Source organism: Thermobia domestica, chromosome 14 (genome assembly GCF_964235325.1).
Source record: "Thermobia domestica chromosome 14, izTheDome1.hap1.1, whole genome shotgun sequence".
Classification (NCBI taxonomy): Eukaryota; Metazoa; Arthropoda; class Insecta; order Zygentoma; family Lepismatidae; genus Thermobia; species Thermobia domestica.
In genome coordinates, this window is record NC_137467.1 from 26,721,481 (window position 1) to 26,793,569 (window position 72,089).

Sequence of the window (72,089 nt, forward strand, 5' to 3'; positions counted from 1 at the left end):
GTAGTTCTCCAGATATAAGGCGTACAAGAAAATTTTTGATTGTATTAAATATATTGGCTCTTCGATCAGGGCCCACAAAACTTTTGAACGGACCCCTAAATCGAGTATTCGTATTGTCTACGTAATAAGCAAATCATACTGAGTTAAGCGATAGTTTGGGTTTGGCTACACTACATACAGTTCCCTAGATATAAGACGTACAAATAATTTTTAGTTGAAATATGTTGGATCTTTTAATCCAAAAACAGCAAATTAAGTGATAATTCAAAATAAAAAATTACACACATTTACAACTGTAAATAATAAGTACCAATACTCAATTAGCTTATTACAAATTGGGAAATTACTTGTAATATTTATTAGCCAGAAGATGTGATGAAAAGTAGTCAGGAATGAAATAGGTAGAAAAAGCCTGTTTCAGCAGAATATCCTTTTTTGTTACAAGCGCCTATCTTTGTTAATTTTGACCATATCGGTGACTGTAGAAAAACAAATGACTTCTGGTGAGTTTTTTGGTCAAATAAAGATCGAAGTTCACACCGCGAAGAAAACCTTTATGAAACAATACAAATATAATTTCCGTTTCACAAATTTAAATACAGTTCAAATCCCGCCCAAAGATGGAGCCACGAAGTAATAAAGAATTCTTTTGTTTATCTTTCGAAACAAGGGGAAAGAAACGCCAAACCCTTTGTTCAATGAATGAAAGATAGAAATGCATACCATGTTCTTCCTTGTGCACTATGATGAGTTCCCGTTTTTTTCTCCCGGTATTCATTATAGAAATTCTCTCTCAGTGCATGAGGACCCGCTGTGTATACATATCATGACTGAGTGGTTTTTATTTGTTTCTCGCTGTAAAATCTTTTGAAGTTCGGAGCTTGAGTCAACATTTGAGTGTTTTTACAATTTTCCCCAAGTCCCTGCGGGGTGTCGGTTTTTCATTCGTTTGAAATGTATGAGAGAGCATGGTCTCTATATAAGAGATGCTGAATAAATTGGTATGAAACAAGACCCCGAAATAGCACATAGGAGACAAAGCAAAAAGGAAGGATTTGAAGCGTGGAAACACCAAACCAATACGGTGAAAGAAATACGGCGGGTTTTATTTTTCAGAAAGTTGAAAAAATGTATTCTGCCAATGTACATTATTTTGCTTCGATATATGTTCCGGGTGTCTCGAAGGGTAAGTCTCCTTTAGAAATAATTGATATTTCTTTCTTTAAAAAAAAATCCATTAATTTGAGTGACCGACATTTTGAAGAAATGAATTCAAATTTTTAATTTGGTATCCTGCGAGTATGTAGTGTTATCATATCGGACTACAAGTAGCGGATTGGGCCACTATTGAGTGCCCTCGTACAGGTCCGTATCCAGGGGGGAGTCTAGGGAGGCGGGCCCTCCTAATTTTTTGCTTGCCCCCTAAAATTTTCACGGCAGGCTTGCAAATAAACTATAATATAGTGATGAATTATAATATGGTTCGATCGGCCCCCCTAACTTCTGCCGCCCCCCTACATTTTTGGGGCTGGCTATGGGCCTGCCCTCGTAACCAAAATTTCAAATTGGGCGACATGGTACTTTTTGAGCTACTTGTAATTATGTGTAGGCTATAACTCTTAAGAACGCGCTACTTTTTTTTATTTTCATATATGAAATCACAATACAAGTTTCGTTTGTTTAGTATTCTATTCACGATGAACGGGCTCGGGTCAAGCCAGCGGGCTTGAGCTCAACCCGCCCTCGGGCCGTACTTGGGCCTACAAAGCATACTATATCATTTCGGGCCTGGGCGGGCTCAGGCCGTAAATATTTAAATATACAACCATATTTCTCGGGCCTTTTCCGGTCTAACTTTGTAAATGTAATGTTCAACTATATTTATGGGACGTTTCTGAAAAACTTTTAAAGCTCAAGTACAAAATTAAACTTCTAATTGTTGTAAATAAAAATACAATTTTGTCTAAATTATAAAGTATGTGTAATTCGTGCTTATTTCGGATCATTTGATTATCTCACAAGCTCGCGCCGGACAAGGGCCTAAATGCTAAAACATATTTCGGATTCGGGCCGAGCCTCGTATTATAAATTCACGGGCCGGGCCGGGCCCGGGCTAAAAATTCCGGCCCGTGCAGACTTCTATTTACTAAAACTGGCATATTCGATACTAAGTCAATTCTTCTTTAAGTATTTTTTAATCTTCAGATCTGACAGCACTAGATTTTTGTTAAGTTTGTGCTGTTGCATATCACTGACAGTTTTGCTGTCTCAATTAATACCTAGACCTAATAGTTGTACGGAGCTGGGTAAACGTGAACGTCGCAAATTTAATTGTGTTAATGTTTTAGTCGTATTTTAGCAAACATGTCTTCTTGCAAATCAGAAAAGTTGTATATTTTATACTATCACCGTCTGGCCAGATCCTTGCACAATTCAGCTCTATTGCTTCTAATGTAATATAGAATTTGCCCTAAATTACCACCGCCAACTGTCCGAAACCGATCGCTGCCTGACCATTGCCAACTCAGACATCTGACGTATTTCCAACTCTAGGAATTTGCATTAAATCGATAAGTTTAAGATAGAGAAGATCTACTAGAAGATATAGATTTACTATTTTTAGCAGATATGCTTAACTCAAAGAGAAATATCTATTTCTTTGAGTGTGTTATACATATAATCTGTTTTATGTATTGTACCTTACTTGTATGCAGCGGTGTAGTTTGGTGTATCGATACCAGGGGCGGACTGCAATTTTGTCTTTCAAAAAAGTTGTGAGTTACCCACTTCTTCTGATAATTTCTAGTCTACAAGAAATTATTTTTAAAAAAATCAAGATACTGTATATCTTTAAAAAAAAAAAGGGAAGAGAAAAATTTCAAGACAAGGTCATAAACATTTTTCTCGAAAATTCAAACGAGATGGGAACAAATTTCTTCGAAAATCGAGACGAGTTTTCCACTTAATTTACGAGATAAGACGAGACGAGAAATGAGGTTTTCTCGTCTCAAAGATAACACTAGCCCCAAATACAGCTCTTATTTTGCCCTGCTCCGCATAACATTATAAACTGACCGTCAGTGATTAAGGGGATACCCCAAATACAGTTAGTTTTTGACTTTTCCTTGTATTATGACTCTTTGTCTGTGATTTTATTGCTACTCTTCAACTAATTTCAAATCAGGGGCGGATCAAGGAACGACTTCTGCGGGGATGGTGGGTTGTTATACTGTTACTTTTAAGGGCTTCAAACTTTGGGATGGGTTTTATTTATATATATATAAAATAAGAAAGTTTCCTCTTCTGGGGGGGGGCGATCGCCACGATCGCCCCTCCCCTGGATCCACTCCTGTTTCAAATCTCTAAAAATAGGTTAAAGTTGTCTACATGTCAGAGGAAGATCTTGAAGGTAAAAGCTGGGGGATAGCCACACCCCAGACTATGAAATGAAATGAAATTTTTGAGTTTTACGTCCCACAATTATGCCGGTTAGGCTAAAGGAGACGGTGATGATGAGAGATGAATGAAAATGGTGGAATGAAGAAAGTGGGAGGAAACGGAAGAACCCCGAGAAAACCCACGCACACGGTGTTTGTCCACCACAAAGTTCACTTGGCGGGAGCAGGGTTTGAACCCGAGACCCCTAGCACCAGAGGTGAACGCTCTACCACTGAGCCACCGCGGCCCCCACCCCAGACTATGATAGTCATGAGTTTCAAATATATATATATATAACAGCTTAAATATTTTTTGTCACTCAAAAATTGTGGGCACTTATACAGTGTTCAACTTTCGTGCATGGGATCCTTGGTACGATACCAGCTTATACCAAGTGAACTTTGTGGTGGACAAACAACGTGTACATTGGTTTTCCTGGGGGACTTTCCCGTTTCCTGCCACTTTCTTCATTCTACCATTGCCTTCATTTCTCACCATCACCGTTTCCTTTAGCTTAGCCGGCCGTGGGACGTACAACTTAAAGATTTCATTTCATTTCAAAAACTTGGCCCCTCGGCCCAGGGCTAGATCCACAACTACCTACAAAGCAAATAATTTCGGTCTCAAATAGATTTCTTCCAGCAAAGGTCGTTGCATTATTTGCGAAGATATTCCCGAAGAACGAAACACGACTCAAAGAAATCTCCGTTCTTTTGTCTTGAGATTTCTGTTGCGTCCTCAAGAGAGTTCACTTAGTCAGCTGAAAATGTCATGAGAAGAAGAAGACAAGAATCAGTAATGGCGTCGTTTGTTCTACCCCTCAACACCATCTCTCCGTCAGTGTATAGCTTTCATTGCGTGTGTGTGTGTGTGTGTGTGTGTGTGTGTGCCAGAGAGAGAGAGGACGTGTCTTTTTGACTTGGCCGATATAACTCAACGGAACCAAGTAAAAGTAGAGCAGTCCAAGCGTTGATAGCTTCTCTCCACTTCGACTTGGAAATAAGATTCATTCTCTGAGTACGAAACCTTATTTCTTCTTCTTCTTCTTCTTCTTCTTCTTCTTCTTCTTCTCTGCCCTTTAGACTGAAAGTAGTATTGCTAACCTATAAAAGAAAACGCCAAATAAAGTTTACGTTCCAAGTCATACTTACAGTAAACGTTGTAATACTTATGAATTATAAGTAATAATAGTATACAGGGTGTTTCAAAACAACACCGACAACGTTTGGGAGACGATTTCAGACACCAAGATAAAATAAAAAGTATAAAACAACGTGGGTGCAAAAGCCAATCATTTCGGAGTTATAAGCTGTCGAAAACATTTAAAAAACTGAACTTTAAATGTGCGTAACTCCAATACTATGGGACCAACCATATTCGGGTCAATACTTTACTTGGGAACTAGTATGTGCCTATCGAAATATCCATATATCAGAATTCTGCAGTACCTACGCAACAATTTTTATAGAAAGAGTTCGGCTACGGGCATTTGAAGTACTCATCAAGTACCTCTATAAAAATTGTTGCAGGAGTGTCGTAGGATTGTGAAACATGAATAGGGCACATACTAGTTCCTAAGTAAAGTCTTGATTCGACTACGGTAGGTTCCATAGTATTGGACCTATGAATCTTTAAAGTTCACATTTTTTCATGTTTTCGGCAGCCCTTAACTTCGAAATGACGGTTTCCTGCATTCAGCTTATTGTATACCTTCGGTCTTATCTTGGTGTCAGGAATCATCTCCCAAACATTGTTGCTGTTGTTTTAAAACTCCCTGTATATGCATTGTTACGAAAAATAAAACAACATTAGATACGGGGTTCCACTTTTTTAAAAAATGAAATGAAATCTTTGAGTGTTACGTCCCACGGTTATGACTGCTAGGCTACAGAGACGGTGATGATGAGAAGTGAATGAAATGGTGGAATGAACAAAGTGGGCGAAAACGGGAGAACCCCAAGGAAACCCACGCACATTGTGTTTGACTGCAGGTTTCCACTTAATAGTTTATATTTTCTCATATACAGTATGTAAATAGTCTATTCTACAAAACAAGAGTGGAGCTCCTTCGTGGCTAAGCGGTTAGCGTACGCGCCTAGGCGCGGGAGACCCGGGTTCGATTCCCGGAGGGACTCATGTGGTTCGGATTCCACGTTAATCAGTAGGTACCCGTCTCATATAGCCTTGCTGCTGAAAGGAACGTTAAACTCAAAATCAACTCAATTCTAGAAAACAAGAAGTAAACTGGATCGAATTGATTAATTGAAGTCTAATTGGGATGTCACAAATTGATAACGATCAACATGTTTTTAACGCCATAAGAATTTAATTTTCATTGATTTTCAAATTGATATCTAATTTAATAAACTACGCATGAGGTTTCCCTTCAACCGTATCATTGTTTTTAACGCGGTGGCTCAGTGGTAGGGCGTTTACCCCTGGTTCAATTACCGGCCATGTAAGTTTGTGGTGGACAACATCGTGTCGGTGAGTTTTCTCAGGGTACTCCCGTTTCCTCCCACTTTGGCATTCCACCAATTCATCCATCATCACTCATTTGCCTTAATCATCATCCTCCCTTACAGTAATAGCACGCGTTAAATTGGAAGATTTCATTTCGTTTCATTTGTTCAACTTAACGTATCTATTTATTTATACATGTCTTTGTTTTGGACAGTATTATAATTGAATCGGTGATTGCAGAAACGACCCCTAGTCACAGTTGTCTAAAATTTGGTTTTCGAATTTTTCCGATTCTCTAAGGGTATACGAAACTTCGTATTTGAAGCCTGCAGAAACGGCAGGGTCGAAGGTGTTATAACACGATGAAAACGTAATATTTAGCTATACACTGAGTGCGACAAAGGCCTGCAGTTCTAGCTTTAAATATTTTTCTCCTTAATATCTTAAAGCTACACAAAATGAACTCAATTAAGGTTGGTTTAAAGGGACAAGTTTTGCCAATAGATGGCACTACAGCCTTCGTATCTCTCCCATGTATTTTTTATCATTCACGAAAATTCACGATTTCTCTTACAAATTTCAAGCTACAGACTTCAAATTTTTAGAAAAGGAACTTCATTATCTATCGAAGGCAATAATCCGTGCCGATTTTTTATTTAAAATTTTCTTCATTGTTGAAATGGCTTAATTATTGAAATGGATATCCAAACCTTTAACAATGGAACTTTTTCAACAATGAAGAAAATTCTAAATAAAAAATCGGCACGGACTGTTCCCTTTAATAGGTTATGAAGTTCCTTCTCTAAAAATTTGAAGTCTTTAGGTTGAAATTTATAAAAGAAATTGTAAATCTTCGTGAAAGGTAAAAAAAAAAAAATACATGAGGGAGATACGAAGACTGTAGTGACATCTATCGGCAATACTTGTCCCTTTACACTAACCTTAAACAAAAGTTAAATTTTAGGAGTTACTTTTGGTTTACATTCGCTCAAATAAGTGTAAAAGCTTTCTTGAGTCTAGCCATCCTAAATTAGGTTTTCCTGGGTTCCCCTCATTCACACTAGGCATATGCCTGGGTGGTAAGTAACATACAAGTCCCAGGCAGCTTCCTTTCTCCCTCAATCCTTTCTTTCTTCCATTTCCTCGGATAGTGTGATCGCCTCATACGTAACGGGGTAACTTGGCCATGAATCCTGAAAGCCCAGAAAGCTAATACCGACTCCTTAGTTTTGGTTAATTCAATAACCATTGACTTGCGTATCTTTAAACGTTGATAAATTCTCTTCATTGTGTTCGTACAATCACTTTATACCACGTACCGTAAGCGTCGGTGGACCACCAATGAGCTATTAGCGACATCTCGCCAAAACTTGTCGGCCTCGCAGCGACGATCCGCCGTGACCCCACTTCCGGTTTGAAAACTATACTACAAGCGGCAGAGAAGTAACGAAATGCCAATGAATCTAAAATTACTCTTCCAAAATATGTTAAATCGCCTATATGCCTGCATTTTTTTCATTAAGGTCAGTCTGGAAACACTAAAAACAAGTACCCCGGGATGGATGCGAACCAGTAACGTTATGATTACTAAGCGTGTGTTATACTAACTTCGCCACGGAGACGATGAAGGAAACCTCGCTTGTAGAGGGGTAAATCGTTGAGTTCTTTTCAATTTGGCCAATCAGAGTTCCTTTAACGTGTATATGCGACGATAACCGTTTGGGACCAGATAAAATGCATTCGTCATGTAATTTTATTACAAATGACGCGCATCTCTTTACTTTATTTCATAGTTCTCCCATGTTCACTTTCTAATGATCGGCGACAGTTGCCACCTAAATTCATACAATTATACGCATTCATTCCAAGATTTTTTACTTCAGAAGCAGGTGTTATTCTTCACTCCCAGAGTCACTTTAAGAACAATTCGTCAGGAAAAAATAATATATAATAATAACCACATGCAAATAACCGGGTATAGTTCGTGTTGCTCCCTTCGTGATTCACCGCGGCGAATCGGAGCGCGGACCAAAATAAAGTCCTTGTGTTACGTAGTGGTAACTTCAACACCCCGACTCTACATATCTGTTTCGACCCGACGAAACCCTGCCGCCAGTGGCAGACTAGCAGAAATCCTTCGCCACGTCGCTATATCGACGATCGACATTTACCGGCAAGTGGGCCACAAGCTGTTGGCGATGTTTAAAGCATGGGGTATTTTCTTAAACTAGGCCTACTGGTCATGTAACACTAGAACAGTATTTGAGTTCCAAGATTTGGCTGAATCAGTGTTGCCCGCGACACCTATGAACTTTCTCGTCTCATCTAAGCAAGAGGACAAATGTCTTGTTTCTACTTTCGTTTTGAACTTAAAACTATATTTCTCGGCCCTCATTCACTAAGGGCTTGCGTTAAAGCAACGTAAATTCTTCACTTTAACTTGTGATAATCACCAAATACTTACAGGGTGTTTCAAAACAACACCAAAAAAGTTTGGGAGGTGATTCCTGACACCAAGATAAAAGTATAGACCAACCTGGGTGTAGAAATCCGCCATTTCGGAGTTATAGGCTGCCGACCGTAGTCGGGTCACGACTTCATTTCCAAAATTACATATTTTAGAATCCTGTGGTACTCACGAAATAATTTTCATAGAGGCAATTCGGCTACAGACATATAATTTGAAGTACTGACCAAGTACCTCTATAAAAAATGCATGTTTTACGTTGCGTTGCGCGCAACTCCTAATTTGCGTAGATTGTTATAGAATGAGGTCCCTCGTTTCGTTCTCATCGCCGAAATAAATTTCTCCAGTCACATCGCCATTTTAGTCTCTAAAACATTGCCGTGCTGTGTAAAATCAGCGCCCGGGGCCAGAGTATACGACAGTGCCCCGTACGTATGAGTGAGGTCGATAGACCAGACGCGAAGTGCAAGAAAAAAAAAATGCAAAAATGAACCCTGCTTTTCGCCCCGCTCGACCCCCTCCCCACGGATGGCACTGCTCTCAAGACACTAGCGGAGAAATTTTGGTCTATAAACTGGTATCGAATCTATCGTGGTAGGAAAACAGAGGAAAGTAAACTTGTTTCCATCAATTGATTACTGTTCGTGAACTCATATCAGGCAGCACGATGAATCTGAACGCAATGGCGGTCTCCACTTTGTCAGTTACGGCATTCGACCCTTCTCTACAAGCGAAATAGGAAAAACTTGTTCTGAAGAAACTCTGTTTCCAGTCGTATACAGGATGGACCACGTACATGTCCTGGCCTACTCAAAGACCAATTCTGCGATATCCCTCACTATGTTGTATTCAGTGATATTGTTGTAGCATTGCAAATACTGAATGTGTTCCACACAGTTACACTTCTCAGATTATCAACAAACCACTGGTAAGCACAAAAACCGGTTTCTAGAACTGTCAACAAAATCGGTTTCCATAACAGTTTCGCTTTTGTATCAAAAACCTATTTCGGTTTTTAAATTGGATTCGGTTTTATATCAAATACTTCCTTCGTTAACTTGTTTGATGAAGAATATTACAAGAATCAAGAACAGATCCACTGAAAAAATAAGAAAAAATGACTTTTAGTTTAAAAAATCCGGAGAGGCGAAATTTAGCAACATTCTGTATTACATACAAAATTCTCTGTGTCAGGTTATATACAGGTTTGTTGTTTCGCCATTAGCAATCTATACATCTGCAAATAGATGGAAATCAAATGTGTTCTCCGTCGGCACTTGCAGGCTACACAGAATCATTGTTATGTACAGAGCGAGGCAAAAGTCCACAACCACCCTTGTATTTTTGAAACTCGTTGAGAAAATGTGACGAAACTTTAGATGTGAATGTGGATAATTGAGATGAGGGCACAGCAAATGGTGTTATTTGGCATCATGGTGGCCATCTTGAAATCCGCCATTTTGAATTCAGGTCTAATATTTTAAATCAGAAGAGGGACATACGACATATGATTTTAAGCTAAACTTTCACCAGAAACACGAATCTTAAGTTATTTTTCACCTAACTGTAATCAGCAATGAAATTTTGTCGATAAAAGATTGCATATTGCACCATGTAATGGGTTTCTATTTGTCTTTTCAGGTGATGTAACATGGCTCTCATCCGTCAAGAAAGGATTGAGATTGTTCTTATCAGTAAGGAACGCAATGCCAGAGCCATCGCTAATGACTTCAATGTCCGGCATCCACAGAGAGGCAACATTGCACATGCCGCAGTGTCTGGTATTTTGCAGAAATTTCAAGTTTCTTAATCTATACACGACAAACAACGCAGTGGACGCCCGAGGACTACAACGAATAAGACAACAGCAACGGCAGTACTGACATCCTTAGACTTTTATCTGTGGTGCCACCTCAAAGTACTTGTTTATCAAGAAAAAATCACTGATCTCCAACACCTTGAACGACGAATCAGGCACGCTTGTCCTTGTGACGCCGGAAGTGTTATTACGAATCCACCAGGACTGGAAAACTTGCATTTTGTGAGCACACAACGGGGAACATATAGAACATATCTTGTAGATCCCACATGCAATATAGATTTTACAAAATTTCATTACTGATTAAGGTTAGGTGAAAAATAATTTCAGATTCTTATCTCTGGTAAAATTCTAACCTAAAATCATGAGTCGCATGTCCCATTCCGATTTGAAATATTGGACCTGAATTCAAAATGGCGGATTCTAATATGGCTACCATGATGCCAAATGATTCCATCTGATGCGCCCTCATCCCAATTACCCACAATGAAAGTTTTGACATCTTTCCTCAAGTCGTTTCAAAACTAAAAGGGTAGTGCTGGACTTTTGCCTCAGTCTGTACTTTGAAAGGCATTACAGGGTTAGGTAAGGGCACTAAAAGTCCATAAAGTCTACAACACAAGATTAATAATCTAGGAATGCAGTTTGTGTGTTGTGGCATGAGTAGGGCTAGAAAAGCCGACTACAGCCAAAATCTATAGATTTTACTTCTCAATTCGCTCTATTTTTCCCTCCGCGTGAGAAAATCGCACTGGTTTGTGGAAACCCCAAAAGTCTTTTGGAGAAATTGGAAAACGGTTTGTGTGAGAAACGGAACCGGTTTTTGAAGAAATCCTAAACTGAGTTTGGTGAAAAATAGAGTCGGTTTCGGAGAACTCTGAAATGGCTATTTTTTTTTAATTTTTATTTTAGAAACCGATTTTTCCCACCCTTACTATCTATAGATACTACGGTCACTCTGCCCTCTATTGTGGTTGATGTGGTAAGACCTTAAAACTAAGATCAGCATCCCCTCTGAAGACATATTCTGTGTGCGAATTGCATGCTATGTTTTCTTGTTTGCACTGGTATACATATTATGGTGATGAAGAAAGCGCTCAAGGGAGGTCTCAACCAGTTTGCCTAATTAGACGTGGGCTTAAAACAAAAGTAGTTTGGAAAGAAATAGTACGGTGACAATTATGTTAACATGTGATCACAATTAATGTAAGTGATTCCAGGAAAATTAAATGGCTGCGACAAAATGATTTTCCGGGAAACGGAGAGAAAAGCATACTTTTTGAAAAACCTTGATGAATCGTTGTAAGAGAACAATGTTTGGTAGTGGCTGTGTAATGAAATAAAACCATATCACCAATACACATATATGTATACACGTATGTTTCATACGTAAAAGTTCTTAAATTTTAACTTACCATCGTGTGATGTTTATTTTTTATTTATTGTCAGTTACCTTGCTTCCAAATATAGTTTATATTTTGTTTTGGCCCGCAATGCATTATACATAGGCTATGACAGGAAGTTTGTCCCACGTTAACTTTCAATTTCTACATTGCTGTCCGAAGATCTTAGAGGAAGTGTATAAGTTATAAGAAAGAATATGACTAGTTTTTTTTCTATGATAGACTCTGCACAACCTGCTGGCCAGAATGAACAAAATCAATATTAGCCTTATAATGCTGATACTGCAACGGCCATAATATATTTCTACATCTGTTTTTCATTTAAAAAATCTTAGCTGACTAACCCAGTTGTTACAAGCATCAGAAATAACAGACATATAGTAAAGGAACATGAAGAAAGTACTTTAACAAAAGAAACAGAACTTAGAATAAATATCTTCCACTTTTAAAAACTTCATATAATGTTTACGAAAGTATTCCGAAACTTTGGCGTAAAACCCCTGTGCTATTATGCAACCACAATCACGCTAAAGAATGTATGGTTGCCTATAGGCATGTTACTTTGCAGTAATTAACACAGCATCGGTTGGGGTGTTTAACAGCCTAACTCTACAGAATGCTGTCAGATCCTTAAGAAATTTACATGGGACCACCAAGAAGGTAAAAAAAAAGTCTGTGTATGTATGTTGAGGTTATGCGTCGACATACCTGAACATACTGTATATATACAAACTAGTTGAATTGAGAGCTCCCTTCTTCTTTTTTTTAATCGGTTAAAAACGGTGAAAGTAGACTATTTTTAACCAGCCAAAAAAAAAAACAAGCTACTTGGCGTAACTGCCCGCTTTGTGGGCCTGAGTCGTTCCACGCCATCTGTTAGCGACTGCTAAAAACTACGTCCAACCTAACGATGTGTGTAGTCAGCGCGCTGCACCACCCCATCACCAGTGTTTCATCCAGAAAGAATGTTCCGGGGGAGCACACTTAGGATTTCGGGGGGCACTGCTGGTACTATTCTATTTATTATTATATTATTGACGTATTATTTTGGTCTTCTCCGTGGGGGCACTCTCAGAGCTCCGGGGGGACAGTGCCCCCCCAGAAAAAACATGTCTGGAAGAAACACTGCCCATCACTCTAACCGGCGTATCGACAGCTTTTTAGACCTAGTGGGTGTCATGTCTTTTATTCACTTGACTCCTCAATTTTGACTCCCTACGCTGGGTGGAAGTCGAAAATTAAGGAAACACCAGCCGGGAATCGAACCCGGGACCACATGGACATGACACTAGACTACACTGTCTCCATTTTTAACCAGCCGGAATGCAAAAAAAAATTATTACTTAAGTTATACTGATCATGATAATGAAAAATGAAATGAAATATTTGAGTTTTACGTCCCACTCTTATGCCGGTTATGCTAAAGGAGACAGTGATTATGAGAAATGAATGAAATGGTGGAATGAAGAAAGTGGGAGGAAACGGGAGAACCCCGAAAAAATTCACGCACACGGTGTTTGTCCACCACAAAGTTCACTTGGCGGGGTCTGGGAGCGAACCCGGGAGCCCAAGCACCAGAGGTGAACGCTCTACCACTGAGCCACCGCGGCCCCCTCATGATAATGAGTTGTGGTATGCTTATGTTTCTTTTGGATTTCTAGCCATTTCTAACTGCCCAAATCACAGTGTACCGTACTGGCCTGTTAAATCCCCCGAAGTCTCTCAAAATCCATCATCACAACAAATAAACTAAAATTACCTTTAAGTTCCCATGTCAGTAGTTTAAAAAAAACCTAACTTATCACTTTCGCTAATGTGAAAGCTCTTGTGCTTTCTCTAACAACTATAAAAACTTGGTTAGCCTTGTGGTTTCATGCGAGTCTCTTGTAGCGATATAAAAGGAGCCATATTCTTGTGGCGTATCTTTAGCTCTGAAGAGTCTGAAGAGGAATGGGATCTTTTTCGGGAAAAGTTTTCGCAGCGTTGACGTGTATCTTAAGAGCTTTTGAAATAGTCTTTAGTGTTAATTGCCTTTCGTTGAGGAAAACTTGGAACATGACAGCTACAATTTTCCTCTCATTTCTTTCTTTCTTTCTTTTTTGATTTTCATTTCGAAGCTCTTTATTCTTTCTTTTTCACCATTTTTTCTTCTCGTTCCATTCTTCATCTGCCAGACTCATCCGTTCTTAGTCCTTTAACGAGCAGACGAGATAAATGGGCTTATCTTTTACAACTTCCTTCTTTTATCCTAACTTTCACTATGTGTTCCTTCTAGCACAATACCAGCTGTTTGTTATTGTGTTCAAACACTTTTATTGCTTGATATACAGTTGCTTTTTAAGACAATATGGTATTATTCAACTTTATCCTACTTTTCTTTACTGTTTGGCTAAAGAACTATTCTCTCATGCCAATAGTAAGTACGCCCACTTGGATAAATTTCTGATTGTGCTTTGAATCTAACCTTGTTAAACATATCCATCCATGAGGTCACGACAAAAATTACCTCTATGTTGAGATATGAATCTTTGTTTATATCTCACATACTGTTGATAAAAATGATCTCTAAGTTGAGATATAAATGTTTACTTATATATCGGACACAATTGACAAAAGTGATCTCTAAGTTGAGATATGAATCTTTCCTCATATCTCATATATCATTTGCAAAAATGATCTATAGGTTGAGGCATGAATCTTTTCTTATGTCTAGGATACTATTGATAAGAAAAGAACTCTAATTTGCGATATAAATCTTAGCTTATATCTCCATACTATTGATAAAAATGACCTCTAAGTTGACATATAAATCTTTGCTTATATCTCACATACCATTGATAGAAATGATCTCTTATTTAAAATATAAATCTTTGATTATATCTTACTATTGATACTATTGATACTATACTATTGATAAAAATGACCTGCAATTGAGATATGAATCTTAGCTTGTATCTTACATACTACTAATAAAACATATCTAGTTGAGATATAAATCTTAGCTTATATCTCACATATTATTGATAAAAATGACCTCTAAGTTGACATATAAACCTTTTCTTATAACTCACATACCATTGATAAAAATGATATCTAATTTGAGATATAAATCTTTACTTATATTAAACATACTGTTGATAAAAATGAACTACTAAAATGACCTCTAAGTTGAGATATAAATCTTTGCTTATATGTCACATACTATTGATAAATATAATCTCTAAGTTGAGATATGAATATTTCCTTATATCTCAGATAATATTGACAAAAATGATCTCTAAGTTGAGATATGAATCTTTCCTTATATTTCACATATTATTGATAAAAATTACCTCTAAATTCAGATATAAATCTTTTCTTATATCTCAGATATTATTGAGAAAAATGATCTCTAAATTGAGATACAAATCTTTGCTTGTATCTCACATAATATTGGTAAAACAGGACCGTACCTTGTGGGGGCCGAGGGCAACTGCTCCCCAAGGGAAGCTCCCTGTCGTTCTAGGGAGGACTATTTTAAGACAAAATTTTCTTGTTCTATATATGATACGAACATGAAATTATAAATGAATCATCAAACAGGTTCACTATATTATATAAACAAAACATTACACAAAAGGTAATAAAACAAAAATGAGTCGTGGTCCATTTCAGTAAAAAATGTCTACTATTAGAAGCCCTAAAAATAATATTTATTGGTATGGGTTTGAGGTTTGTCAATATTATCTCCTTAATTAATTTCATGTATGGAACGGACCCAGGGCGTAACTAACGGCTCCGCAGACCTTGCCGTGCGGAAGGGCCCACAGGCTCCGGAAGGCTCATAAAGAGTAAGAGGAAGATGGAAAGAGGGGCCCAAGAATTAGAAAAACAATTTTTTCTAGGGGGCCCAAATACACGTATTAATGCTTGCCTCCAACCAGAAAAAAATCTAACTTACGGCGCTGGCTAAAAATGACCTCTAAGTTGACATATAAACCTTTGCTTATATCTCACATACCATTGATAACAATGAACTCTAATTTGAGATATAAATCTTTGCTTATATCTCACATATTATTGATAAAAAGACCTGTAATTGAGATATAAATCTTTTCTTATATCTCAGATACTATTGATAAAAATGATATAAAAAATGACCTCTAAGTCAAGATATAAATCTTTGGTTATATCTCACATAGTATTGACAAAAATGACCTCTAAGTTGAGGTACGAATAATTACTTATCTCTTAGATACGATTGACAAAAATTATCTCTAAGTTGAGATAAGAAAATTCATAAGCAATAAATCAGGAAATCTTACAGGCCATTCGATTACACCTCGTTTTCCAATCCATTGTTGTGGAAAAGTTTTATGTAAGTATTGTCAAAAATTCTGTCCATAGTGTGGCAGCGCTCCGTCCTGTTGGAACAAAACACGATCAAAATTATATGTGGAGACTTGATGGCAAGAAGAATTTGTTTACGAATCACTGTTGAATACTACTAACCTGTCAAATTGCCGTCAGTGAAAAAAGGATCAATGATAGACCTAATTTTTCCTATTATCGTACGCAAACATTCAGAATCTGTGAATACTGGGTATGATGTTCCATCAGCCATCGCGGTTTATGTCAGATCAACGTAAATGTATTTTTATTATAAAATACAATGTCATTTACGTTAACACTGGTGTCATCAATATTTTGCGTCATTACTTCGCAAAATATGCTTCTTTTTGCACAATTCGAATAATTTCCCTTCTTTCCACATAATATTCATCAGTACTAGCAGCTACTTGCAGAACGTTCGCAAGTAAGATAACAAGTGAACTTGATTGTATAACGGTAACATTTATAAATATGTATATGTTGATCTTTACAACCAACAGTTAGTATCGTATGATATCATGTTTCTTTATGGCCAGACCTGAATATTTAACTTGTTATGTTTTGTGGTCAGACACAATAACATGTTTTTCTACATCGCTCTGATATAATAAGTAAAGAAGCCATTAATAGTGAATGTATTTTCAATTATAAGGAAGTAATTTTATGAACAGTAAATAGATAAATGCAGAAAATCTCCGAAAATATATCAGTTTAAATATATTTTGTTTTGACTGTTATTCTTGAACATTTAATGAGTAAACTACGTTTCAGTTATTCCTAAAAATTATAATAGGCTTATAACGAACTTAGGGCTAATATTTAGATGTTATAACTGTTATATTTTAAGGTTACGTAAAGTTGGAGTCGTTATGAGCTAGTTGATCTAATAAATAACCGAATTTGTCGTCTACTACTTAAAAACCTTCTGACCCATGAACACAAAGTTATTCTGATTGCACTTTTCTCTATATTTTCTCTGTTGTCATTGAATGTTACTCGCACAAAATTGCAGAACATAACTTCCTGATCACACTAGTTAATTTGCTGAACGAAACGAAGGAAATTTTTATTATTTTACCATAAATTCTTCATTTGTTTAATAGACTATTCTCGATTTATAACAAAGCATTTCGCGACACCCTTGATACTATCACGCCATACCCAAATCGGAAAGCTCTGGCCTTGGGCAGAGATTGAGTGAGTCGTGGGTCAACAGAACGTGACCCACTCTGCTCAGTGCATTGTAGACGCCATCCTCGGAACATTATGAAGTTTGTCTACGTTTTACTTTCAAAGTCTCCATTTTTCTTTCTTTTTCATTTGTTTCCATTTACTTACCTGCTGTGATAAGTACACTTAAGTGAAAAAAGAACTTCAGGCACTTTTGGATACTGATATTTGTAATTCTTATAATAGCAATAGAACTTACTTCTTGGCTTTAAATGTAGTCAAATTTTACACTGTTTTTGTTTCTTTATTGATCTACTTTTCCTTGATTTGAGACTTTCAAATTTCATCCTATTTTTCACTGAAAAGTATCTGTAATTCAACAAGGAAATAATTATATATGATAATTAAATTAAAATTCATCGTAATATGACCCATGACAAACACTTTACCATTTTATATTTTAAATGTCAGATCCATTGGTATTGTAACAGAGTGATGCTTGAGCGATTGACTGTAGAAATTCAAACTCCGATTAGTGATAATTTCATAGGCTTGTTTTGTTATATGTGTAAACTCTTTAGTCAGTGGAGAGGAGGGCATGGATCATGTGTTAGAGTTGATGATCATGGGTTTTGGTGGGTGGTGGGTCACAGTGGGGTCAAGATAGGTTATAAGTTAGAGTGGGACATGATGGGTGAAGAGTCAGAGTGAGTCATAGGTGAGAGATTGTCGCGGTGGGTGGTGAGTCGTGCCTCAGAGTGGAAAAGGGTTGGTCTTAGGTCCAATGGTTGATTGAGTTGATTTTGAGTTTAATGTCCCGTTCAGCAGCAAGGCTATATGAGACGTAGACCTACTCATTAAACTGGAATCCGAACCACATGAGCTTCCGTCGGGAACCGAACACGGGTGTTCCACGCCAAATGAGCGTATCATAAGTGAGTGTCCCACGCCAAATGCGCGTATCATAACTCCAATGGGTCGTGAGTTACTGTGGGTGGTAGGTCGGTGGGTCAAGGGTCAATTTTCGCGTGACCCTATTTACTGTTTTACCAGAGTTTCTTAAATCCTGTACCTCTCATGGAATACGCAGATATTGACTGAATAGGAACAGAAATTATGGTATTATTTTCTATGATTTAAACTTTATTGCAGACTACATGAGAGAAACAACTTTGTTCTAAACTACTTTGTCACTTATGCGGGAAAATTGTAGTCCATAAAATTCATAATTCCAGCATTTATCTATAAGCTCCCAACACTAGTTTCACGCGGCTAACTATGCATTATTTATTCACCACTCATTATACAGTGTGTTGTCTTTAACAGACCCATTAAACAGTGCAGTTTGGAGATTCAAATTATTATTAATACCGAGTTGGTACTGGTAGCATACACAAACAACATTAACGCCAGACACAAATAAGTAATAAGAAGAAGAGCCTTTTTAGAAAGGAAAACAAAACCACCTCTTTTTCTTTTTCGAAATTGAAAACACTAGTAAACATTAATAACTTGGTTTAGTATCAACTTGACCTATATTTCTCTATATTTTTATCATATTAAAGAGAGCATAACTTAGACAATTACATTAGCATATAGAAGCTTTTGGAGTGCCTAAAAGGCCATGAAGTTAAGTTCAATAGTTTGGGTTTGTCTCTTCTTCCAGGCATACGTACACTTTTGAAAGAGGGACATTTAATGGCGAGTAGAATTGGCTGAAACCACAAGCTGACATCAAAGGATGCAGACACAGCCTCAAGCATTTTTGGGTCTCTGTGGGACTTTCACGATTATATTACGTGGTCCTTGGAGAGAAACAGATAGACAGAGGGAGAGAGAGAGTGGGAGATACAGAAGGGACCAGGAATTTGTCCCCTAGAAGACCTTAAGGCAAAAACGAATTCACATCCTCGCCTCACCCCTTACGTTACTACCTCGTTTTGCTGTCATTGGGAAAGAAAGAGAGAAAAAAACACGATGTGCGAATAGATCGATCTCTATTCAACTTGAACAGCTTCTGGGAAGAACAAAGTTCCCCAGCACCTCCACTAGGTCCGTGTAATATAGAAGAGACGGTTATAAAACTAAATTCACAAAGCGATATGGAACAGATATAGTAAAATTTATGGCAGAAACCTCCATATCTATTCTACCGTTTCCTTTCTGTTCTTCCTGAACACACAAACTCATTACATATATCGTTTCAGTAAAATATAGTGCATTGGCATTGCTAAAAATTTGATTTATCTGAGTTTTGACTTTTCTTTAAAGTAAGATAAAGGGTTGACTCACTTTTCTTATTTTGTGTTTTGCGATCTATATATTAGTTTTATATATTTGTCTCCAAAGAAAAGTATATATTTTTTTTTTCTCTAATCCTTTCGGCAATGAGAACTCAAAAACCACAAGCTCTAAGAAACGTGCCGTTTTCACTGATCAATTCCAAATTTTGTGTAGATGGTCCAGTTCTAATGGAATATTTAAAAATATATAGCCGTTAGTACTTTATTACATTTTTAAATTTTAAAAAAAATAAGTATCATAACGTACGAGATATACATTCCAACACCACAAATTTGTATACACGGTTGTATATCTCAAGCGTTTATTTCACGACCGAACGATAATGAATAAAGAAGGATAACCATTTCTTCAGTCTAAGATGAATCTTTATTGTTTGGAGTGTTTTGGCCAATGAACACCACATATCACTGACATTATAATTAATTGTGTATGTAATGTATTTGGTTATTACATGTTACATGCAAGAAGAAAGAAAACTGTGATCATACATTCATTAGAAACTCCAACCGGAAGTAGGCTCATATCTTGCAAACGGTGCGAGATATTAAAAGTAATCGAAAAAATCTCCCCATTACGATACCTCTCGCCGGCTTTTATCAAGACATATTTCGCTTGTGTCTGTAAAAGGACAAGTACAGATGTTGTGAGGAATGACAAGGAGATTCATGCTGATGCGCTCTGTAGATTCAGCTAGTTGTAATTTAAAATGCATATTGCTTGGGTAGTTAGCTGGAAGTTGAGGCTATATAAGACGTGGACGTATAACTTACTGTTGAACCTGAATCACATAAGGTCCAGCTGGATATCGTACCAGGATCTCCAGAATCGAAGATATGTATACTAACCCTAGCAACAAACTTGGTAGACTAATGGCCGGCATGGTTAGAATTTGATAACTGTAAGAATGAAGTTTTAAAATATTTTGGTCCAACGTACGCTAATAGTCGTCATGATTGGAAATTGCAAAAGATAAAGTTTTAAAATAAGTTGACTCAGCGTAGGGTAATAGTCGTCATGATTGAGAATTGCAAAATATAAAGTTTTAAAATACGTTAACTCAACGTAGACTAGTAGTCGCCATAATTAAGAATTGCAAAAGATAAAATTAAAAAGTACGTTGACTCAACGTAGGGTAATAGTGGCTTTAATTAGGAGTTACAAAAGATAAAGGTAAACAATTACGTTTGCCCAACATAGTTTACACGCAAAAAAAAGAAAGGTTACTAGTAAACAAGAAAAAGGTGGACAGTAACCAAGTTAGTTTGTCAATATATAGACAACAGAGTCGTGTGTCCCAGCAGCCAAGCCAAAAAGGTTAACGAGAGAAGGTGATCGTAACCTTGCGTTACAGGTTAACATTGCTAGGTTACAGTGTAATAACTCACAGGGGTACGCTAACCGATCACGTAGTTACCACTATCAATCATAGCCTGTAACCGGTAACCTTGTTAGTATGTTGGAATAACCGACTGCTCGGTTAACGAAACAGGGTGCGACAACTTTCTAACCGTGTATTTCGATTAGTATAGCTTATTTAATAAATAACAGTAACAGATATTCACTCATCCACGAGCACATCAAAAAATACAATACTAAATTAGATAATATCTACCTAAATTTTTTTCATTTCTAGTATGTACTTTCTTTTATTTTTTGTCGCCATCCCGTTTAAAAGGTAACGCCCTCTTTTTTTGGGTTAAGCCGGTCAAAGGGTTACGCCCTTTCTTCGGGACGAGGATTATAAATATGGGGAATTTGCTTTATTTATAGGGGCATTGAGGGTTTGGAGCATTATTTTATTTTATTTCATTCTTATTTATGGGCATCTTTGCCACTGAGGGTTTGGAGCATTATTTTATTTCATTCTTACTTTTGGGCTTTTTTTATGAGAGATGAGGTGAAGTGCAGGTAGACGTCACAAACACGAGGGTAATGTTAGTATGGACGAGTGAATGGTTATCTTCTGCCCTGGGGCGTCACAGGGCTGATGAAGACAGATGAAGCCCGCTGCTAGCAACATTGGTGGAACACTAGTGCAGAGATGGATAAATGCATGGACTAAGATGAGGTGGATGATAGATGGCAAAGTCGGCCTTTTGGGGGTCATCGTCGTCTAGTGTGTTATGGTATAAAGTGAGAAGATGTTGGAGAGGAGTGGCTTGGTGACGTGGGGGCGTATCATGTATGATATCCTGTTGAAAGGTGTCAAGGAATATCGGGTTTCCTTCTGCAATGATTTTTATAATATATTTAGTGCGAAGTGCTTCTAAGTATGGAAGTATTGTTGGAAAGTTGATTCGGCGATAGAGATCGGCAGTCGGTGCTGGTAGTTTGATACGATAAGCAAGTCGGAGAGCATGTCTTTCGGAGATGGCGAGTCTATTATATAGTTCATCAGGGGCAGAAATCCAGCAGATATGGCCATGTGTGAGAGCAGGTCGCAGGAATACTTTATAGGTCGTAATGACTGTTTCGGTATGTAAGCCCCAGGTTGTGCCCACTAGCCGTCGGAGGAAGTTTAAGCGGTTCGTTGCCTGTGATCGTATCTTTTGTAGGTGGGGTTTCCAACTGAGTTTAGAATCAAAGATGATCCCAAGGTAGGTAACTTGTGATGATGGGCGGATGAAAGTGCCGTTTACATTAAGGTGAAGAAGTGAAGGATTGCGATGGATGCGTGAGCGGCAGCGAGGTGGGAGAAAAATAAGAGCTTGCGTTTTGAGAGAATTGATGGTGAGGCGCCATTTGGAACACCAGGAGGTAAAGGTGTCAATTGCCTGCTGAAGTGTTTTATTTATGTTTTGAACAGTATTAGATGTGGCAAGAAAAGCGGTATCATCTGCATATTGTATACTGAGACATTTGGTGGGAGAGGGGGCATGTCGGCGACATATAAAATATATAGAAGAGGTGAAAGGACAGATCCCTGAGGGACGCCACAGTGAAGAAAGATCGGATAGGAAAGGGATTGGTTGATATTAATATGTCATACGATTGGAAAGGAAAGAAAGTATACATCGGATGTATGAGATAGGAAGATTGAAAGAGTGAAGTTTTGCGATGAGGCCGGCATGCCAAACTTTGTCAAAAGCCTTCTCCAGATCAAACAGTAACAAACTAGATGGTTTTGAGGTATTATAATGATTTCTTATAGCAGTGGTGAGGCGCAGAAGCTGGTCAGAAATACTAATATGTGGTCGAAAGCTGGCTTGATGTAGGGGTATGAGATTATGGTCGGAAAGATGAGTATGCAGACGACTGACTAGAATGCGTTCAAAGATTTTGCTTAGGACTGATGTTAGTTGGATTGGTCGATATGATGAGAGTGCAGTAGGAGGTTTGTTTGGTTTGATGAAAAGGAGAGTTTTGGAGATTTTCCATTGGGGAGGGTAAAATCCGGTGCGAAGAATGAAGTTGTAGATGATTGCGAGAAGTGAAAAGAGGATGGGAGGAGATGATTTGATGAGTTTATAGGTAATGTGATCAAAGCCGGGGGCCGTGTTTCGTTTTGATCGGATGGCGGAGGAGATATCATCAGGAGTTATGAGATCGTTAAGAGGAGAAGCGGTAAGTTGGTGGTGAAGATTGGGTTGGAGGTGAGGAGCGTGCGGGTTTGCGAGATGTTCCACTCGGCGGGTGAGATTTGGATGAAGTGGTTGTACGGTTGGGGTAAAAATGTCTTGAAAGAAAGAGGCGAAAGCATTTGCTTTGTCAGTATCGGTTTGAAGAGGGTTGTTATGGGAGATGATAGGGTATGAAGTATGACGGTTTTGCCAGTTAACTGATGAAATTTTTGCCAGAATTTGGTAGGGTGCGAGGTAATGGATAGAGTGTTGCAGACTGAGATCCAACGTTTTCGTTTGTAGGCATCTAAGTAATTGTGGAGCATGCGATTCCAGCGACGATGATGTTCTAATGATATAGGATTACGTGTACGTTGGAAGTCACGGAAAGAGCGTCTAGAAGCTGCAACGATAGACTGATATTGTGGAGGTATTGGAGGTTTGTGCGGATGACGTGTACGAAGAGGGATGTTGGTTTGGGTGGCTGTGTCAAGGGATGTTGTGATTTGGTCCACAAGGTTATATAGTTCTTCTTCACTAGTGGGCTCCTGTAGATTTTGCAATGAGGTTGTGAGATCGTTTTGAAAATTAGCCCAGTTCGCATGAGTGTAATCAAAGAAGTGAATTGGTGGGGGTTGTGTTTTGGGGTGTGTGGTGATAAGAAGATCAAGGAGTATCGGAGCATGATCGCTGCCGAAAGGTGGTAGAACTCGGAGGTTGTGAATAGTAAGAGAAGGAGTACTGATCACTATGTCGGGTGAGGTATTGCTTATTGGGCGTGATGGCGATGGGAGATTATGGTAGTCGACGGCTAGAATATTAGAAATGTAGTTTTGAAAATGTTGTTTCTCTGTCTGTGGACGACTATGAATATTGATGTCTGCCATGATTATATAATGTCTGAACGTGTTGTCGATGTATTGAAAAAATTCGTAGGGAATAGGGTGGCCTGGTCTAATATATATGGTGCAAAGAGTAATGATTTTTGTGCGAAGATATAGTGTGACTATGGAATATTCTGGGAGATCATGTGGTTTTGGGAAAGTATGAGGACGGACAGGAATAGTATGATAGGTTCCAATTGCTGTGCCACCATTCGCTCGTTGATAAGGTCTAGGACAGTCATGGCGTTGTAATTGAAACTGAGGAATGCGGATATAATCGGTAGGTTTGAGGTAAGTTTCATTTAGGGTAAAAGCCTGTACTTTTTCTTCTCGGAGAAGTTGTTCAAAAACTGCTTTGTGAGTGACAAGAGATCGAATGTTAAGGAAGAGGAAGGTGACTGCCATGGTAATTGATAACATGAGAAAGGTTGTTTGGGTGGATTTTGTATTTACAGAGATGGCCATTCTGGATCTGTTTTGGTAGATGTTATAGAAAAGTGAGCATGTGGACCTGTATAAGTGGCAGACAGTTGTAGGCCAAATAATTGTTGAGCGATTTGGTCGACCTGCATAAGAATGTGAGGGCGTAAGAAAGGATGGATATTTTGTAGAACGAGCGTCGTGAAGCGAAGCAAGTCTTCTACTGTTACGGGTTCTCTTAAGGAGTTTGTAGGAGTTGTAGTGGAATCGGTAGTGCGGATTGGGACTGAGAGTTCAGGTTTGTCAGTTGGTGGAGCAGGTTTTTGGTGGCATTTGTAGCTGTAGGTTGGATGTTGTTGATGGCAGGTATTACAGAGAGGTGTTTTTTTAAGGTTTGGACAGTTGTTGGTTATATGATCTTCATTACAGTGTCCACAGCGGGGTGAGTTAGGGCAGTTTTTCGTTAGGTGTGAGGCATATGTCTGGCATCGGTCGCAGCGTATAGGAAGTGGGGGTGATGTGCGAGATGGTTCAACCCTGTGGCGTCTGCGATAAATATAGGCACCATTTTGAAGCAGATCGTCTACTGTGTCTTTGGATTGTGTAAGAACTCGTACAAGATAGGTGGGGCCTGATTCACACTTGATGCGGATGCATTTATGTACTTCATAACATTCGAGTCGTAGTTCGTCTAGGATTTCTTCGTCTGAATAGGCTGGTGGAACGCCTTTTATCACTACTGAGAACATGGGCTGTCGTCTAGGTGGTGGTGGTAGCTTTTTCCTGGTTTGTGAGAGTGCTTGGATGTTTGCTTTGTCACCAAAAATGTGAAAGCCTGCTTTGTTCCGGATTGTAGAAACGAAGTTTTGGTCTGGAGATTTAATGATGATTCCGTTTTTCGTGAAGACTATTTCTGATACATTGGCTCTCGGGTAGTATTTCATGAGTTAGATTAAGATATGCTTAGGGTTAGAATATTTGGTGTCAGCATTAGTAAGAAGATAATTGAAGGTTGCTGGAGGTTTGTTTGAAGCGATGTCCATAGCTTGTTCATAGAGGTCACTTTCAGATGCTTGACTGAACGGAGAACTTGATCGAGGTCGAGGTTGTTTTTTCTGACTTTGCGATTGCAGTGCATCACCTGATCGTTTCTGAGAATTGGGACCCGTTCTGGGTTTGGCCCCCTTGCACTCCATCGAGTTCAGAGGGGACACACCCACGGATCGAGAAGACTGCGGAATGGCCGAAGCCAGTGCAATATGAGAAGAAAACAACAATGATCAGACAGAATGATGTAGAAAATATGAGATGAGATGATGAAAGATGTCACCCTCCAGCACTGAAAAGTACTGTCAATCCTAGAGAGAGCGTATGCGTGCTGGTCTCAATTGTGCGTGTGCTACACAATATCCTCGAGGGCACGTTAACACTTCCCAGCTAGGCTAGGTTCGAAGATCGCCACGAAATGCCCTCCCCTTATAAGCCACCAATAGCACAAGTATTCAACAACTAACAGTGAGAATTTGTTTGGGTGATACTCTTCCCTATAAGCAAAGACGTAAAAGGATTTTGATATTTGTACCGTAAAGCAACGTAAAACGCATTATGTTTTCTGAACACGTTACAAAATTATTGTTACGAGTGTGTGAATTATTTGACGACAATTACATAACTAGTAGTGCTACCATCTAGTGTGGATATTTGTACTAGAAACATGTCACATAACATTTTATTCATTTAAATCTCAGAATATGCATAAACCTCCGTAAATAAACTTTCCTTCACATTTCTCTATTAATTTATGTAGAATCCATATTTTAATAACTGTTTTCCTATTCCTGCGGATGTATTCATAATTCTTAAAACTTTTCGTTCTTAAAATTGCAAATGGCGACCTTGCTGTTTGTACTTCTAGTAATGCAGTGTTACCAGTAAACAAGTTTCGGAGGGTTAAATTTGCCTTGTGTGAAAATCGGTTGATAACAACACAGTGTTTTAAATTAAATTAACCTTCTTGAATTGGTTACCTTCTTCTAACCTATTTTATAGGTTAATAGCAACCAAACACTGGATTGTTTCTACACATTTTCTAGTAACCTTTCTTGATTGATTATCGACGACCTCGTAAAATTAACCTTTTTTGTCTCAGAAGGGTTGTTACAAATTATTAACTGGTTCTAGCAGCTAAATTGTCCATTAACCCCCACTAGGTTACCACTTATTTTTCTCAGTGTAGAGTGTGTATATTGGCGAACCAACATTTGCCGTCATTTGTCCAACATTTTCGACCTTGGATACGTAGTCGCAATTTCACTGCTTTTGTAAGGAGCTTATGTTAATAATTGAAGTGGTTGACAAATGCTCGGCAAAGTGGCTAACTACTACGTAGGACCATTGTTAGCAGTTGACTAGTCTACCATTTCTCACTAATGAGCCTGTTGCTTGTGCTACTAGAGTACCCGAACAGATATGCCGCGGTGGTTCAAATAGTAGAGCGTTCGCCATTGTCATAAAGGGTCCCTAGTTCGATCCCAGTTCGGACCAAGTGGACTGTGTACTGTACGTGGGTTTTCTCGGTATTTTTTCCCATTTTCTCCTCTCACTTACTTCATTTCACCATTATTATCCCAGGGCCCTTTCCGGGATACTGGTATATTTAGATACAACTCCGTCTTGTTTTTACAGTCTCTGACAAATGTGTTATGTCTCTGATAAGAGCCAATGTGTTCAATCAGTTGGCGAAACCCTTATAGAGTTTTTATTTAAAAAAAAAAAAAAATAAACGATACTTTTTTCAGCATGGGTAAGGTAGAGAGATGCATGACGTTACTTCGTCCCCCGTGCCTGTCTTTGTCCATCGTAATTTTTTAGGAAGTGGGAAGACGCCATAGATATTTTAAAAGTGGGGGAACGGCGTTACCCCGTTCCCCTCATTTTTATACCTTATTGTTCAGTGATTTATATTTCTACTTTACGTTATTATCCATTTCAACATCATAAGTTTCCAATTCCAATACACCGATCACCTTGAAAGAGGTTACCGTAATCCACAAAATTTAAATTACATGATTACCCTATCCTTTCTTCCATTTTTTTTCCAACGAAAAGTTTCTCTTTTCTTAGCTCTACAAATTAAATTCAGATTTTGTGATTCGATTTCCATTAAGAACTTGGATTAACGTTTATCGAAACTGTTATTCTTGCATTAAAATATATGTATAATGTTACGGGATAACATAAAATTCTCTCTACCTTGATGAGTTCTTGAAACTCGTATACTTTCCTATTCTGAGAAGATTTAAAAAAAGATTTATTTTCAGTTCTATACAAGAAGAAGAAAAAGAAGAAGAAGAAGTAATAGTAGTAGCAGAAAACAGCAGAAAAATCGATTGACTCCTACGAGAGATCTCAATACTAAGAGGAACGCCACCGCCATCTGTGGTTTTGCGTTTGTCATCTTAAGTAATTGGGACGAACTTGCATCATCTGAATGGATGTCTCATTTCTCCGAACTCAACTCAGATTCCAATTAAAAGGAAACTGTCGCAGTAATTAATGTTTTAATCTGGAATGAGGAATTGGTGTCTCTGGTTTTGTGCTCATAAGAGGTGCGGGAGAAAATCTCAATGACGCTGGTATTTCGAGATGTTTAAAAAGTTATGGATTTTGAAGAGAATGACAGTTATGTTCAGAACGTTACGAATAACAGATGTCTCTGGTTTCTCTTTAAATTTTACGATTTTCCTTCATTATTTCTATAGAATTGACAATAAGCATACAGGGAGATTCAAAAATAATGTTTTATTTATTCCTATATGAAATTACACACTGCATCCACAATAGCATAGACCAAAAACAGTATTATCAAAGTTTTTATCATTATTACAACTGGATGCTATTGGCGAAATGACAGACATTAGAAGCAGACAGGGGCGCACAGGTAGAGCGCTCACCGCTGGTGCAGTGTCCTTGGTTCGATCCCAACTGCTGCCAAGTGAAGTTTGCGGTGGGTAAATACCGTGCACGTGGGTTTCCTAGGTGTTCTTCCGTTTCCTCCTACTTCCTTCATTCTACCATTATCAGTCATCACCGTCTATAATCGTGGGACGTTAAAAAGAAGGACAAGACATGAAGACAATACTCAAATTCTCCCGAGACACGTTATAGTATATCCTCACAAATCCACTTCATTGCTTCATAGATTCACTGCTTCAGATTCAGGTTTTGAGATACTGGAGAAGACATACTAACTGAAATGTTTTTTGAATGTTGCTGCTCTCTGTTGTAACCAGGGATGAATTCAGGGAGTAGCCCGGGCGGAATCTCCCCCCGTAAAAAATCATTCCCCCCGGAGAAACTACAAAATTTCAGTCAAAATGTAAAAATTACTTCACCCAATTATTTGTTTTTCTTTCCGTGGACGTGCAGACGAAATCCGATCTCTCAATATACATATAAATGACGCAGACCCATTCTATATAAATATTAAAATGTAGCATCTAAGATAGAATACCAAAATAGTCAATAAAATCTGTATTTTTTAACGCTATGAGCAAGATTGGCAGAACATGAAATTGTCAAGTGTTGAACAGAGGTTTGTATCTTAGTAGGTACTATACTCTCGCCCTATATTATATATTAGTAGGTAGCACTAGCACAGATTGAGATAGGAAAGGAAAGATAGGGAAGATCTTTAGATCATTCCATATGATCTCTGATGTCAGCAGACTTCAGTTCTTGAAAATGTACAGTTCTTGCATTATTTGAAATAGAGGGCCTAAATCAAATTTCTCGCATCGAAAGTAACAGACGTAAATGTGTTTTACGATTGTTAAAGTAAACACACCTTTCTTTAACTAAAAGTAAGTCAGTTAAAGGGTGAGATTCAGAGGCCGTCATTTAGAGGGATCAGGGAGGAACAGTTATCCCTCCTGGGTTAGAGATTTATATAGAATTTATCAATATAATACAGTAGTAGTATATAAGTGGAAGATTGCTATTGAAGGTGACGAAGGAGGGGCAAGCGGGGCGACGGCCCCAGGCACCGAAGTAAGGGGCGCACGATTCAGGAAGGAAAAAGAAAAGAAAAGAAGGAAAGAAAAAAGAGAGGAATGAAATACATGTGCACATAGGCATGTGCACATATAGCCCTATTAAATGAAAGGAAAAAAGTAATAAGAAGTGCTCAAAATCAACGAAGAGCAAGGTTTGCTTTTTTAAATTTTCTCACCTTTCGCAGCTGGTCTGTCGACCTCACTCCTAAGTACAGGGGTGCCGTCGTATACTCTCGCCCCAAGCGCTGATTTTCCACGAGACGGCATTAATCCTACTGAAGATTTCATAAACTAAACTATTGATGTGTATGCAGTGAAGAAACCAAGGCTAATATATTTGATTCAGAATCAGAAGTGTGAGAAAGAATGATTACTTTTTGTTAAGATATTCCTATGTATGTTTGTTTTAGGACAAAAATATTTGAGTTAATTTAAATCTTTTTAAAAAAAACTTCTACATTAGTAACAAACAGTAACTACTGAATATAGGAAAAAATAACTAAAATTACTACTGTAAATAGCAGTTAAAGTTTAGTCTAAAATATTTTTGCCAGTCTTTATTTAATGTTTTAGATAAAATTAAACGATTGTTTTTTTTTAATTATAATCTCACATTGAATATTTATCAGCAATTAGTCTCAATATTAGCTAAGATGTGCATGTGAATGGAATTGTTAAATATGCTGCTTTCTTGCAAAAATACAGAAAAACAACCCTCCCCCCGAGGAGTTCACATTCCCCCCGGGTGAAAATGTCTGAATTCAACACTGGTTGTAACTGTAAACTCTGTACGACCAAATTCCAACATACAAGCTGCCTTCTGACTTTGATATCGCCATTTGAGAGGCTGTGCCACTAGCACTACAAACGACGAACAACAAAAGTATGACATTGTGCCTTCATTTCGCATCGGTGATTGGTTCATAGAGATTTTAATATTGCCACTAGAGGTCTTCTTTCTCACCATTAATTTCAATTCAAACAGTGCGTTGTTGGTAAGAGTAATCTGTACTAAATACAGAACATCTCCTCCACTGCTTCACTCGATATGCAGTGTTCGAAGTGAAAAAAAAAGCAGAGGTGGTATGTTTTATTATGATTTTGACTCAACATACCGGCTGGGGGGCGCGGTGGCTCAGTGGTTGAGCGTTCACCTCTGGTGCTTGGGGTCCCGGGTTCGATCCCAGCCCCCGCCAAGTGAACTTTGTGGTGGACAAACACCGTACTCGTGGGTTTTCTCGGGGTTCTCCCGTTTCCTCCCACTTTCTTCATTCCACCATTTCACTCATCTCTCATAATCACCGTCTCCTTTAGCCTAACCGGCATAAGCGTGGGACGTAAAACTTAAAGATTTCATTTCATTTTCAACATACCGGCTATTTAAATATTGTCTTGATTACTGAAAAACCAGAGACGGTATGTCCTCATTACTGAAAAACCAGAGGTGGTATGGCATACCACCGCATACCGTCTCACTTCGACCTCTGTCGATATGTTATTATTAACTTAAATATATTAATATAAATGTCATAACTAAATGTGAGTTGGAATTACTTTAGTAGCCCCGTAGTGTATTCGCTAACACTCTCGTCTTTTCTGCTAGCAGTCCCGAGTTCGATTCCCGTCAGGGACACTCGGTCGAAAACGTATAATGCTTTTTCAATCCAAGTTCAGTGCCCATCGGCAAAGGAAGGGTATAGAAGGAGTTTAAAAAATAAAATGTCCAAAATTACCGACATTAGTATCGAATTCACAGTGTTCGGGGTAGATACGCTGATTGGTGACAGTACCTATGGCTTGGCGTAAAATGCATATCTTAAGTCAGGAAGGGTTCATATTTTTTCGCAAGTAATAATTCCATAAATGATTTTTTCCCTTTCGAAAACAAGGCATTTCAGCAAGCATAATAAATAAATAAATAAATACTCGAACAATAAACCCATAAGCGGGCATAGAGCCCTCACTTATGAAGACAGAAGTCCCTGTTTCGATCCCAAGAAATATGCGTCAGTCAACATTGAGATCGTAGTTTTTCTCAGGGTTCTTCCGTTTCCTCCTACATCTTCACTCCATTTAGCCCTTGAATGAATACGTGGGGTCTCACTTTTTGAACTCTTTGGTGAACTTTCGACACACCAGAATTGGTGATTTTAGCTCTGCGTACCACAGAACACATTGCGCTTTTCTCTTTCGCCGACGCCATCTTTGATACGGTAAAAAAAATAGTCTTCTCAGAGGAGTTTTTCATTTATTTATTTATTTAAAAGACACACACACCAATACAGCTTACAACTTACTTTTAACAGTCAACATTGAAACAACAATGGATGTACAACGACTCACCAAAGGTAGTCGTCAACCTGGTTCGGCTAATGATATAAGTAAATCTTGAGTGGTAGTAATTGTTTACACATAAAAATATCTTCAATAATTATATACACTATTATTCTCACCTTTTCTATCGAAATTACAAGTCGATGATCGGTATTAAATGGTTTATTAGTTGATACTCTTTTAACGTATTTTCACTCAAACTGTCTTGCAAACATACATGTTGACTAGGTATCTATAAACAACTACATAGCAACCAATTATACAATAATGCATATTTCTTTACATATATTAAAATCATTCTTCTTTTGTTATTTTTAAATTAACATTGTATCAAGTATAGTGCTTGAGTATGAGCACTTTCTGCCCAAGGTACAGGTAATTATTAAACAATACAAAGTATCTCGTTGTATAAAAATGTCGCCCGACGATGGGACTGAATATAAAAGTTACAAGCGAGCTTGGCTTTTATATTTAAGAACCACTGGTCCGTTCACAATAATGATGTTACATTACTTATGTCCTTTACATTTTGATCGCCCCTCGTATATATATATCTTCATTAAGCTTCATATATATAAATACATTTATAATAAATTTTTTATTCCATTATCATTTATCTTTTATTACAAAAACGTCGTCGCTTAATAATATAATTAATGAAGGGTGCGAAGCTAAAAATCGTAAGAGACAAAATTACCTTTTAAAACATAAACCACAATGATTAGCAGTTTCAATCATTATTAAAACGGTGATGTTAAGAAAATAATATTTGATCTCTCCAGGGCGCATTATATAATAACAACATTAGATGATGTTTTAAAATATACATTGTATCCATAAGGCATCAGAATATAGAAGAATCTTATTCGGGTAATATATAAAGTAGCGCATAAAGACAGTCGTCGGATAAATAGCTTAATAGAATGAACCTTATTCTTAACATAATCTTTGACAACAAATTCTCAACACAAATTCATATAATATAAATAACCTTTGCCTTTAATCAATTATAAAATCGAATTATAATTCTTCACATTAACAAGAGAAAATTAAAATCATTTGAAAATTATCATTGGTTAATGAGAATTAAAGAAAATTAAATTAAGTAAAAATCAAAAATTAAACGTAACCTATGTTCGGACGAACAAAAGGAAGAAAATAAATCTATTTTTACACAAACATATTCATAAGAATCAGTAGCTGATATGGGTTTAACTCTTACTTCATCAACTGCAGTCAGTTTACATTCGTACTTGCATATGATTCTAATAAAGTACATTGTACTGCACAATCGTTATTATGTCCCGTATTATTGTTCTGTACAGGAACTGTGTCATTATCTTGATTTGGATGCGAAGTGCCATCTCTTGAATTACGATTACGTGTATCCATATAGTTTGCTGTATTCCTGGAATTTCGCCATGTATTTCGTCTATTTTTAAATCTATTTTGATTATATGGTCTAACATAAGGATTGCCACGATTAATTAGGTTAGGTGGATTTCCAACATATCTTTGCCTATTTTGCTCGTTCGGATTGCTTAAATTCACTCGATTTAGGTTGTGTTCCGTATCGTTCGCATTACGGATATTTAGATTACGAACAGGTACAAAGTGATCTGAATTATTTTTAATTTTACCTACTCCCGCTTGATGATTCTGAGCGTGGTATTGAGTTTCATAACATTGTACAAGCATTAATAAATGATTAAAACTCATACACTGGGTAGAAAACAGGATCTGTTGTAGTTTAAACGGTAGCAAATTTCGAATTGATGCAATTACTCTAGATTCCGATTGCAACGGATTTACGACTTTTAATTCATTATATGTATTTACAACAAAATCAACAACAGATTTGTGCAAACGAGGATTGAAAGGTTGATTTCTAATCGTGGCATCTCTGTTTGCAAGCAAAAAGTCATTTTCGTAATTTGCAATCAGCGCAGCTTTAAATTCATCATATGTATTGACGTGATCTCGTACTGCTTTAAACCATAAAGAACATGGTGGGAGTAATAAATGAGGGATTAGTTTCATATATTGCGATTTATCTATACACATTATATTGCACTCATCCTGAAATTTTTCTAGGAAAGAAGTAGCATTTTCGTTACATTTACCACTGAACTTACTCATAGCACGTATTTCACTCATCTTTACACTTAACTTTACCTTTCTTTCACCATTCCGTGTTCGTGTTGAGTAACAATTCCTATCTACTGCATGATGTGTAGTTCCACCATCTCTTTTACGGCCATCTATATTCCTTGGATGAATTTCTTCCAAAATAATGTCCTCATCGGATGGGTTACTTGACGATGAGATAATGTGAGGTCCACGTTGATCTGCTACGGGTGAACGCGAGGTCATCTCCTGTGAACAAGGGAACTCCAGATGATCATTAACCATGTTGTTGTGGTATGCGTTGTCCTTAATCTGTAGCATCCTGATTTCCTCTTGTAATGCAGATATCAACTGAGTATTCGCACGTATTTTGGTAGAATTATCCGTGACCTGAATCTTTTGTTGCCGTATAGAAGATTCTATTACTTCCAAATCCTTTTTTACACAGTTGACTTCTTGAATTGTATGGTTGTAATTATCCTGGCAATCTTCAGATACTCTTCTTAGCTTTTCATCGAACTGTGATGTAATGTCACTCACCGCCTGGATAATAGATTGTTTCGTCTCTCCGGATGTCTGCTCCAATCGCTTACTTAATTCCTCGTACTGTTTACTGGAAGTCTGCTTTAATTCTTCATACTGTTTACTGGAAGTTTGTTTTAATTCTTCATACTGTTTACTGGAAGTCTGCTTTAAATTTTCCGACATCTGGGCTAAACTTTGTTCCAATCGTTGTTCTTGTCTCTGTAAAGCCATTAAGATTTTGTCTTCTAACGATAACATTTCGGGTACAACAGGAGCTGTATTTTGTTCTTCGTTACCACTGTCACCAGTTTCTTTCTCCATTGCCTCACCGATCATCATTTTTCTTGTGATTATTTTACCACTTCGAAGTATAGTAAAGTTCGTAGTCATGAACCTTATTACAGAAGTAAAATCACCCTTACTTTATACTTCAGGATAAGAATTTACAAAGTTCCCGGGTGAGGTAAACCAAAAATTTTACAACGACTCACCAAAGGTAGTCGTCAACCTGGTTCGGCTAATGATATAAGTAAATTTTGAGTGGTAGTAATTGTTTACACATAAAAATATCTTCAATAATTATATACACTATTATTCTCACCTTTTCTATCGAAATTACAAGTCGATGATCGGTATTAAATGGTTTATTAGTTGATACTCTTTTAACGTATTTTCACTCAAACTGTCTTGCAAACATACATGTTGACTAGGTATCTATAAACAACTACATAGCAACCAATTATACAATAATGCATATTTCTTTACATATATTAAAATCATTCTTCTTTTGTTATTTTTAAATTAACATTGTATCAAGTATAGTGCTTGAGTATGAGCACTTTCTGCCCAAGGTACAGGTAATTATTAAACAATACAAAGTATCTCGTTGTAGATGGAATTTGGTAAGAAACTGACCCTTGCCCTCTCTCTCCCTCTCTCAACGTGCTCAGAGTTGCCACTTATCTAACAGTGTTGCCAACTACAAAAATTGAATCCTTCCGCTACCGTTTGCACTTTATTTGATTTTATTATGAGCATTTTTATGAAAATTATAAGCAAATTAAATCCGTCCAGACATAGCAATTCAAGTTCCTTATGAAGATTATTTTTGTAACAGAAAATAAGAAGAAATGCTTTGATTTTATTATATTTAAAGCTATCAGAAAACCCTGTATATACATGGCGTATTTAGGGGGCTTCCGGGGCTTAATCCCCCCCGAAATCTTACTTACTATATAAAGTATATGAAATATCTTGCAGAATTTCCACATTTTCAGGCAAAGCCCCCCCCCGAAAGTTAGCAAAGCCCTCCCCGAAACAAAATCGTAAATACGCCACTGTATATATATATATATATATATATATATATATATATATATATATATATATATATATATATATATATATATATATATATATATATATATTAATGACGTGAGGTGGAAAATTTTCCTCTATATTTTTCCGATCTAATCGAATATCAGTGATCAAGTAACAATTCCTCATTAACAATAAAATTGATTGACTTCATGTATAGAAATGTTGACAAGTGGAAGATCGTTTAAGGAATCTGAAAATTTTCATGGCTCAGAAAATTTCTGGTACTATGTAGGAACAAGTGAAACAATTTTTCATGAATCGACAAAATTTTCTGTCGTGTATGGAAAAACTAAACTACTTTTTGTCAGAAAATTTTCATCATTTTGAAACAAAATGTAAAACATTTTACGAATCAGAAAGTTTTATTTCTGTATAGAAACAAGTGAAAGGAATTTTCATGGATCGGAAAATTTTTATTATGATGTAGATTCAAGTGAAAAACTTTTCAAAACCAGGAAAATTTTGAATATTATGTATAGTGATGTTAAGTGGAAAAATTTCCACTAAATTTAACTGCATATTGAACTACAAAATTGAATACTTGTAGGGAAAAGTTATACAGCAACAAATTATAATTTTTCAATTAGTTTTGGGGAACCGGAAAATTTTCTAATATTTCGAGTTGGCAAGTAAACACTTACATAGTGTTTCTGTGTGTGTGTGTGTGCTTGCGTGTAAAGTGCAGGGAACATAAACTGAGTTCGTCGAGTATAAATATATCATGCCATTGTTTAAAATATAACAAGAAAGCGAAAAGAAACCTTTGTGAATTTATCAATTATTTCAAAAACAGAAAATTCCACTATTTCTTCACATGTACGCCTGCCTGTGTAACTAAATAACTAAATAAAACATAGAAATTCCAGTTCCTTATGAGGATTATTTTTGTATAGGGATGCGCACGAGACGAGTCGAGACAGGATTTTCCTGACAAAATTCGAGTCGAGACACGGCTCTTCCAATAGAGAAATATACATTTTTCGAGTCAAGACATCACTTTTACAGCACATTTTCGAGGCGAGACAGCCATGAATTTTGTCTCGTGCGCATCCCTATTTTTGTAACAGAAAATAAGAAGAAATGCTTTTATTTTATTGTATTTAAAGCTATGGGAAAACGTATTTCGCGTACCAAATTAACGAAATATGTTTTTGTGGCATCAAGGGTGAATTCTGAGAGAAGAATAAATTGAAGTTTTTGAAACATTTTTACCAAAAATGAAGAATCATTAGATTTTTACTTCATGAAACTTTTTTCAGACATTTAAATTTTACTTCTAAACAACGATGTAGGAATAAGTGGAGTATGTCTTTATGAATCCGGGAAAATTTACATCACTGATATATATATTAAGATTTCTGTTCCTCCAATATTCGTTTGTCTATTTTGTTTTAAATAGCTTTAAATATCCAGGATCAACATTAACATATCAAAACCATATAAGAAAATAAATTAAACGTCTTCTGAAAACATGTAGCTCGTGATCTCATTTAGTCCAAACTCTTTTCTCTGCTGAATTGAGTACAGCTTACTATTGACGCTCTTAATTTATCAAAGATAGAAAAAACAAAGAAAACGTTTCTGGGTGCATGCAATTATTATCACAGATTATATGCTAAAAACATAAAGGTATAGACTTTAGCTTTGCTATAGTAGACTCTAAAAGCATAATCATACGGGGCAGTATTCGTTCAGAAGATTTAAAAAAAAATAGTAGAGGAAACAATACTTTCCTTATGTGTTGCATTGGTGTCGAGTATTTCCTTTCTCGTGTTGGCTCCAGTGTTCATAGTTTGAGGGAAATTTCATTTATCTAGGGAAAATTCGAAGGTTTTAGCAAAGACGGACAAAGGGAATTTTTCAATAAAACGTGAAAATCCAAGGAAATTCTCGCTCTGACTGATTGACAAATATAAATCCTTAAATTTTTCTTTGTTCTTCAGAAAACAAAGCAATATAATAGCAATAGTTTGTGTGTGTTGAAGTTGGCATAGTTTGCACTTGTTGGCTGGGTGTATTTGTGTGTATTTTTTGTAAGTGAAGGAAGAATTAAAAATAGAAGAAAAAAGCAAATTAATAAAACTAATGTGCTTGGCACCTCCTCTAATATAGCTAAGTTTAGTTTATCATATAACTTCTGTCATAGGAATTGAACACTCAACACACTAGGGAAAATTTGATTTTTTTAAAAGGAAAAATTTTGTGTCAGGTGTAGAGATGCAAGGGCTCGGAAAAAACCGGCTTTTTTGAAAAAAAAACTCGGTTTTTTCCGCTTCGCTTTTTTGCTTGGGAAATTTTGGGCTTTTTTCAAAATTCTGCTTTAAATTGATAAAGCAGACTTTGTTTCGCTTCTCTATAACACAAAAAGTCATTTAATTAGTGGTTGATGCTGATAATAATATAAAACCTCGAAAATAAACCATGAATTTCGAAAAGATATTTCAAACAATTTTACTTCAACATATTTACATTATGAATTCCAAAGGATTAACCAATGTATATAATAAGAATTTTTAAACATCCTATATACAAAAGTAAGCTGAGTTGGCAAGAATCATGGTTGTTTTTGAAAATGCCAAAAACCCGTGTTTTGGAGGATGTTTAAACCAGGCTTTTTTGGTTTCAACCAAGTTTTTTGATTTAGATATTTTGCTTTATGTATTTATATTACATATTCACAGAAATAAGTTTGTTTCGCCTTGGTGTTGTTATACAACAGCGGGGTTATGCTGGATGAAGTCCCATAAGCTTAAAGAATTCCGGTCAGTAAATTTCTTAAATTGAGTAACTCCCGCCCTAGCCATCGGGAAAATCCCGTCATTACTTGAAATGTAAAACAATAACGGGAAAATCCTGTTATTGCTTTGCATGTAAAATTTAAAGGTCAACATATCATAATCAGTACGCTAAAACTGAGGTATTAAATTAAAAATTTAGTACGTAGATATAATTGAAAGCCCAATCCAAGCTAATGTTGGAAGCTACGTAGGCAATCGATAAATTTTGCCAATTTCTATCAATATATTTAAGCAATATTGGCTTCTTTATAAAACAACAGGCATTTAGGCATGCAGAAATATACAATTTGGTTTCGTTTCGTATGTTTAGGCTTAACATCCTTATGTAATACCGAGATTATCAAGGAGAAGATTTTTGCTTAAATTGACATCCGAACCGCTACTTGGTTTAAGCATGAAAGAAGGGTTGTGGTTCGACCGAGAATTGAACATGGGACACCTTGATTAAAAGGTGAAAGGGAAATACAACTATTGCAGGTGGTTTGATATGTGGAAATGCCACCATGAAGTTCACACGATTCGCATTTTTATTTATTTATTTATTATTTTTGGTTTAAACCAGTTATTTAAAAAAAGTTGGTGTAAACCAGCCTACCCTAAAAGTAAACACTTCTTTTTAAAAAATACACAAATAACTAGCAAAATTGTAAGTATTATTTTTACTCCAAAATATTCCACACCCTCTTTTTGAAACAAAATAAAATTAAAGTAAAACATAAGAGAAATACTTAGATTTATATGATACACTTAAAGGCTGCACATCTAGGTGTCTTCCCACTTGCGACAGTCCTATTAGCGACAGGACCTGTTAACTGTCCTATGAGCGATCGATTCGTTCTATTAACTGGCCTATGGGTCACCGATTCGTTGATACTAAGATAATGGAAGAACATAAGGTTCTCTCTTCTTTAACTTGTTTCATGCTAATGTGATTTAGAACCTAACAAAATGTACTATGAAAAATTTCGCTCTACTTGAATGTAATAGGTGAGAATGCTCTCATTACATTAAAAATCTTTTATATGTTTTTCCTAATATTATATTTTTGAATTAATTTCTATGAATACATGGACTCTATCAAGGAGAAAACTAAATATTTAGAGTAGCTCCGTCTTTGTCTATGATTCTAATATAATTAAAAATTTCATGTCAAAATGATACGGAGCATAAGTTTAGATTGAATGTGTTTATGGCATAAGAAAGAAATCAGAAGGAAGTAGGGGCGCCCGAAGAAAATTTTCTAGTTAGGGGCATCTGCATGGTTGCTGTATCACGTCTGGTATATCTGCTATTTAATATACGTGGTTTGCTATATTACGTATACATTTTTGTGAGCCAGGGGGGCGACCCCTGCCTTCCCATCGGGCTCCCATGGAAAAAGGTGTTCACCATTTGAGGATATCAAATAAATCTAAAAGCACGGTGTATTCGAAGAAATTATTACACAAGTTACAAATCTTTCGCAGGACTTAACAGTTCGTCTAGTTATAAGGGATTATTTTAGCTTGCTACACGACAAGCTTTTATGTATAAATCAAAACAAGGGAGGAACGCAAATTAAGCAATTAGTTTACGTTTTAGTAGCTTACAATAGGGGGACGGTAGTTTAAAGAGTTTGTATGCCTTTTGGATTGTTTAGAGTGAATTGCATTCTAATTGTCGGAATTGGTTGAGAATAGCCAATCAGATGTAAGGGATCTCAAAAGCTGTCTTTTATCATTGACATTATTTTATTTTATTCATAGAGTCTTAGGAAGTCTAAAAAGTAGATAATTGGCGAAACTGTTACAAGTTTAAATTTTTCAAAATAAAATATATTACTGTGCTTAGTGAGTAATTAGATTGAATGAAATTAAGTACAGAAAACAGAGCTTTTGAAGAAAGGGGATATTACAACAGCATTTTCAATAATTACGTAGGAATATACCGGTACTTTTCATGGAAATATCCCTGTCTCTCGTTAAGTTATTTGATATGTTTTATGTCAAATCTAATTCAAAATTAAAATAAGTTTTATTTGCACTCACAGTAGAGGAAAAATATATTTGAAGAACAGTTCACTGGCACGTACATATTTCATACCAAGGTTGTTCGGACGCTAATAACGCCAGAGGCAAATATATTTTAAGAGAAGGAATCATATCATCTTCTACCATCTCAATGTAAATGAATCGGTCGCTCATAGGACAGATAACAGTTCCTGTCGCTAATAGGACTGTCGCTTCTGGGACTAATTCGCACATCTAGAGCTTTTGGTTCTGTATATTCTTGAAATTCTACAGTTAAGTTTTATATAATCATCATCACGTTTTACCCTCAAGTTTTCTTAATTTTTAACAAGAGGGATTCAACATATCATTCCGGAACTGCCTCCTCTTCCCCCCCAAAAAGAAAATACTACGGAATATATTTAAGTTAAGCTAAATACAAGTGAGTGGCTAGCTTTTGCGCTTCTATCGGGAAGTCAGGGATTCAACCCAGCATTCGACAATTCTGACAAAGCTTGTCTTCATTCCATGTGTGAATGTAGAAATAGTGCGTGTACTATGAGTTGGCCGACTTCCTTTCTTATTGTCACTAATTACCAGCAGTAACGGTTTTGCGAAGGTTAGGGGGGGCGGTCTTTTTGACTGAAGCCTGTTTCCCAAAGTTACGGAATGTCTGCAAAAAAACGAAATATCTATTAGTTATGCCTTTACTCATAAACTTTAAGCACCTCCTAAATAAAATTAGGACTTTTTAGAAAACGAAACAATCAGAGAAACCCCTCTCAAAATACTTTTCTAAATCCGCTACTGATTATTTGTATAAATTAGTATTCAAGGTTGTATCCGGAAAGTTATTGCTAAATCATTGCACAACTACAGTATAACAGAAATGTGGAAGTACGGTTTGACGGATATATTAAAAACGTACGCTTTGACGGATATATAGAAAAACATAAGTTTAACTTTTGCGCTAGGAGCTAGAGTACTAAGCTCTTAGAAATAAAACGCGGATGACAAATTAAAATGATCTAGAGAAGAAAGAAATGTCGATAACTCAAAAGTTAAAATAAAGTTAAATAGCCTCTAAAATTGCCCTCAAATACTACATTCTTCATGTTAGCTTTAATTCGTAAAACATATACTCCATCCATCTTGATGGTGAATTTCAGAGCGAAATATCGCATTTAGGTCATGGAATTCTTATCTAACTACAGAATATACTATAAGAAACCTATTTAGATAGAAAAATCATGAAAATGAAAAAAGCCAATATTTCCAAAATTCTCGTTTTTTTTTTCAAAAAAGGCGGCTTTTTATGTGAAAAAAACCATCGATTCAAAAAAGCCGGCTTTTTTGCATCTCTAGTCAGGTGAGGGAAAATTTTCTTAAGTATACCTACGAACACTGGTTGGCCCTCATTTGACACTATGAAACTATGTGTCCTCTCAACAGCTTGGCAATCGTGCCGCGGGTCCATGCGTTTAGTTCAATTTATTAACATTGTATCAGCTTTTTCCGCGCGGATTGCGCCGCGGCACTTTACGGCCCTATGTGTGATCAGAGTAATATTGCGTAAATTATACCTATTAACATTTGTCTACTACCTTGGCGTTCTTTTGGGGCCCCAAAGATATTTAATATAATATATCTTTTAAATGAGCGTGCATATCTAAAAGTTTGTTGTATTTTCTCCCCAGTGTGCATATGTTAAATACAGTATATTGAATACCAAATATCGTGTGCTGTTGTTTTGCTGTTACGTAAAAAATTATTCTTACCAACTGGGGTTGCAAAACGACCCCACAGGCAGGGGGTAAAAGTGGATCTGAAAAGGTAGAGGTAGGCATGACATCCCGCCGTTCCCCGTACCTATCTTTGCCCATTGTAATTTTTTTAGAACGTGGGGAGACGCCACAGATATTTTCTGGAAGTGGGGACATGGCTTGCGCCCGCGTTCGCCCTCACTTTTACCCCTGCTCTCAAGTAATACACCTAATTTCTTTTATTTATTTGTTTCTTCTTACCAAACAAAGATTAGAAGTTTACCTAATCCTCAATAGATGGTAAAATTTGCTAATATATTGTTTCCGAAAATTACTTCATTATTGACATCACATAATCTAAGTTGAGTGTGTAGTAAGAAAAACAAATCTTGCAATACACTTTTTCCCTCAGCAGGACCGTAACTTTTGGGTGCAGGGGGCAACTGCCCCCAAGGAAAGTTTCCCACCGTTCCAGGGGGCCTACTTTGAGACAAAATTTTCTTACTCCATACACGATACGAATATGAAATTATAAATGAAGCATCAAAGAGGTTCACTACATTACATAAACATAACAGCACACAAAAAGTAAATGAAACAAAAATGAATTGTGAGCCCATTTCAGTAAACAAATGTCTACTATTAGGAGCCTAGAAATAATATTTATTCGTATGGTTTTGAGATTTGCCAATATTGTTCTCTTAATTAATTTGTCATATATGGAACGGGCCCAGGGGAATGCAGGAGGGTCCACAGGCTTCGGGTGAGAGCACAAAGAAGGGGCCTATTTTGGAATTGCGAGAGGGCCCAAAACAACTTTTTCTAGGGGCCCAAATATTAATGCTTGCCCCTCCCCAGAAAAAATCTAAGTTACGGCGCTGTTCCTTAGGTTACAGTTTGAAGCAATAGATATCTTAAAATCTGTTTATATTTTTCAGCAGCGTGTGAATAACAAAGTGGCTTAGTTTCTAAAGGCTAAAGCCCGTTACTTCAAGCTACAACCAGAAGAAGATGACTTGATTGTACTATTCTGGGTTTTAGCTGCGTCTGTTGTCTAGTGACAAGATCATCAACTATTTATTTATTTATTTTTTGAATGGTGATGATGCCAGTGGTAAAAAAAAAAAAAGTTTGAGTTCGAGTGCAATCCAATAAAGTATTGTTTAGAAATGTTTATGTATAACCTACCTGTACGAAACACAAAGAGCTACTAATATTGAATCGAGGTCTCAAAAGGCCCCCACGTTATCTCCTGTGCTATATTTTTCACGATAATACACAAGAATTAAAAATCAAGGAGAGACCACATTGCATACCTGGCAACATCGATTTCCTTAGCGGTTGCTCTGAATCTAAATTTAAATACCTTAATCGCTTTCTCTATTCTCTACCCCCTTTACCTCCCCCGCCATTCCATCGTTAATTTTAACAGACGTGAAAGATGTTACTTCCAAGAAGTTTTGCCCTCTAATTACTTCTTGTACAAGCGCACCCAAAATGGCTAATTAATTAGGCTTTTCCAAGCACTTAATTAACCTTTTCGTCCTGAACATTGTCTTGTTGCTGAACCCTAATTATAAGCTTACATTACACTACAAACAATACTCTTGTTTAGGATTACTATTTCTATAAATAAAAGTTCAGACATTGTTAGATTTCGTTCTTTTCAAAATCGAATTAATACATATTTTGTTTCCAGAAATCCCATATTGATTTTATATCTGTAGATAAAGAAGTACTTATCTGGAACAAGAATTGCCACAGGAGTGGAAAGAATCAATCATTGTTCCAATTCACAAGAAAGGCGACAAAACTGACTGTAATAATTATCGAGGCATTTCTCTTCTCTCAACATCCTATAAAATCCTTTCAAATATTCTATTAGCAAGATTTACTTCATACGCAGATGAAATTATCGGTGATTATCAGTGCGGATTTAGACGAAATCGATCAACTATCGACCAAATATTTACCATTCGCCAAATACTCGAAAAAAAAGTGGGAATACAATACCCCGGTACAGCAACTATTTAATGATTTTAGAAAAGCGTACGACTCGGTTAGGAGAGAAACATTATACAACTTTCTTACAGAACTTGGAATACCGAGAAAGCTAATTAGGTTAATTAAGATATCTTTAAATGAATCCCAAAGTAAAGTTCGGGTTGGAAAATTTTTGTCACGAACTTTCACGTCGAAAATGGCCTGAAACAAGGATATGCGTTGTCGCCATTATTATTTAACTTTGTTCTGGAATACGCTATAAGGAAAATCAAGGATAGCAACCAAGGCCTAGAGTTGAACGGTACTCACCAGGTTATGGCATATGCTGATGATGTAAATTTAATAGGGGATGATAGGAGAACAATAGAAAGAAATGCAGAGATCTTATAAAACGCTTGCAGGGACATGGCTTTAGAAGTAAATGCAGAGAAAACTAAATACATGAAAGTGCGTCAGGACCGGAATACAGCAAATTATGAATGCGTTAAAATATTAAATAATACAAGTACTTTTGATAAAGTGGATAGTTTCAAATATCCAGGATCAATATTAACAGACGAAAATCATATTCACGGAGAAATTAAATGTCGAATTCGTGTTATTATTCGGTTCAAAATCTCTTATCGTCGCGAATTCTGTCGAGGAATTTGAAGCTTAAAATATACAAAACGATAATCATGCCTGTTGTTCTGTGTGGTTGCGAAATATGGTCGCTTACTCTGAGGGAAGAGCATAGACTGGAAGTATTTGAGAACAAGATCCTGAGACGAATATTCGGACCCAAGAGGAACGGGAATAGGGAATGGAGGAAACTTCATAACGAGGAACCTCATAATTTATACGGTTTACATAACATTGTTAGGGTCGTCAAGTGTAGGAGGCTTAGGTGGGTGGATCATGTAGTTAGAATGGAAGAAAGTAGAAATGCTTTCAAAGTCTTGACTGGAAGACCAATTGGAAAACGACCATTAGGAAGACCTAGGCGCAGATGGGAGGACAATATTAAGATGTATTTCGCAGTGATTGGAATACAAAGTAGAAACTGGATGCAGTTAGCTAAGGATAGAAGTCAGTGGAGAGCTTTTGTGAACGCGGCATTGAACCTCCGGGTTCCATAGGCAATAGAGTTAGTTGTTTTAGTTATTTATTTAGCCCTTTCACTGTGGAAGGCGACGGAAAAAAATTTCCCTAACCTGCGAATGTCGATTATAGTCGACGTGTTAAAATTTGTCTGTATCTTGGTTTTGTCGATTGTAGTCGCCAAAGGTTTTCTGTGTGATTTCTATTGTTTATCGAAAACAATAGAACACAAACAAAAATGAACGGTACAACTTTGGCGACTACTCTCGACAAAGCCAAGATACGGACAAACAAATTTTAACACGTCGACTATAGTCGACATTCGCATGTTAAGGAAATTTGGTTCTGTCGACAAAAGTCGACTTCCTCTGTGAAAGGGTTAATTAAAGAAGTAGTACTAATTATCCAATTATTAGGATAACGCAAGTGGGACTAAACAAGGACTAAAATTGAGGGGGGACGCCGGAGGATGTAGTCCCCATACTTCCAAATATATCTATGGCGTCCCTCCAATTCCTTTAAAAATATGAGAAAGGTAGGCACGGGGAACTACTGTTTCTTTCAGACACGTTTTTTGGGGGGCACTACCCCCCAGAGCTCTGGAAGTGCCCCCCGGACGAACCAAAATAATACGTGTATAATATAATAATAATAAAAAGAGTACCAGCAGTGCCCCCCGGAATACTACGTGTGTCCCCCGAAACATTTTTCTGAAAGAATGACTGCAGGGAACGGCGTGACGTCACGCGTCCCCCTACCTTTTCACATCCATATTTACTCTTGGACTAAACACTATTCTTAGTACATCTATTTGCATAGAGGGAAAAAACGTAGGTGGCGTACGTAATAATGTAGGTTACATGCGTAAATCCTATAGTTTCTGGACTTAACGAGCGACTATATATAACATCCTGCAGCAAATGTATAACTGAAAACGTATGTTTTATACGTACTTTCCGTATAAGTCTTCCATCTAGACGCACTTTCCGTATGAGTCTTCCATCTAGACGCACTTTCCGTATAAGTTTTCCACCTAGACGCACTTGCCGTATGAGTCTTCCATCTAGACGCACTTTCCGTATAAGTCTTTCATCTAGACGCACTTTCGGTATGAGTCTTCCATCTAGACGCACTTCCCGTATAAGTTTTCCACCTAGACGCACTTGCCGTATGAGTCTTCCATCTAGACGCACTTTCCGTATAAGTTTTCCACCTAGACGCACTTTCGGTATGAGTCTTCCATCTAGACGCACTTTCCGTATAAGTTTTCCATCTAGACGCACTTTCCGTATGAGTCTTCCATCTAGACGCACTTTCCGTATAAGTTTTCCACCTAGACGCACTTGCCGTATGAGTCTTCCATCTAGACGCACTTTCCGTATAAGTCTTCCATCTAGACTAGGGATGGTATCGAGACGAGACGAGACGAGACTTTGTACAGTCTCGGTCTCGTCTCGGTTTAAAAATAGCTGTCTCGGTCTCGGTCTCGTCTCGAGTCAAAAATCGCCGTCTCGGTCTCGGTCTCGTCTCGAGTCAAAAATCGCCGTCTCGGTCTCGGTCTCGTCTCGGTCAACAAATGCTTGTCTCGATCTCGGTCTCGGTCTCGAAGGCCAAATCTCGGTCTCGTCTCGGTCTCGTCTCGAAAGTCTCGAAATAAATAGGTGAAATTAAAATTGTAAAAATATTATTATTGTAAAGTCTGTCGCTTCTCCTTCTTATTTTTGGCTTTATTCTTGACTTAGAATTATAGTACCGTATACTTCTTCAGAGCTAATTTGCTAGCGCTGATGCCTTCCATGCGTGTGTTCCAGTTTCAATCATCAGTGGGTATATCATATCTGGGATAAAATTCTAATAGTAACCCATATTTCACTTTCAGCAAAAGACTTTCTCATATGGCCTCAGTGCTGCCTATACAATTAAACTCTATTAAATTAACTTCAGTACTATACAGTAGTTTATTTCCTTCCTTAGAATAAGAATTGTTCAATACCTCCTAACGGATAACGCAACACATAGCAGCATGAATGTATTTTACAATTTCTGATTTATTATCCAATACGTTCTTTTTTGACTGTCATTCTAAAAACATAATATAACGTTCATTATCTGAACAAATAGGGTAATTTATTACTACAATATATTTTGTTTCAAATTGATCAAATGCTTTATTACCGTTTCACATCTACGTGTTTAATTGACACCTTATAACACGAAATTCCTGAACTTTGTGGTGGGAGCTACGACACTCATCTTTGCTATGTGTGGCCTCGGGTCGCATCACGAAACAAGTTAGATTCAAAGTCAGATGTTTCGCATAGTTCGCGTCTAAATTTAAGTACATTCTGTTTCTTATACAAGTTTCTAAAGTTGTAATGCATTACATACGCATACGTATATCCACTGCCGTAACATAGATTAAGCTTATTCCTGAGCTCTTAGCGGTGCATGTGATCTTTATCCGTGAAAACCAATCGTGCGTTCATTACGTTGAAATTTTATATTGATTGAAAATTACTTGCAAAACATGAACATACATATTATATAAGTATATAGGTAATTCGAGCTAGCTGTATCTATTTTCTCTCTCTCGCCAAAACAAGTGATTCTTAACTTTCTAGTTTTCTTTTGTATTCATTTTCGTAGTTTTGCAGCAATATGAAGCATTAAATAGTCAAATATATATATATATATATATATATATATATATATATATTTCGCTGTATGACTTTCGTTAAATTTTGGACCCAATTTTACCCTACCTTACCTAGTAAATTTATACAGTATATATATATATATATATATATATATATATATATATATATATATATATATATATATATATATATATATATATATATGAACATTAGTGGTAGACTATGTTAAGTCACATTTTGGTCAAATTGAGTTAGAATACTTTTTTTTTAATAGACTATGTTCTTTCTAGTGGTGTAATAATGTGAGTCTAAAGCCATCTTACTACTTTGTAACTACTTTGAAAAACAGTATTATAAATCTTAGTTAAGGAACCGGTTTTTCGCTTCTCCTGTAAAATTACGAAATTATGACTTGGTTTAGTTTACCTCTGAGGTCTCGATATAAAATCATCACCATCATCATAATCAAGCATTATCAATCCACTGCTGGATGAAGTCTTCCCAAGTTTTCTCTACAACTATCTATCTTGGCTAATTCTTTTCCAGGTTACTCCCCAGTGGTTCCTGATTTTGTCACAATTTCTTGTATGCGGACATTTCCTAGGCTGTATTTGTCACGTGGTATCCAATCTAAAATTGTTTTCGTCTATCGATCATAATTTCGTCTTGCAATATGTCCATCACATTTTCCGGTCTATTTTAAACATTATTTCATTAGTACCAGTCATTAGTTGCCAAATAATTCATTTCTATATATTTGGGCTACAAATAGTTCATATCCTCTACTTTTGGAGCACAGACACGCTACTTTTTGATCTTCGGATCTGGCAACACTGACTCAATTATTTAAATCAACACAATGTAAGAACTCTTATTTGCTGTAATGGCTAGTACGCTTGATTTTGGTTCGCATGGTCCCGAGTTCGATTCCCGGTTGCGGTAATGTTCAACGACCGAAGTTTTTCGGATTCCACTATGATCAATAGCTCCACGTCTCCTTTAGCCGCCCTAGCATAATCGCGAGACATTAAACTAAAACAAAACAAACCAAAAACCAACACAATGTGTATTACTAACTGTAAGTCTTTGAATAATTGCATATAGCTATATGGTATGGATCGAGTTTGAGGTGGTCGGTGGTCAAACTATAACAAATGAAATGCAGTTAGGGTGTAATTAAAATTTTAATAAAGCAGCATCTAAAAAAATACACCAGGCCTAAGGCTTAGGGAGAACAACTAGTGCTACTGAAAAGTTGCCAGTTACGTTTAATTTCAGTTACAATTTGCTTTTACATATATTGCTGGAACGAAAACTTTGACATTAACATTATAAGTAGCCCAAAGACTATGAAAAACATCGTGTTTTGAAAACATTCTATCACCATAAAACAAATTACGAGTAATTTTAAAATATTTTGCACTTTAGCTACGTTATTTGCACTATATTTATAATAATATTTAACAATTTATTTAAGTTCCCAACACTGCTTAAAATAATGTAACTGCGACTTGTTGTAATTAAAACTACTGAACACTAATGTTATAATGTTCCTGCCATTTGAGTTATTAGAGATCTCCAAAATGTTGATGTTTGTGATATGTATTGTCCTTTGTTACACTGAATAATATATGTGCTTTTGTGGTTTAATTTAATATCTAAATCAGAAATATGTAGAGCTCTTTCGTGGCTAAGCAGTTAGCCTATGGCGTGAGAGACCCTGGTTAGATTCCCGGCAGGAGCTCATGTGGTTTAGATTCAACGTTAATCAGTAGGTTCAGTCTCATATAACCTCGCTGCTGAAAGAGGCGTTAAACTCAATTAGAAAATGAAATGAAATTTTTGAGTTTTACGTCCCACGGCTATGCCGGTTAGGCTAAAGGAGACTGTGATGATGAGAGATGAATGAAATGGTGGAATGAAGAAAGTGGGAGGAAACGGGACAACCCCCAGAAAACCCACGCACTAAACTAAATTAACTGAACAGAAATATGTAATACCAAACGTAGTGTAATTTGAGAAATTAGAACTTTATGTTGCGTTGGCAACATTCCTTGTTTATCTAGTGGTATTGCAGAGTATCTAGAAGAGTTTCCCCTTCCATATTTCACACAGCATGTTAAACAAATTCAGCATTTTTAATATATATGACTATTATATATAACTAGATGAAATACCCATTTTTCGCATGGGGCCAGTATTTGGAAGTCAATGCCTGTGGGAGTATCACTATCTCAGCAGACGCGAAAACTATGTATTTGACACTAATATCTGTCATTTTGTATTATTTTTACATGTCTCGGTACCCCCTCCCCAGCAGGTAAACCCCGGCCCGCATGCACTGGTAGCTGAATTTGAAAGTCATCGCTAATGGAAGTGACACCATTGATCTCAACGACCGCAAAAACTATACATTTGACACTAATATCGGTCATTTTCTACTACTTTAACATATCCCGGTAAACGGGCCTCCTGATTCTAAATTTTTAAAAAAAAAAAGAACGCTTCTTCTTGGTCTGAGGCCTGGAACATGATACTTGTCACCGAAATTTCGTAACTCTTGGACTCTCGTCTGGTCCCCAGGCCGCACACAGGCAATCAGAAAGACAGGCACGCAGACACACAGACAAACAAACTCTTCCTTTTACTTATATTAGATATGATATACAGGCGAGGATCCAAGGGGAGTGTTAAAGGGGTTATACCTCCCCTTGACGCTCAGCTATACACTGTATAAAATGGGCTTCAATCCTACTTCTTTCTTTACACTGGATAAAATGTCATACTATGGTTTAGCCCCTCCCTCCATCATATCCTGGATCCGCTGGTATATATATATATAGATAGATAGATAGATAGATAGATAGATAGATAGATAGATATGTGTGGGTGTGTGTTGAGAGAAGGAGACAGAGATGACTATACACATCAGCAGTGGATTTTATTTCGGGAGAGGCTTGAGAACGAGTAACGAATATTTGTGTTGTACGTGCAATGCGAAAAAAATGATCATAAATCTATTTCGGGAGGGGTTCAGTCCGTTAGTCATCCCCTAAATACGCCACTGAACATTAGTCAACTGTTCCCATATTACCTAATACAGCAACGAAAGAAATTTTGAGTAAAGGTCAATCTTAATAGTTGTCTATATCAATATTCGAGACGAGACCGAGACTTTCGAGACTGACCTAAGTCTCGTCTCGGTCTCGTCTCGATTTATAGAGCTCCGTCTCAGTCTCGGTCTCGTCTCGGTAGATAAAAGACCGTCTCGGTCTCGGTCTCGTCTCGGTATATAAAAGGCCGTCTCGGTCTCGGTCTCGTCTCGATAATTCGAGACGATACCGAGACGAGACCGAGACTAGTCTCGGTACCATCCCTAATCTAGACGCACTTTCCGTATGAGTCTTCCATCTAGACGCACTTTCCGTATAAGTTTTCCATCTAGACGCACTTTCCGTATAAGTCTTCCATCTAGACGCACTTTCCGTATGAGTCTTCCATCTAGACGCACTTTCCGTATGAGTATTCCATCTAAATGCACTTTCCGTATGAGTCTTCCAACTAAACGCACTTTCCGTATGAAAGAAAGAACTGTATATAGGCGGTAAGAATCTCACATACAGGAGACTACATAATGAAGACGGTATTTCGGTAGGAGGTAGATAATGAAGACGGTATTTCGGTAGGAGGTAGAATGATTAGGTGTATACGGTTTCCTGATGATATGATGCTTGTTGCAGAATCTGAAGAGAAAATCAATGATATGTTAGAAAGCTTGAGAAAAGGCTGTGAATAATATGGGATGAAGATAAATGTTGGAAAGACCAGTGGCGGCGTTACAGGGGGCGATAAGGGGCGACCGCCACCCCAATATTTTTTCTCGTCCCTCTTTCGCCCCCGCTCCCCTATTTTGCAATGTATATACAACCGGTAAACTCATGATCCCGTACAGCTGCTGTAGAATCTACCACTGAAATCTATATGACATTGAAATATTTGTAGTTCATTGACATGTTTACAGGTATAAAAATTGTCTTTGATCATAAACGCATTGTTTAATGCTGGTTCTGATCCCTAATTAACTAAGCTATTCTGAGTATGGCTAACCACTGAGAATTTCCATGTTTCCATGTTTTATGATGAACATTTTACAATCTCTTTGTACTTCCCTCTATTGATAACTATTGATAACCTGCAGCCACATGTGTTATAAAGTTAAATAACATAAACAACACCCTTTATTACTGAAAAAAAAAACAGAATTTTATAATTGGTTTATGAATAGCAAAAAGAATTATAAAAATATTCGTTATATTAAAAATGTTACAGAGGAACTCACTTAACATTATGTGGTAGCTCATAATAATAATAATAATAATAATAATAATAATAATAATAATAATAATAATAATAATAATAATAATAATAATAATAATAATAATAAAAGCAAAAAAGTGTGGTTGCCTCACCTCCCCAATTTTTTTCTTCACTCGCCTCTTGCCCCCAGACTATTACGAGCCTAGCTCCGCAACTGAGAAAGACAAAAGTCATGGTGATTTGAATGAAGCGGTCGGTGTTAACTCGTAGAAGTAGGAGGGGAGAAAACAGAACAGGTGACTAGTTTCCGATACCTGGGTAGTATTATTAGTGAAAATATGAAGTGCAAACGTGAAATAAAAGCAAGGATAGGAATGGCGAAAGAAGGCTTTAGGAGGAAGAAAAGACTATTTTGTGGGACGCTGAATAAATAAAGAGTTGAAAGACCCATAAAATGCTTCTTGTACAGTATTTTACTGTAATGTATCGGACAGAAAATGAAGATTACGCAAAAATGATTACAGTACAACCCCTCAAATCCGAACTAATTGGGGCTGAAGCCTGTTCGGATTTCGGGGGGTTCGGATTACCCGGGAAATAATATTACGTACTTATTTCGTCACTGAATTGGCGGTAAAACAGCGACTGAGGTTAGACAGGGTGGCCCAGTGGTCGAAAGGGCAGTGACCTTGACTGGCGGGTGTACACTCACGTCCAAAATGATTGTCGCATATCTATAACTGTCTTCTTGTAAGAATATAATTAGATAATGATTTAGAATAAGCATTAAGTCTAAAAATGTTAAACCCTTAAAAAACTAAATTTGTGTGATTAAATATATATATATATATATATATATATATATATATATATATATATATATATATATTTTCATTTTCCAGCTGTAGTTTTCTTTTCTCCTGAGAACGTGTTCGGATTTGCCGGGTTTTCGGATTTCCGGGGTTCGGATTTGAGGGGTTGTACTGTATAAACGATTGGTGTCTTTTCCAATGTGGGAGTGGAGAAGAATGGAAAGAATTAGCTGGATCGGTCGGGAAACGAACGAGAGGGTGTTAGAAATGGTGGGAAAGAAAAGAATAATTTTAGATATTATTCCGAAAAGGAAGAGAAAATTGTTGAGACATTGGCTAAGAAGGAATTGTACTGTACCATGAGGGACGTTCTGGAGGGTATGGTGGCAAGAAAGAGAGGAAGGGGCCGAAGGAGACTACAATACCAAAACAGAAAATCGTACGTGAACACCGTGGAGTGTGGAAACTTCTCAGTTGTGGCAAGTGACCTGCCAATAATCCAGAACACCTATGATGGTGATGATTATTAAAGTATACGTTGTTTAACTTGAGGCCAAATGCTGTATTTAAGCTTAGGTTTGATAAAATTTAGTTTGTTTAAGGAATTTAATTTTTCAAAAACTAAACCAAACTTCTTGACGTGGTGTATACACTGTAATACCTGCACGTCTCCCAGTGATCCTCCTGCAGTAAGAACTAGTAGCAGAAATACCACTGCGGTCTGAGGCATACCAAACACTTGAAAAAAGCTGCAGGAAAGAGGAACGGTGTTTTTCAGGAGTGTCATAATTTCTCTCTCTCTCTCCCTCTCTCTCTCTCTCTCTCTCTCTCTCTCTCTTCTATTCTTTGTCTTCTTCCCACAATTCTGCAATTTTAAAGAGTCCTCGTTGAGGCATTCCTTCTGTCTCATACATACGAACAGACACACACCAACCACCGCGATTCAACCTAAAATCGCACTCAAAGGAAACATTTCCAGATGTTCAGCTAGATTCTGCAGCGGAATGGTTTTAGTGTTTGCAGAGAAGTACGACAGATAGAAAAGAACCAAGGGGACAAATTTGTCATTAAATTTACATTGAAAAGTTCCCGTTCATATCATTATAATAGGGAGAGAAACGAGGATGTTTGCGTTCATGTCCCAAAACGAGAAAGAAAGTAAATTTAACCTATTTTCTTTGAAAACAGAAAGACAGGGGGGAAAACCTTGTTTACATGTTGAAACGATCATAAAATATTCCTTCAAGAAACTTAAAGATATTTCAAATCTCATTTCCAAAAAGCTTTAAAGATGGAAGCATGGATTTTTATAATCAATTCAGGTCATTCAAATTTCCATACTGAGAGTGCAAGAGTCTTCAACTTGGCACTATGATCCTTATCACACTGAGAAATTGTTTCAAGCATAATAAAACTCAATCTTTTGAATAAAAATGAAGGGTGTCTGGAATGTCCAAAATCTTAACACAGACTACATATCCACATCTTGTGGTATCCACGGGTAGGTTGCACCCGTAAGATTATTTGCGGAGGGGGGCATTTTTAATTGAAAATTGTACAATCAAATTGAAAAATGGTAAACTTGATGGGGCAGAACAGTATATTTGGGGAGAAGAGTGCTAAATTTGGAAGGAGGAAGATAAATTTGGAAGTTTAGTCCAAGTCCTGGAAGGTGGATGACTATCACTGTCTTCATTGAGTCATTACTCAATGTAATTAGTACGCACTGTTGTGCGAGAATACCTTGTTTATCAATTTTGATGTAGTCAGTGAATTGTTGAGTGGCTCCATTGAGATAATATAAAGAACTAGAAGTGCCCTGATGCGAGATCTTTGACGGTATCGAACTCGCATATATCGAATCGATCCGCCATATTGGAAGAGGATAAAGAGAGTTTTTTTCACTTAATGCTCCAAAGTAATTTATTGTCGATTGTCTGTGCTCCTAGGAAAAATTGTACGACGAAAACAATCAACGTTCTTTGGAATTTCATAATATGTGAAAGGTAACTCATTTCCTTTCTTCTTTTACCCTGTAACAGTCAATATATAATGTGGTTCTATACTTGTAATAACATTGGGTGAATAGGTATATGCATTGTATTTACACTGTCAAAAGGGTTGTGTAGACTTTTACCTAGAGAATTGTGAAACTATTATTAAATTTGCTTATTTATTGAACTATATGTTTATGAGTTGTTTGAAATTTTGCCAAAAATATGTAACGAACAAGTGTTCTATGATATCTTCGCAAGCCAGGTGTTTGGTTTTGGAGGGAGTAGACCTATTTTGCCTGTGTTGAAAATTGCTAATTATGGCAATTACTGCATAAAATAATCCTCACTCACTGTTAAAATGAACAATATGCCTATCTCTCATACAAGTCGCACATCGATATTCTGTGCAGAAAAGTATATTTGTAAATGAGTTCACGTTGACTGCGGCTGACGGTTTTACCAAATTGAAAATTTATATTTCGTACATAATATACAATTATTTTTTTTTTTTATGGAAGTTGTTAGTTAAAAATCACGGGCGCTTCAATTTACCTTTAAAAATAATAATTTCCGATTTAGTGTCATAAAGCGTAGAGCAGAAAACGTAAAGCGTTGTAGCATTTTGTATTGTTCAAAATCTACGGTAATTTTTAGGTACTTGTTCCAAGTTTCCCTTCAACAGATTTTCTTAACCTCCACTTCGCTTACATCTGCACCATTGGAGGTAATAAGCTTAGTTAAAAATGAAATGAAATCTTAGTTTTACGTCCCACGGTTATGCCGGTTAGGCTAAAGGAGACGGTGATGATGAGTAATGAATGAAATGTTGGAATGAAGAAAGTGGGAGGAAACGGGAGAACCCCCAGAAAACCCACGCACACGGTGTTTGTCCATCACAAAGTCCATTTGGCTGAGGCTGGGATCGAACCCGAGACCCCAAGTACCAGAGGTGAACGCTCTACCACTGAGCCACTGCGGCCCCTTAAGCTTAGTTAAATACCATAAAAGCAGAGTGCTGAAAAACATGACAAGTAATATAATATATGGCAGAAATGTAAATAACTAGCCCACTGTATTTGTACCATTAGTAAGTGTAGTATTTTCTGAAAGGTACAGGGACCAAATGTTACTAATTGGCAAGTTTCGCAAGGTTATTGCGAAGTTTACGCATTTCTCACATACAGGTTGTCTATGGTTTCGTTATATACGCTGAATGAAACTTGCAGAGCACGCCATATTGGAAGAGGGTATGTCGAACGGTATTATCGAGGACACGCTTGAATCAACACTGCGACATAGTGAAGGGCATCTATGATTCTTTATATTGTCTCAATGAGTGGCTCCCGTGATATTTAAATGCTATAATTTACGTTGAGATTGCTAATAAATAGCACATAGTATCAACACATAGCACTGAGGTATTGCAACAATGAATTTTCGTTTTCTCCATAGAAATTATTATAATAATTGCATTTACCTTTCAATTCACAAGTACTATGTGCGTTACTCAGGCCGTACGGAGGAATTTATTTCGAGAGGAGTTCAGAGCATTTTGGGAGGGTCCAAATTCAATGTGAGGATAAATCATATTAAAAATTGAAAGATTACCCCTTAAGTTAGACTACAATTACTGAAAAATCGGGATTTCGGGGTAGTCGGACCCACAGAAACCCCTGAGTACGTCTCTGGCGTCACTGTTAGAATTATGTGTGTTGCTGTTAGAAGTATATGTGTCACTGTTAGAAGTGTATTTGTCGCTGTTAGAAGTATATGTGTTATTGTTAGAAGTATGTGTGTCACTGTTAGAAATATGTGTGTCACTTAAAATTATGTGTATTGCTGTTAGAAGTATGTGTCTCATTACAAGTGTCTCTGTTGCTGTTAGATGTATAAGTGCTACTGTTAGAAGTATATGTGTAACGTTTAAAATTATGTGTAGCTCTGTTACAAGTAACTATGTCACTGTTACGAAAAGTCAAATAGATAAAATCTGATACTTAGCTGCATAAATTTTTAATATAGAATGTATGAATACTTTATTCAACTAGAATAAAATCTATGAACAACATACAATGCAACCCGGAGTTTGGGATAGTAGAACTTTTGAACGGGAAGCGGTACACAAATAATGGTTATGCCAAAATGAAACCTTGTTAATGCATATATTTTAAACTGGGGAGCAACGATTGAAGTACAATAGGAATCACACAGTGTTGCCAGATGTAACAGGAGGTGTAAATCAATTTTTTTTAAAGTCACGTAAATTGACTCATAACTCATATGTATACGTGTTCTGTCGTTAATTTTCAGTTTTTATAGTTGAAGTAGCTTGGAAACTATGGAATGGAAAAAAGAATTTTTCATTTCCATCGATAACTAATCGGATGAGGCCTCTGTAATGGGTTACTAGGGAAAACGTGGTTTTCATAATTTAACATTCTGAATTGGCAACAGTGCTGATGTTTCAGTGCATCTAAAGATGTGTTAAGGATCTGTCTACATTATGAAATTCCTGAAAACAATGAAAAAGAAACTTTGAAATTATCGTGGTAAAACTTTTACTTACATGCACCTGGCAACACTGCTATTCATTGAATCAAAACGGGGGCACTTCCAGAATCTGCCGTAGAACTGACAATTCAGTTCGTTATGAAAAGCATAATGTTAATTTGCTTACCTTAATCTGATTTATCGAATGATATATGAATAATCTTTGAGGAATCTCCTAGTACAACAAATTAGCTAAAGAATACAGCATAATTTTGAGCTATACATATCTCATTAACCATATTACGTATTGTCGTCTTGGTAATGTCAGATTGAAAAAGTTAATAAGGATCACTATCAGTATCACTTTTATCTTAATAGGTCGCGTGGTTATCTTAAAGCATAATTTTTATGGAACTTTCATTCGTTTTTCCACCCGTTTAGGAGACAAAATATTTTATATGGTTTTAATAAGTTTTACATGGTTTTCACATTTTACATGCTTTTAATAGAATCTACATGTTTTTAATAAATTTTACACGTTTTAATAGAATCTACGTGCTTTTGATAGAATGTACACTCATGTCCAAAATTATTGTCGCATGTCTCTAAATAAGTTTTTGTAAGAATATAATTTAATAACGAATTCGCCCGGTATTTCTTATAATGTTTGTATGTGTATAATCGGCAAAGACATGGATGTGGCAAATTTCATGTCAAAAGAGCAGTAAATAAGAACAATAAAACTTTCTTGTCCATTTAGCAACATTTTGTTTTACTTATCCTAATTTTCGTAATTATAATTCTTTTCCTATGAAATTTACCGCAAATATATATTTCCCGATTATACACATAGTATCAGTATTAAAAGTACCCTGCAAAATCATTATCAAACTATATTCTTACAAGAGGACAGTTACAGATATGCGACAATCATTTTGAACATGAGTGTACATCCCTTTAATAAATTCTACATGCTTTTAATAAATTCTACATGCTTTTAATAAATTCTACATGCTTTTAATAAATTCTACATGGTTCTAATAGATTCTACATGTTTTTTAAAATAAATTTTAGGCGTTTTAATAGAATATACATGCTTTCAATAGAATCTACATGTTTTCAATCAATTTTACATATTGTTAATAGAATATACCTACTCTTAATAAATTATACATGCTTTCAACAGGTTCTACATGCTTTTAATAAATTTTACGTGATTTTAATAGAATCTACATGTTTTCTTAATAAATTTTACATGCTTTAACAGAATCTACATGCTTTTAATAAATTATACTTGCTTTTAATAAATTTTACGTTTCAATAGAATCTACATGCTTTTAATAATTTTTACGTGTTTTAAATAAAATTTACATGCTTTTAATACAATTTACACGTTTTTAGTAACATTACACGATTTTAATAAATTTTATTTGGTATTAATAAATTTTACATGCTTTTATTTTTTTCCAAAATGTAGAGAATCAATAGGAAGCTAGTTCGTTGATGAGAGTTATCCATTCGCCAACGTTAGTGGTAGAAATGAACCATTTCCTGTTTTAATGTTGATCACCATGGGACAAAAAATGGTAATAGATAAGGATATACAGTTTCCTGCTATCGATTAAGCATCTCAAGAGTACATTTCAGCATCATCCATAACATTCTACTAAAGCGGGAAGGGATAGAAATTTACTACTGCGGAATTAATATTAGTTAAGAAAATAGAAATACAAATCACAATCCTTGATGTGCTGTGCATATGTTGCTGGTACTTGTTAGGTTTACAAAAAAATCGTTTTTCTTGATTTTCTCGGAAACTACGCATGAAGATTTATACATATTATTTTGTTCATCGTATTAAGTACTATTGAATTGTAAATGTCTCATCTGATTTTTTTTACATTCGACCCCAATAATAATCTAGAATTTACATTTTAAAAAATAAATGCTTTCAATAAATTTTACAATCTTTTAATCGAATTTACACACTTTTAATAAATTTTACGCGCTTTGAATAGAATTTAGATGCTTTTAATAAGTTTTACATGGTTTTAATAGAATTTACCTGCTGTTAATATGTTTTTTACACGGTTTTAATAGAATTTACATGCTTTTAATAAATTTTATACGCTGTTAATAGAACTTACATATTTCTAATAAATTTTACATGATTTTAATAAGTTTTACATGTTTTAATAGAATTTACATGCTTTTAATGTTTTACATGCTTTTAATAGATGTTACATGATTTTAATAATGGCAAATAATGGGACGTAGTTTAAGAAAAACCAACCAAGGGATTGTTATCCTTACGAGATTACTATTCCATCGCATTGGGTCCAAGTATTTGCTACAGGTCAATACATTTGTATGTTTGCTTTCGTCGAAGAATTGGATTCCTTAGGCAATCGGAGCCAATATTAATCTCTAGTATATATAGATGTACAGAGAGAGAGAGAGAAGGGGGTTAGACTTCGTTAATTACAATATTGCCCAAGTTGTGGACCAGGTTCCAACAATATGAAAAGAACTGAATTAACTAAACTTGATAATTTAGTCTATTACGTAATGTAATGCAACGAAATTCCACGAGATTTTCCTTCCTTTGATCCCAATCTTTTTGTAACATTTCACACCTTTATTTCCTCTTTTCCCTTTACAACCAGCTACGTGGTAAAATTTTGCAATCTATATCAAAGAATTTCAATGTTCTTTGTAGATAAAAGCAGCAAAGTATCATAACGTATTGTGAGATTAGCAAGTTCAGTGTAAAGCCTCTTGTCAAAAAGGGTTTTATTTACTTATTTTCTTTTTACAACTTGAATATTACCTTTAACGGCGACACACATAGGATTACATGAGAGTACTAAAGTCTTTAAAACCGTTTGGATACATTGGCCAAAAGAGTCTCATCCAGAGGAAGAGGGATTTGTTGTTGATGGGAAGGAGAACTTATGAACAAAAATAATCCTGGATTTTTCTTGGATTTGTTGCCCTTAATATACAGGATGTCTGTGTGTTAGTTATACAAATCTAACCCTGCGCTGTAACAAAAGTATATTACTTACAGAAACCATCATCAATCAATATAGGCACCTTTCATGACATGGCAGATATCTCAGCCGTAATCAATTTCCTGTCAAACGCGTTCAATCATATCTGCACTAATGATGGCCAAAAGGTGCGTATGCAGGATTTTCTTTCGGGGAGCGGGGTTCCAACATGTTCGACTTAATACATAAGCTAATATTTATGCTACTACTACTACTACTAGGAGCTCCCTTGTGACTAAGCGGTAAGCGTACGCACTTTGGTGTGGGAGGCACGGGTCCACGTCTCATATAGCCTCGCTGCTGAACTGAACGCTAAACTAAAATCAACAAAACAACTATTACTATTACATATTATTATTATTATTATTATTATTATTATTATTATTATTATTGCCACATCAGAAAGGATTTGCTGAAGCTTTCTGAGAAACGTATGCCGAAATATCTTGTTACCTCTACTCGCTGCGTGCACAATAATCATATTTGAAAAATCCTTGAGTTTTACGTCCCACGGTTATGCCGGTTAGGCTAAAGGAGACGATGATGATGAGTAATGAATGAAATGGTGGAATGAAGGAAGTGGGAGGAAACGGGAGAACCCCGAGAAAACCCACGCACACGGTGTTTGTCCACCACAAAGTTCACTTGGCGGGGGCTGGGATCGAACCCGGAACCCCAAGCACCAGAGGTGAACGCTCTACCACTGAGCCACCGCGGCCCCAATAATCATATTTGAAATGCTTGTATATTTTGTTCACTCCATTCTTCTTAATAAAAGGAAACTTATCGTACACGAAAAGTTATATATATATATATATATATATATATATATATATATATATATATAAAGGGTGTTTCAAAACAACATCGACAACGTAGTTATAGGTGGCCAAAAACATGAAAAACTGAACTTTAAAGGTCCATAGCTTCAAAAGTATGGGACCTATCGTAGTCGGGTCAAGACTTCACTGAAGAACTAATATATCTCCTATTCAAACATCCATGTTTCAGAATCCTAAGGTACTCATGCAACGATTTTTATATAGAGAGTTTGGCTACAGGCATATAATTTGAAGTATTCACTAACTGCCTCTATAAAAATTGTTGCGGATTCTCGCAGGATTCTGAAATATGGATATTTGGATAGGGCGTATACTAGTTCCTAAGTGAAATCTTGATCCGACTACGATAAGTCCCTATAGTTTTGGAGCTATGGACCTTTAAAATTCATTTTCTCAGGTTTTCGGTGACCTATAACTTCCGAAAGGAAGCATTTGTGTACCCAGGTTGGTGCATTCTTTTGTCTTATCTTGGTATCAGGAATCACCTCCCATAAAGATCATATCATAAAACTAAGAGTACAACCAATTTAGATAAGATTATAGTCATATTACTTTTAGTTCTTCCCAACAGGAAATTGATAGAATAATGTAATATTAAATATTTTCTAAAATATAGAAGTGTTATATGTAAAATATTCTCTGAATTATTATGAACAAATCTTTTATTATTTTTTTGTCAAGATCGATCTAACCAAAGATGAGTCCAAAGTTGAACCTTGAATCTGGGGAGTAACCTTTATATTAGGTGCATTTCGCCAGCCCCCCCACCTTGGAGTTTCGAAAAAAAACCTATGCCAATCGTTTGTGCTACGTTTGTGCCGGAATGTACCGCAAAAATTTTCGTTTGTACCACTTCCGGTACGAAGTTATAAGGGTTTTAAAGTGGGGGGGCTGGGGAAACGGCAGCCCCCCCACCTTGGAATTTCGAAACGAAACCTATGGCAATCGTTTGTGCTACGTTTGTGCCGGAATGTACCGCAAAAATTTTCGTTTGTACCACTTCCGGTACGAAGTTATAAGGGTTTTAAAGTGGGGGGCTGGGGAAACGGTAGCCCCCCCACCTAGGAATTTCAAAACAAAACCTATGCCAATCGTTTGTGCTACGTTTGTGCCGGAATGTACCGCAAAAATTTTCGTTTGTACCACTTCCGGTACAAAGTTATAAGGGTTTTAAAGTGGGGGGGCTGGAGAAACGGCAGCCTCCAAACTTGGAATTTCAAAACAAAACCTATGCCAATCGTTTGTGCTACGTTTGTGCCGGAATGTACCGCAAAAATTTTCGTTTGTACCACTTCCGGTACGAAGTTATAAGGGTTTTAAAGTGGGGGGGCTGCAGAAACGGCAGCCTCCAAACTTGGAATTTCGAAACAAAACCTATGCCAATCGTTTGTGCTACGTTTGTGCCGGAATGTACCGCAAAAATTTTCGTTTGTACCACTTCCGGTACGAAGTTATAAGGGTTTTAAAGTGGGGGGGCTGGAGAAACGGAAGCCTGCAACTTTGGAATTTCGCAACAAAACCTATGCCAATCGTTTGTGCTACGTTTGTGCCGGAATGTACCGTAAACATTTTCGTTTGTACCACTTCCGGTACGAACTTATAAGGGTTTTAAAGTGGGGGCTGGAGAAACGGCAGCCTCCAAACTTGGAATTTCGTAACAAATCCTATGACAATCGTTTGTGCTACGTTTGTGCCGGAATGTACCGCTAAAATTTTCGTTTGTACCACTTCCGATACGAAGTTATAAGGGTTTCAAAGTGGGTGGGCTGGAGAAACGGAAGCCTCCAACCTTGGAATTTCGAAACAAAAACTATGCCAATCGTTTGTGCTACGTTTGTGCCGGAATGTACCGCAAAAATTTTCGTTTGTACCACTTCCGGTACGAAGTTATAAGGGTTTTAAAGTGTGGGGGGGGGGGGCTGGAGAAACGGCAGCCTCCAAACTTGGAATTTCGAAACAAAACCTATGCCAATCGTTTGTGCTACGTTTGTGCCGGAATGTACCGTAAACATTTTCGTTTGTACCACTTCCGGTACGATGTTAAAACGGTTTTAAAGTGGGGGGCTGAAGAAACGGCAGCCTCCAAACTTGGAATTTCGAATCAAAAACTATGGCAATCATTTGTGCTACGTTTGTGCCGGAATGTACCGCAAAAATTTTCGTTTGTACCACTTCCGGTACGAAGTTATAAGGGTTTTAAAGTGGGGGGATGGAGAAGCGGCAGCCTCCAAACTTGGAATTTCGAAACAAATCCTATGCCAATCGTTTGTGCTATGTTTGTGCCGGAATGTACCGCAAAAATTTTCGTTTGTTCCACTTCCGGTACGAAGTTATATGAGTTTTGAAGAGGGGCTGTGGTAACGGCAGCCCCGCACCCAGTAATTTCGAAATGAAACCTATACCCACTCTTTACCCTACTTTTGAACAGGAACGTTTCCCTAAACTCTTTTCTGTACCACTTCCGGTACAAAGATACGAGAGTTTCAAGCTACGGGGCTGCCGTTTTGATGCCCCCTCGGAATTTCGAAACGAGACCTATGCAAATCGTTTAACAACATTTGTGTCGGAATGTATCGCAAACATTTTTCTATGTATCACTTCCAGTACAAAAGTATGACAGTTTTAACTAGGGGGCTGCCGTTTCCAGAACCCCCCATCTTGGAATTTCGAGATAAGACTATGTCAATCGTTTGTGGTACGTTTTTACCGGAATGTACCGCAAAAAAAATTACGTGCCTGAAGTTGGCCCCCCACCTCTCCCAAATCACACCAAACGTTGCACATCGTTAATGCATCGTTAGTGCACGTTAGTGCATTTAGAACTAACGTTAGTGCTATCAGCGTTTACGAGATATTGAAGATTTTGGTTTGGGACCTACTTCATATGAAGTTAGCCCCCCACCCATCTTTATGCAGACAGATTTTCACTAAACTTAGCGCATCGTTAGTGCATCGTTAGTGCACTTAAACACACTAAGCACTACCGTAAGTGCTACCATATTTTGGGATTATTCAAGATTTTCGGTGGGGGGGCCAACTTCAGAAATATCAAATTCTATACAAATAGAGGTAGAAACATGGGGTTGACGGTAATCGTTAGTGCATTGTTAGTGCACTTAAACGCAATAAGCACTAACATTAGTGCTACCATATTTTGGGATTTATTCAAGATCTTTGGTGGGGGGCCAACTTCAAAAATATCAAATTTTATACAAATAGAGGTAGAAACATGGAGTTAACGGCAATCGTTAGAGCGTGAGTAGTGCACTTAAATGCACTAAGCACTAACGTTAGTGTTACCACATTTTGAAATTTATTCAAAATTTTTGGTGCGGGGCAACTTCAGAAATATCAAATTCCATACAAAGTGTCAGTATTTTCAGGAATCAGTAACGAATGCACTAATTACTTTGTTAGTGCTTGAAGAGGGCGCAAATTCACGCTGACCACCAAAGATATTTTACTTGTAGCACCTACACTAATTAAGCACTAACGTTAGGGGTTGGTGCACGAAGAAGCACTAACGATGCACTAAGGATTGTACTGGAAATGATCATTAGTGCTTTTTAATTTGGTAGAAATTTGACAGTGAAAAACTCCCCTTAAATTTCTTATGTGAGTTTCCTGAGATGTAACTGGCCATAACTACACTAATAGTGAAGCACTAAAGAAAACAGCTCTAATTTTTTCGTTATTGGTTGAAGTGGGGCGCCAAGTTCATGAAAGCTTCCAAAGGTTTTTTTACTTGTAGGACCTACATTAATGAAGAACTAACGTTAAGTGTTAATGCACTAAGAAACACTAACGATTTCAGTAGAAGAGGTCATTAGTGCTTTTGATTTTGGCGGAAATTTGACGCAATAAAAAATTCCACATGAATCTCTTATGGGATTTTTGTAGCATATAATTGGCCATATCTACATCAATAGTTAAGCATTAACGGAACTATGAGTGTTTTGCAGAAGCGCTAACGATACATTAACGAATGGACTTATTTTTCGTTACTGCTTGAAGTGGGAACCAAGTTCACGCTGGCCCGCAAAGGTTTCTTACTTGTAGCACCTACACTAATGAAGCACGAAACTTAGGTGTTGGTGCACTAGGAAGCACTAATATTACAAGGAAAGAAAACTTTCGAATTTATCGTGAACTTAGCCCCCACTACAAGCACTAACGAAAAAATTAGTTTTATACGTTAGTGCATTGTTAGTACTTCTAGAAGATACAAGTAGTTTCGTTAGTGTTTCACCATTAGTGTAGAAATGGCCAAATATATGTCTCAAAACTCCCATAAGAAACACATGGGGAATTATTCATTGTATCAAATTCCCATCTCATTCAAAAGCACTAATTACCTCTGTTAGTGCAATTGTTAGTGCATCGTAATTGCTTCTTAGAGCACAAACACCTAACGTTAGTGCTTCATTAGTATAGGTGTTACAAGTAAAAAAACCTATGGAGAAGTCAGCGTGAATTTCGCACCGACACTTTAAGCACTAACGGAAAAAATAGTCCAATTCGTTAGTGCTTCTATAAAGCACTAACAATTTCGTTAGTGCTTCACTATTAGTGTAGTTATGGCCAATTACATATCACGAGACTCACAAGAAATTTAGGCAAATTTTTCATTGAATCAAATTTCCGCCAAATTCAAAATCACTAATGATCTCTTCTAGAGCGATCGTTAGTGCATTGTTAGTGCTTCTTAGCGCATCTACACCTAAGGTTAGTGCTTCATTAGTAAATGTGCTACAATTAAAATACCTTTTGAGGCCAGAGTGAACTTAGCGCCCCCACTTCAAGCACTAACTAAAACTTAGTGCCATTCGTTAGTGCATTGGTAGTGCTTCTGGAAAACACTAACAATTTAGTTAGAACTTCAATATTAGTTTACTTATGGCCAATTACATGTAACGAAACACATAATAAATTTATGGGAAATTTCTCATTGCGTCAAATTTCCGTCAAATTCAAGAGTACTAATGATCTATTCTAGTGCAATCGTTAGTGCATCGTCAGTGCTTCTAGAAAACACTAACAGTTTCGTTTGTCCTTCAATATTAGTGTAGTTATGGACAATTACATGTCACTAAACTCCTATAAGACATTTATTGGGAATTTGTAATTGCATCAAATTTCCGCCATATTCAAAAGCACTAATGATATCTTCTAGTGCAATTGTTAGTGGTTCTTAGTGCACCAACCCCTAACGTTAGTACTTCATTAGTGTAGGTGCTACAGGTACAATATCTTTGGAGGGCACGGTGAACTTGCGTCAACTTCAAGCACTAACAAAAATTAATGCCATTCATTAGTGTATCGTTAGTGCTTCTAGAAAGCACTAAATGTTTGTATGAAATTTGATATTTCTTAAGTTGGTCCCACCAGAAATCTTGAATAAATCCCAAAATATGGTAATGCTAACCTTAATGCTTAGTGCATTTAAGTGCACTAACGATGCAATAACGATTGTCTTTAACTGCATGTTTCTACCTCTATTTGTATAGAATTTGATATTTCTGAAGTTGGCCCCCATCTAAAATCTTGAATAAATCCCAAAATATTGTAGCACTAACGTCAGTGTTTAGTATTTTAAGTGCACTAACGATGCACTAACGATTGCCGTTATCTCTATGTTCCTATCTCTATTTGTATAGAATTTGAAATTACTGAAGTTGTCCATCCCACCGAAAATTTTGAATGAATTCCAAAATATGGTAGCACCAACGATAGTGCTTAGTACGTTTAAGTGCACTAACGATGCACTAACGTTTGCCATTAACCCCATGTTTCTATCCCTATTTGTATAGAATTTGATATTTCTGAAGTTGACCACCCCACCAAATTTTTTGAATAAATCTCAAAATGTAGTAGCGCTAACGTTAGTGCTTAGTGCGTTTAAGTGCACTAATGATGCACTAATGATTGCTGTTAACACTATGTTTCTACCTTTATTTGTATACAATTTGATATTTCTGAAGTTGCCCCCCCCCCACCAAAAATCTTGAATAAATCACAAAATACGATAGCACTAACGTTAGTGCTTAGTGCTTATAAGTGCACTAACGATTCCCGTTAACTCAATGTTTCTATCTCTATTTGTATTGAATTTGTGTTTCTGAAGTTTGCCCCCCAATTTAAAACTATTATAACTTCGTACCGGAAGTGGTACAAACGAAAATTTTTGCGGTACATTCCGGTACAAACGTAGCACAAACGATTGGCATAGGTTTTGTTTCGAAATTTCAAGGTAGGGGGTTGCCGTTTCTCCAGTCCCCCACTTTAAAACCCTTATAACTTCGTACCGGAAGTGGTACAAACGAAAATTTTTGCGGTACATTCCAGCACAAACGTAGCACAAACGATTGCCATAGGTTTTGTTTCGAAATTCCAAGTTTGGAGGCTGCCGTTTCTCCAGGCACCCAATTTAAAACCCTTATAACTTCGTACCGGAAGTGGTACAAACGAAAATTTTTGCGGTACATTCCGGCACAAACGTAGCACAAACGATTGCCATAGGTTTTGTTTCGAAATTCCAAGTTTGGAGGCTGCCGTTTCTCCAGCCCCCCACATTAAAACCCTTATAACTTCGTACCGGAAGTGGTACAAACGAAAATTTTTGCGGTACATTCCGGCACAAACGTAGCACAAACGAATGGCATAGATTTTGTTTCGAAATTCCAAGGTAGGGGGTTGCCGTTTCTCCAGCCCCCCACTTTAAAACCCTTATAACTTCGTACCGGAAGTGGTACAAACGAAAATTTTTGCGGTACATTCCAGCACAAACGTAGCACAAACGATTGCCATAGGTTTTGTTTCGAAATTCCAAGTTTGGAGGCTGCCGTTTCTCCAGGCACCCAATTTAAAACCCTTATAACTTCGTACCGGAACTGGTACAAACGAAAATTTTTGCGGTACATTCCGGCACAAACGTAGCACAAACGAATGGCATAGATTTTGTTTCGAAATTCCAAGTTTGGAGGCTGCCGTTTCTCCAGGCACCCAATTTAAAACCCTTATAACTTCGTACCGGAACTGGTACAAACGAAAATTTTTGCGGTACATTCCGGCACAAACGTAGCACAAACGATTGGCATAGGTTTTGTTTCGAAATTCCAAGTTTGGAGGCTGCCGCTTCTCAAGCCCCCCCACGTTAAAACCCTTATAACTTCGTACCGGAAGTGGTACAAACGAAAATTTTTGCGGTACATTCCGGCACAAACGTAGCACAAACGAATGCCATAGTTTTTGTTTCGAAATTCCAAGTTTGGAGGCTGCCGTTTCTCCAGCCCCCCACTTTAAACCCTTATAACTTCGTACCGGAAGTGGTACAAACGAAAATTTTTGCGGTACATTCCGGCACAAACGTAGCACAAACGATTGGCATAGGTTTTGTTTCGAAATTCCAAGTTTGGAGGCTGCCGTTTCTCCAGCCCCCCCACTTTAAAACCCTTATAACTTCGTACCGGAAGTGGTACAAACGAAAATTTTTGCGGTACATTCCGGCACAAACGTAGCACAAACGATTGCCATAGGTTTTGTTTCGAAATTCCAAGTTTGGAGGCTGCCGTTTCTCCAGCCCCCCCACTTTAAAACCCTTATAACTTCGTAGCGGAAGTGGTACAAACGAAAATTTTTGCGGTACATTCCGGCACAAACGTAGTACAAACGATTGGCATAGGTTTTGTTTTGAAATTCCTAGGTGGGGGGGCTGCCGTTTCCCCAGCCCCCCCACTTTAAAACCCTTATAACTTCGTACCGGAAGTGGTACAAACGAAAATTTTTGCGGTACATTCCGGCACAAACGTAGCACAAACGATTGCCATAGGTTTCGTTTCGAAATTCCAAGGTGGGGGGGCTGCCGTTTCCCCAGCCCCCCCACTTTAAAACTATTATAACTTCGTACCGGAAGTGGTACAAACGAAAATTTTTGCGGTACATTCCGGCACAAACGTAGCACAAACGATTGCCATAGGTTTCGTTTCGAAATTCCAAGGTGGGGGGGCTGCCGTTTCCCCAGCCCCCCCACTTTAAAACTATTATAACTTCGTACCGGAAGTGGTACAAACGAAAATTTTTGCGGTACATTCCGGCACAAACGTAGCACAAACGATTGGCATAGGTTTTGTTTCGAAACTCCAAGGTGGGGGGGCTGGCGAAATGCACCTCTTTATATTTTCTGAAAGGGTTTGTCGAATAAGTTCCAAAACAGGTTTCAATTCCTTGCCCGGAAGTAACCCCACCCCTTCAGGGTTGGAAATATACAGAACAACTTGACCTATATGTCCTATATAGCAAAGTACTTCGCATGAAAATTAATATAATATGCACTACCAATTATATCCTATAGCAAGATAATAAAACCAAAAATTGATTATTTCACTATAAATATCTTATATTAGTGGACCGATAAAGTTGAGAAAAGCATATCCATAATATATAGTCAACAGCAAATTATTTAGTATCATTTGGAATAATAGTTATGGCTAGATGTGGCACATTCGGTGTATTTCAATTTCTATATTTGCCTCTATTTTACCTATATTCGTTTATCAGATCAGTATGTTTATTATAAATTCGTCAATTGCTCATCTAGACGAGTTGTTTGGTACGTCACACGGTACAAAAATGATCAATAGATTTTGAGTTACTAATTGAGCTCATTTACTCGATCCGAATAGCTCTTTTCTTTGTAGCTATATAAACCCGATTGGTCTTCCTTCAGGATTTAAGTCCTCTAGCCACGACAAGGCTCGGATAATGAGAGAGAAAATGGCTTATTCCGGATATGTTGTTTGCCGGAACTTGGTTTTTGTTTTTGGCTATATGTGAGAACCATGTAACTCACCCGTAACGGTTCTGGCAAAATTGTGCTGCCAAGACTTCGCCTTTGTTTTTAAGGTGTGAGAACCACGTAACTCATATTACCTCACGTCAGGGGCGGATCCAGGGGGCGATCGGGTCGATCGCCCTCCCCTCAGAAGAGGGAACTTTCTTATTTTATATATATAAATAAAACACATACCAGAGTTTGGAGCTCTTAAAAGTAGCTCTAAGTAACAATATTACAACCCACTTCCCCTCCCCAGAAGTCCGTCCTGGATCCGCCCCTTCCTCACGTGATAGTGAGGTTCACTAATATAGGATATGTATAGTAAAATAATCATTTTTTGGTTTTGTTACCTTGATATAGGATATAATTGGGTAGTGCATATTATATTCTTAATCTACTAGTTATGCGTAGCACTTCGATGTGTATATATAGGTCAAGTTCAGTGGCGTATTTAGGGCGGGGGCTTCTGGGCTTAAGCCTCCCCTGATATCTTACTTATTATAGTAAAGTATATGAAATATCTTGCAGAATTTTCACATTTTCAGGCAAAGCCCGACCCCGAAAGTTAGCAAAGTCCTCCCCGAAAGAAAATCGTAAATACGCCATTCGTCAAGTTGTATATATTTCCAACCCTGAAGGGAGGGCTTTGCGAGCAAGGAATTGAAACCTTTCTTCCGAGCAAGGAATTGAAACCTGTTTTGGAACTTGCTTGACAAACGCTTTCACGAAATATATAGGTTATCTCCAGATTCAAGGTTCAACTTCGGACTTATCCCTGGTTAGAGACAATTGCCATTAAACTGGAATTCATAAAATATCTTGAACATAGAATCCAAATTGAAATTGTTCTACTTCAAGGTTTCTTTAAGCTAATCTTTAAAAACATTAGTTAATTCTTTTTTAAAAAAACAGCCTACTCATTTCTGAGATAACGTTTAGATGCACACTCGTGTAAAATGTAAAACTTTTCTCTTTTCTTTAACCCAACATGAATGCATAAAGTTTCCTAGAGGTAATTTTTTACTACAATTTATTTTAGGCAAGATTTACAACACTTAGACATCTGTAACGAATTCTACCTGAAATTTTGATTGTATTAGGCGTGGGGCACCATATTAAAAACCGGATAGGATGTACAGGGAACACTTGAAGTAATATATATTATCAATATATTTGTAATGAGAAATATTTTATTCTTAATACAAAACTAACACTTGGTTAACATGTTTAGTTGTTGACTACAAATTGACATTTTGTTTGCCAGCCGTATATTTGAAACTTCCAATCACAATAGTATTCTTTGAAGCATTTATTTGGCTTGTATAACTCGCTCTCAAGACTTTTATTGGATCATGCAACAATTTTCTGTCCGCAAAAGTTGTGGATGTGTGATTATAATGGATTTAAATGAAAGTGGATGTGCAGTTATAGTGGATTTAATAAACACGAAATCTGATTTTTCGGATCATGCACTAATAAGTTAAAACGCATATTGAAACCAATACTTCGTAACATAACGAGAATTTTATGGAAATTACAGCCTTCCATAGGTGGCGCCACAGTGGGTGCAGTGGGTGCAATTACACCCACATTAACTTTGATTTTCAGATTTCCTACAATAATCCTTTCTATTTTGTATATTTCTTGTTTCCTATGTTTGCATATATTTGAGAGACTTCTTGAGTCTTTCATAAGTTACTTGCTATCATACAGCGTTTTTTGAGTAAAACTTAGGG